Raw genomic sequence first — 71650 nt, forward strand, 5'->3', positions numbered from 1 at the left:
GGAAAAGACCCTGATGTTGGGAAAGATGGAGGGCACAAGGAGAAGGGGACGACAGAGGACGAGATGGTAGGACAGTGTTCTCGAAGCTACCAGCATGAGTTTGACCAAACTGCGGGAGGCAGTGGAAGACAGGAGTGCCTTGCGTGCTCTGGTCCAGGGGGTCACGAAGAGTCGGACACGACTAAACGACTAAACAACAACAAATGGGACAATGACTATAAGGATTATCGTATTATCGTATTTTATCGTATTTGGGGTCCTATACCCACAAAGGGTTAGAATCTAACAGGGGATTTCCATTGCTGAATTAGTCAGATAAATTTCTTTGTAAGACACTGGCCTTCACTGGCCACTTAAATGTCCTCTTCAGCATCCCAAAAGAATGCACCACGTTGCAAGCATTATATAGCATTTCTTCCACCTAACTCACCTAGGTGCTAGGTGGAAGACAAGACCCAGTGTATGTGTGAGACCTGAGCTGGAAACAGGCAGGAAGCTGGATGCACAAAGGCCTTTTTGCTCTGTGCTGGATCTAATGGAGAAGCCAGATTTGTCGGGGTGTTAATGCTGACAGCCCCTCCATCCAATAATAGTAGTAGTAATAATAATAATAATAATAATAATAATAATAATAATTCATTATTTATACCCCACCTATCTGGCTGGGTTTCATCAGAATAATAATAATGTGACAAAATATCAAATATTTAAAAAGTCCCTAAAAAGGGCTGCCTTCAGATGTCTTCTAAAAGTCAGATAGGTGTTTATTTCCTTGACATCTGATGGGAGGGCGTTCCACAGGGCAGGTGCCACTACTGAGAAGGCCCTCTGCCTGGTTTCCTGTAGCTTCACTTCTCACAGCGAGGGAACTGCCAGAAGGCCCTTGGAGCTGGACCTTAGTGAATGATGGGGGTGGAGACGCTCCTTCAGGTATACTGGACCGAGGCTGTTTAGGGCTTTCAAGGTCAGCACCAACACTTTGAATTGTGCTCAGAAACATACTGGGAGCCAATGTAGGTCTTTCAGGACTGGTGTTATATGGTCCCAGCGGCCGCTCCCAGTCACCAGTCTAGCTGCCGCGTTCTGGATTAGTTGTAGTTTCTGGGTCACCTTCAAAGGTAGCCCCACATAGAGCGCATTGCAGTAGTCCAAGCGGGAGAAAATTTATTGGGCAAAACCACACACAAATAGGTAGGTTTCTCGCAGGCTTTTGGTTGGCCACTGTGAGAACAGGATTCTGGATGAGATGAGCCACTGGCCTGATCCAGAAGAGCTATTCTCAGCGCTATTTTTCTAGAAAAAGAGATGCTGGAGTTCACTATTAATGCCTCCCTTGTTTTCTTAGAATAGCAATGGCCCCTACCTGAGAGGTGCCAGAACTGAGCTCCGTTCAGTTCCAGTTGTTTGTTAAGAGAATAAAATGCAGGTTACTTTTTCTGAGAACTTCTTTAAAAAAAAAACCCTCATGCAGAAAATAGTTCAAGGCTGAATTTAAGATTGAAGAAAATGGTGTTAGGATTGGAAATTAAAAGAGAGAGTGAAATATACTCAGAGTCGCAAAGTGATTTCATGCTCTTTATTCAGCTCATAGTGGTGAGGAGGAATGAATGAATGTCCCCTCAAAGTATCTGCTTTATATACATTATTTACACAATGGGCTGCACATGATTGGTTAATTCTGGAATTCTACTGTAAGCCAATCAGGTTGTGGATTCACTTATATCTGGAGCATGATTGGGTGGTTCCTGCCAACCAATCATACTGCTGCATTGTTCTTGGACCAATCAGACTGCTGCATTCTGAATCCTATTGTTCTAGGACCAATCAGACTGCTGCAATTTGGATCCTATTGTTCTAGGACCAATCAGACTGCTGCAGTTTGGATCCTATTCAACTCAGTACATAACAGAGAGAAACAAAAATTAACAGATTTATATATATCTTTCTCTTACTCCTGTCCTCCCTGAATTTGGAGGATATAAAAAGTGCAAGACCCATGATTGCTTTGACCGGTGTTTTTTGTTTGTTTGTTTAAAAACTCAAAAACTCCTCTCTGTGTATTGTGGGGATTGTGACACTGGTATGTGTATGTGTGTGTGTGTGTGTGTGTGTGTGTGTGTGTGTGTGTTTAACCCTTTCCTTCCATCTCATTTGCTCAACCAAATTCACGCAGAGACACACATCAAACTGCTATCAGCTCTACGGGTGGGTGAGGGTTACATGATACGATCCTGCAATCCCCTGTTGTAGAAGGACTTTGCACCCAGACCGGCTGGGTTTTGCAATGGGTATCTCTGATCTCAGCTTCGCAGAACTCACAGGCTCCTCTTCCCGCCTCCTCAGGAGCTCTTAAGTGATCACAGGAAGGAAGGAGAACCTGTTTTTAAAGTCCCCAAGTTACGGTAAGAGGAGACTTCAAAGGGAAAGGGAGAGTGATGGGCAGACTTCAACACCCTTTCCTCCCCATGGCCAGAGGCAAGAGCTCATTCTTCCCAATGCAACATGTTTTGAACTGGTCGCATGACGTGGTTTCTGGACGTCTTCTTGCCGCGTGCCAGGAAGGCTAATTACGTTGTTTGGGTTTATGATGTGGCCTCGTGCAATCAGCGCTTTGAAAGAACAAAGTCATCTGTAAACATTGTCCTAGAAGGAGCTGGATGAAGGATAAATATTCTTAGGATATCTGACAGCCTTCTCACTTTGCCAGTGACACCATGTTTCCACCCTATAGCTATGTTACTGGGAAGATGACTCTGAATTCCTGGACAGTCTTGACGACAGAGAAGGGATCAAACAGGACAAAATTAATGGACTACGCAGAATTGGATAAAATGACAGGAAGGATTCGAAGCCTGCGGGACCAGAGATTTACAGAATCTTGGAAGAAATATATGAATTATTTGAAGAGCAACTGTAATCAACAAATTACGCTAGTTTTTTAAGGAGAAATATATGAAATATTGCAAAGAAGAGAAAGAAGAGAGATATTAGTTATGAGATTTAAATGTAATAGTGAAGATAAGAAATGTAAATTAAGTAATTAGATTGGAAAATTTTCAATGTGATTGATGGAAGTAAAAAAAAAATTGTATAAGATATAAAAGTATGTTTAATTATTGCTGGAAATGATATGTTGAAAAACTAATTAAAAAATTATACAAAAAAAGAGAGAAGGGATCAAACAGAAACATCAAGCGACTAGTCCCCATTGTTGCATCCTGGAACTCTGAGAATGCCTCTGGCTTGCCTGGACAGAGGACAGAGGTGTGTGATGTCACGGCACAAAACACATTTTTTGCTTTGCCTGCTCTTTCCTCTAGCCTTCCGCTGGCATGAAGCCCCTGGAAATTCCCTTTAAAACGAATGTGGTCCTTGCATCTGAGAGAGATTCCCCACTGCTAAGGAAGGTGGACAGATTAAGACTTGATGTCAGGCAATTTTGTATAAAGAAATACTTCAGCCTGCCTTGGCCACATCAGTTCACTACCCCAGCTTGGTGTCCTAGGGGGCCGGTCACTCACTTTCAGTCTAACCTACCTCACAGGGTTGTCGTTGTGACAATAAAACGGGGAGGTGGAGAATGATGTATACCACTTTGAGCTCTTTGGTAGGGAAAGGTGGGATGTAAAAGCCATGAAAAGGGATGCGGGTGGCGCTGTGGGTTAAACCATAGAGCCTAGGACTTGCCGATCGAAAGGTTGGCGGTTCGAATCCGCGCAATGGGGTGAGCTCCTATTGCTCGGTCCCTGCTCCTGCCAACCTAGCAGTTCGAAAGCATGCCAAAAAGTGCAAGCAGATAAATAGGTACCGCTCCGGCGGGAAGATAATGGGTGTTTCCTTGCGCTGCTCTGGTTTCCCCAGAAGCGGCTTAGTCATGCTGGCCACATGACCTGGAAAAAACTGTCTGTGGACAAACGTTGGCTCCCTCGGCCAGTAAAGCGAGATGAGCACCGCAACCCCAGAGTCATTTGCAACTGGACTTAACTGTCAGGGGTCCTTTACCTTTTTAAAAGCCATGAATGAATGAATGAATGAATGAAACATTTGGGCTGCCCTTTTCCTGAACCTTACATGTTGTACAGAGGTACCACTGTACAACATAATATACCATGAAGGCAAGATGCTTAAGAGAGCAGTGCAATACGTAGCTTGCTCCTAGACCAGGAGTATGCCACCATACTGGTAGACCAGCCACTCTACTCTAGGCGTTCTCAGCCCAGGAGAGAAGGTAAAAACATATTGTTGCATGGCACCCCAATCTCCGAGCATTGCAGGATTCCAGGGGTTGCAGGTGCTTACCTGTCATGACGTGGCAGGACAATGGGGATAAGGATGTAGCCACAACTAGTACACAGCGGGGCAAGGTGGGGATGGAGACGACGACCCCCAATTTCAAACTTCAAAAATTTGGGGGGAAATATAGTCTTATACACAGAAAAATACAGTGCTTTCATCCAGAAGTGCCGCGACACAGCAGGAAAGAGGAGCGGTGATGTGTAGGGTCAAGGTACGTCTTCCTTCCGCTCTTTGGTCCTGAGCTCCGGTGTGAGCCATCACCCGTCTTTTGGAACCAAACTCTGGCACGGCCAGAGCATGCGAGCCAAAGCAGGTCATCTGGGATTGGGACCAGTACCAATCCTGGTTAAATTGACACTTGAGGGGTACATACGTGATAGGGGATAGGGGAACAAACAATGAAGGTTTTAGCAGATTCCGAAACTCCAGCGGCAGGGAAACAGCTCTGGTTGCAGCGAATGTTGCCTCCTTACAGTTCTAGCAGCAAGTGATGGAGAGAGGGGAGGGGGAACCGGCCCTTACGAGGAGGCCCGGCCCTTGGTTCCCAAAGCTCCCTGCTGGCACCATTCTGCTTGGCAACTGGAGCGGGCAGAGCTCATTATTGCTAAGGATGCCAAGGACAGAGGCAGCTGCTCACCTGATGTGGATCAGTTGCAGGGCAGTGACTCCGTTGCAGCTTGCTTTGCTGTCTTGAAGCTCACGGCCCGAACTTGCCTCCTGTTCCTGGCCTGCCCATTCTGGCTCGCTGCCAACAGGAGCAAAGAGCAGCGAGCCTCATTCAAACCTCCCCTCCCAGCCCAACGCATTCTCTGAGCCAACTTCGGCTGCAAATATTGGGGATCAATCCAAAGTACAATTCAAAGAGCACAATTCAAAGTGTTGGTGCTGACCTTGAAAGCCCTAAACGGCCTCGGCCCAGTATACCTGAAGGAGCGTCTCCACCCCCATTGTTCAGCCCAGACACTGAGGTCCAGCTCCGAGGACCTTCTGGCGGTTCCCTCGCTGTGAGAAGCAAAGCTACAGGGAACCAGGCAGAGAGCCTTCTCGGTAGTGGCACCCGCCCTGTGGAACGCCCTCCCATCAGATGTCAAAGAGAAAAACAACTACCAGACTTTTAGAAGACATCTGAAGGCAGCCCTGTTTAGGGAAGCTTTTAATTTTTAATAGACTATTGTATTTTAATATTTTGTTGGAAGCCGCCCAGAGTGGCTGGGGAAACCCAGTCAGATGGGCGTGGTATAAATTTATTATTATTATTATTATTATTATTATTATTGGAGTTGCCTCATTGGGGTGCATAGATTTCCCTCTGTCTTGATTCCTGAGTTTATGAAAGCAAAGAAAGGATTGGGAGAGATCTGGGATTTGCCCTCCAGAAAAGATGGAGCAAAACCTTGCTTTGTGTTCATTATAATTTCTAGCAAGTGAAGGAGGGTCCCATCAGGGCAAGTGGAGCGCTGGCCTGTCAATCTCAGCCTGCTCTCAACCAACCTCGCCTGCCTGTCAGTCCAGGGGCTGGTGGTGTCAACTGCCAGCTTCCCTCTTCAGTGTGTTGGAGGAGAGGGGAAGTGTGGTGTAGTGGTCAGCGTGTTAGGCTAGGACCTGGGAGACCGGGGTTCGAATCCCCACTCGGCCATGACGCTCACCAACTGACCTGGGGCCAGTCACTGCCTCTCCACCTAGCCTCCCTCACAGGGTTGTTGTTTAAATTAAATGGAGGGAGAGAACCATGTACATCACACTGAGGTCCTTGGAGACAAGGGTGGGAGGGAAATCCAATCAATCAATCAATCAATCAATCAAAATGTACAGGCACTGTTCCTCTGATTTTGGGGAGGAGGGGGAGAAATGGTTTCAAAAACGGTACAAAAAACAGGTGGGGATAGGTTTAAGAACAGGGACAAAAAAACTGGAAAAGCTTGTTGAAACAAATGTGTCTTCAGTTATTTCCAGAATGCAGATAAATACGGGAAAATCAGAGGCTCACTATGTCAGGTTCCTATTGGAAGACCGGTATCAGTGGTTGCAAGAACCAATGATCCCCATCTTTAAGTCTGAACAAAATGCTTGTTTAACCTGGAGGTAGGCTGTCTGAATTGTGCATTGCTTTGTAACTATTTGTTCGGTCTCTGGACCATAATAAAGATTGATTGATTGATTGATTGATTGATTGATTGATAGGTGCCTGTCCTGTCATATCTCACAGGGATGGTATTCCATAGTACCAGGACAACCTCCCTAAAAGCCCGGCTCCAAGTTAACATCCAGTGAGTTTAGGAGGCCATCTCCTGCAGAACGCAGTTAGTCCTGGGTATATACAAACTGGGCTCTGAGATCTTCAGGGGAGACCCTTCTCTCGGTCCCACCACTGGCACACTTGGTGAGGATGCAGAATAGGGCCTTCTTGGTGGCTGCTCCCAGACTCTGGGACTCCCTCCCTGGAGAAGCCAAACTGGCTTCCTCCTTTTCCTTCCACCAATGGACCTTTGGGAACTCTTTTTTTTCAGGAAAGGGCTTCAAATAGTGCTGTTTTACTCTCTGTAGTTTAATAGATTTGTTTTTTTACATTGTTCTGATCCAATATTATTATTATTATTATTAGTAGTAGTAGTAGTAGTAGTAGTAGTAGTAATTTGTACCCTTCCCATCTGACTGGGTTGCCTCAGCCACTCTGGGGTTTTTACACTCTGGGGTAAACCCTTCCCTTTTATACGCCGTTAGCTTTTTTTGTATTTTTATCGGGGTGCTTTTACTTTGTTCAAGCTTCCCCCAGCCCCCATCTGGGACGTAATTGATGGACTGATTAATTACATTTAAGGAACAAGGTGGTCTCTCAAGTAACCCAGCTGCCTGAGCTGTATGTTCGTACCAACACCTCAGATTTGGCTTGGTAAGAGACTGGCAGGCAATGGACTCAATGAAATCACATTGTGTGTGTGTGTGTTTGTGTATCGCTTCCTGGCCAGCTGTTGCATAGATGGGACTTGTGCAGCACTTCTCTGAGGATGGAGGGGGGAGAGGGAAAGCGAGGCTGCAGGAAGCGCTAATGTGTTTCTAGCTCCAAATACGCCCTGAGTGCATTAATACAGGATTTCCCTCGGCTGCCTTTGCAACCACGGCCAAGTCATACTTGGCAAGTGGTCAGCGAGCACAGCCAACCTTTATGGAGGAGCTCAGGGGACGCAGATTGCTGGCCCAGGCAGGGGCAGAGGAGAAGAGCAAAATTTCAGGGCTGGGTTACAACTCAGGGCGAGGTCTTGGGAGGCTGCTAAGCTGCGTTGCGGAGCTCCCACGCGGCTCTGACTCACAAGCCAAGTCTCTGCAAGCGCTCCTCTGAAAGCTAGTGCGGTGTAGTGCTTAGAAGATTGGGCTGGGGGTTCAAATCCCAACTGAGCCATGGTGGAAAGATACCCATTATAGAGAAACAGCTGATGAAAAGCTATTGGACTCGGTTGAGATGGCAAAGTGAACATGCTTAAATAGAGAAAAATCATTATTGACATTTATTCAGGATGGGAAACTTCCCATGGGCTTTTTTCATGAACGAGAAAACCTGCAATTTTGGTATTTGAAGATTGAGAAAATACTGCTTCACAAGAGATAGAGTGGTTGGGTTTTAATGAGTTGGATACTATATTTAGCTGCAGGACAGAGAACCGGAAGTCCTTTAATCTCTCTCTCCGCCTCTTCTTTTGTTTTCTCTGTCTTTCGGTCTCTCCTTTTTTCCGTTTTTCCTTTGTTCTTAACTAGATTAAGTGGTGTAATATAAAAATATGTTTTGCAATGAGCATCAACTTTTGTACATTTTTGAATAAGTGTCAATATTATTTTTTTAATCCCAGTTTAGCTATGAAGCTCATTGGTCGGCCGTTGGCCAGCTGCTCACTCTAAGCCTCACCTCCCTCACTGTAAGTATAAAATGGGTAGGAGGAGAACCATGCCTGCCACCTTGAGCGCCTTGGAGATGTTTTGGACTACAACTCCCATCAGCTTCATGGCCGTGTGGGGAAGTGAACTCTAGTCTCCCAGGTCCTAATCAGACACTCTAATCCAGTGGTTTTCCCCCCCAACCTGGGTCTCCAGCTGTTGCCGGACTACAACTCCCATCATCCCTAGCTAGCATGGCCTGTGGTTATGGATGATGGGAGTTGTAGTCCAACAGTCGCTGGAGACCCAAGTTTGAGAAATGCTGCAAAAACACTCCACAACCCTGGCTGTGTTTTATTCTTTGTTTTTAAACGAAAGCTGGGGATTTGGGGAGTTCTGCCGCCACCCCTGTGGACACTGCAGCCCCTATCAGTTTTGGAGGTGCAGATCAATTTCTGCAGGCCCTCTGGCCACCACTCCTGATCTCAAATTGTCCAGTGGTGGAGTTTTTCCCCTCCCCTCTCTCTTTCCCTCCCTCTCTGCGCTCCCTCCGGGTCCATTCTCAGAAATGAGATCATAAGGGCCTCTTCTCACAGCCTGACCTTTCCCGCTAATGCCTCTCGAGCAACCGTGAGCCAGGGAAAACCTTTCTCTTTCCCCAAAAGCGGGTTTCTGCCAGAGGCCCACGGCTGAAATTTCAAACGGGGGCACGGCGGCAGGCTGGCACAGAAGGGATTAGGCAGAGGGCAAAACAGGCTTTGCTGTTTTTAATGCGCACTTAGCAGATTTCGTACGAGGCGTATTTTGGTCTCCCCTATAAGCTCAGCTCTTGGGACAGAAGCATTTCCCAACCGAACCACAGAACTGTAGTCAGAAGGGACCCTAATGGGCCATCTAGTCCAACCCCCTGTATGGAAGAATCACAGCTAAAGGACTGTATGAACAAAGGAGACATCCCTTTTTCCTTGCCTCACTATGTGTCCTGTCCTGGATTTGGGGGGAGTTTATCATTTCACAGGGACGTGGTCCACAGGGACATGGGTGGCACTGTGGGTTAAACCACAAAACCTAGGACTTGCCGATCAGAAGGTCGGTGGTTCGAATCCCTGTGACGGGGTGAGCTCCCGTTGCTCGGTCCCTGCTCCTGCCAACCTAGCAGTTCGAAAGCACGTCAACGGGGCAAGTAGATAAATAGGTACCGCTCCGGCGGGAAGGTAAACGGCGTTTCCGTGTGCTGCTCTGGTTCACCCGGAAGCTGTACGCCGGCTCCCTCGGCCAATAAAGCGAGATGAGTGCCGCAACCCCAGAGTCGGCCATGACTGGACCTAATGGTCAAAGGTCCCTTTACCCTTTACCTATCATTTCATTCTTTAACTTTCACTGGATCACACAGAGAGATAGCAAGGAACAACAAGGCACTCAATTCGGCCAACCAACAAGTCATGAAATAGTATGCCAGCTTTGGAGTTCCACAGAAGTCTTCTTCAACAGGCTAGATGTTTTTAAAAAATGCAAGTGAGTAGCAGAAAGGTAAGGCAAATGTCTGCTGGCATTGGTCAAACCATGTGGGGAATAGGTTTTCAAATTGTTTTGTGTTTTCTTAATAGCAACCCCCCCCCCCCCAAATATGGTGCAGGCTTTAACTTTTAAATCCCTGGATGATTTTTGAGACCTGGTTATCTGGAGGATCACCTTCCCTGTTTAGGGAAGCTTTTAATGTTGAATAGGTTATTGTATTTTAATATTCTGTTGGAAGCCGCCCAGAGTGGCTGGGGAAACCCAGCCAGATGAGCAGGGTATATATAATAAATTATTATTATTATTATTATTATTATTATTATTATTATTATTACCTATATAAGCCTGCCTGAACTTCGAAAGCACGTCAAAGTGCAAGTAGATAAATAGGTACCACTCTGGCGGGAAGGTAAACGGCGTTTCCATGCGCTGCTCTGGTTCGCCAGAAGCGGCTTAGTCATGCTGGCCACATGACCCGGAAGCTGTACGCCGACTCCCTCGGCGAATAAAGTGAGATGAGCACCGCAACCCCAGAGTCGGCCACGACTGGACCTAATGGTCAGGGGTCCCTTTACCCCTTTACCCTTACAGGAGAGGAGAGGGGCTCTTGTGGGTTTCTGGCTGGCCACTGTGAGAACAGGATGCTGGACTAGATGGGCCATTGACCTGATCCTGCAATCTCTTCTTGCATTCTTAAGAAGCATAGTATATCAACAGCAGGAGGCCTACAGGCTCGCCGTGATGGATGTACAAAGGTGAACAGTCAGGCTTCCACCCCTCCATAACGTAGGGAAGGAGGCCAAAGGATTTTTGCTTTTTTCCTCAGTAGAGGTGGCATCAGAGAGTTGTCGTCTCTCCAAATACTATCCATTCACCCATTTTCTGTACAGATTTCAATCCCAGCTGTGCAGGCTGGCTCCAGAACCGCCCCCCTCCCTTCTGCAAAGAGGGCTTATTTTTAAACACAAAAGCATCCTTCCCCGACAAGTCCGTTCCAATATACCCTTTTCCTGCTGAGGTTACATGCGTTCAACCGGGTGTGTCTATCCGACGGGAAGAGAGAAAGAGATAGAGAGGGAGGCAAGCAGGCCATTCTTTAAAGAACAAGACTTTAATACAAATAAGTTGACAGGAGTTTTTGTTTTTGTTTTTCTCCCCCGCCTTTCCCTTGCTAGCTAAACTTCACAACCGTGGGCACAAAATAATATACAAACTTGGAAAGAACAAATACAAAGAAACATTATATAAATAACAAGTTTAGGCAACTTCAATGCAAACAGGCTCAGAGTTTCGAAATACAAAGAGAAGGAGTTGCACTCATACACAAACACACACACACACACACACACACACACACACAATAAAAACGTAGCCAAAGTTGGGGAAGGTGACTAGAGGTGGGTGGCTGCATTGCTAAACATCCTGGCCAAATTCTGTTCCTGCCGGACTGTTACAGATCTGTATCCACCAGAGACGAGGGACCTGTGGCTATCAAGGTATTGCTGGACTACAAATCCCATCAGCTCCAGGCAGCATGGCTACTGGGGAAGAATGATAGGGGTTGTAGTCCTGGGAACATCAGGAGAGCGGCAGGTTTGCCTGGTATAAATCCACTACTGGTGGCTATCTTCTGCGTCAGGTCCTGGACAGAAAGAATTGCTTGTTTTATTTTTCAGTCTGGATGTCTTCACCCATTTCCCTCCAGCCTTTTTCTGCTCCCTGTTTGCCACCTGTACGGGACGGGGCAGCTATTCTTTATTAGACAGGAGACCCAGTCTAGCCAAAGTGATGAGCACCAGAACTGACTCCCCTTCCGAACAGGAAATCCTATGGCTGAGCAAGACTCGAGACAATTGGGTGCTGGGGCAAATACCATCCTACCAGAAACTGTGGATCCCAACACTTTCCCAGTGCGTTCCTCGGCTCACCTCTCCAAAGGGGAGTTCACAGCCCCCCATTCATATTGGAGAAGAGGTGAGATAATCACACGTAAAACAACATCCAGTTATGGAAAGGTGGTGGAAGCAGAGGAGAGCTATTATCTGCTTTGAGCTCAAGGAGGAGAATAGGTGCACAAACACCAGACAGGTGGAAGCACACCTGCAAACGGTTCGCAGTATTGGAACACAGTCAAAAGAGCTGTGCGTTAGCCAGCTGCATCCTTCAAGGAACAGGCAGGACAGCGAGTGTCCCCAAAACATGAGGAGATTCAGTCCATGCCCCTTCAATGTCCCTTTATTGCTCAGTTGGTGACTGGGAGAGAAAATTTTCTCCCAGGAGAGCCTGGACAGAAAAGGACCCTTTGTTTTCTGCAAACAATTCAGAGCGGTCCACGGTCTGGTTTAATCATCAAACACATTTCTCAATTATCTTTCTTTAAAAGGGGTTTTAAGAAGACGTGTATGACCCAAGTCACCTCCCCAAAGGTTTGGGATGGGGAAAATTAGGCTCAGGGTTTTTGGGAAACCTGCTGGCTGATGACAGCCAGTTTATTCTACGTTCTCCACCCCAGCAGAGAGCTCTTGCTTGGCATCAGAAACAATAGGATATGGACATGGATGGTTGCATCACGGGGGGCGGTTGTTTGATGGAAGACTCAGCACCACGTGCCCCCAAGCACAAGCTGTTGGAAACAAGGGTTTTTCCCTAAAGCTCGGGGAGAGAGGTCCACACACCTTCCTGGCTAACAACCCAGGCCCCTGAACCCGGAAGACACCTCCACATTACCAAAAGGTTGCAAAAGCAGTTGCTACATCCTCAAGGATGCTATCAGCATCCCATCATTCACTTCCCTTTGTTTTGGACGCCCTGGGACCAGACTCTACTGAATTGCCCAGTTTGGGTCTTTGGGGGGGAAACTTCCAGGGCAGAATGCCACCACAGGTCAATGGGTGCTTGGCTATTTCCTGGGCTTGCAGGCCCAAGCAGGTATTTCCTGGGCACCTGCAGAAACAGCTTGCATTCTACCGCCTCTCTCACAATAGGCCCGGTGGGTTTTTTTTTACAGCCCTCTCAGCCGTTAAGATTTCCATTGTTAACAATCCCATTGTTGCTTCTGCAAAAGCTTATCCCTGTCTGCTCTGTGCTGCACAGATTCCCAAGGCTTAGCACACAAACAGGTGCGACCAAGACCTTGGGAATTAAAACAGCAATGTCTGGCTTAAGAGTTGTCTGCGAAGGCCCTTCAACTGGACCCACCAGTAATGGACCCCCACATTTCCAGAGCACCACCACTACCAAACATGGCCAATGGTCAGTGTGGATGGGAGTTGGAGTCCAGCAACACCTGGAAGTTTGCAGATCCCTCCTCCAACGGGTTGCTTCCTCCTGTTGTAACAATCCCCACATATTCAGGGGGCTCCATCCTTATGCATCCCTTACAGGACTTGGCAAGAATTTAGCAACCTGCTTGCTCTGGGCTTCTCACTCCTGGAAAAGACATTCTAATGAACTCTCTTCCTTTTGGACTTTTTGGAGATTCAGAAGCAGCCCAGATACTTCTCTTCCCCAGGTGGATTTTCTGCAGGGATTTAAATTATGGGACGCCTCATCAGAACCACCCCGCTGCCCCAAGGCAGACCAGACATTTCTCAAAAGGAACACGCACAAAACCCATGCAACAGTTGCCGACATTTTCCCTCCAACAGTAAATATCAAAAACACACACTGAAACAAACGGTGGGGTGGGGAAAGTTTGTTCGTTTGTTTTCCTCACTTCCTGTTGGAGCCCGCCAAAGTACCGCTATACATTGGATACCTTTTGGGACTCTCTGGCTTGCCGTAGTCCATACAGCCACTTGATGACCCGGGCATTGCGCTCGATGATGGAGATGCCGTAAGGAATGCGCTCGGCCTGCCTCTCCTCCAAGGTGACGGCGCTGCGGCGAGAGCGGGTGCCCTCCGAGCTGGCCGTGCTGACGCTGTGGAACTTGACGGACACAATGTCCGAACTGGCCCGGGTGAAGCGCTCCACCTCCACATCCCCCATGTCCTCCGGGTCCAGGCCACAGTAGTTGAAGAAGCGCTCAAGGTCCGCCGTCGCCCGGGAGTACCGGTCGCTCAGATCCGATTTGGAGCGGTGCAGCAAGGTCTGGCGCCTGGTGCTGTCTGTCCGCAGCTCGCCGCGGGGGCTGGGGGAGCTCAGGGAGCCAGCAGACAGGATCTTGGCCTGCGCGGGGGAGGAGGGGACCGGCGTCAGCTGGATGCTGGGGACGACCCTCGCCCTCAAGGCCCCGCACGGCCGGACGTCCACCCTGCGCACGGCGACTGTGCTGGGCGGCTTGGAGGAGGCCGAGCTTTGGGACAGCTTGCTCATGCCTTCCGCCAGGTGGCCCTTCTTCCTTGGGGTATCCGGGAGGCTCCCGGGGCTCCAGCCCTGGCCCCCTGCCCCCCACTTGTGCTCTGCGGGGCTCTTCTCCGGCTTGGGGAACGACAACGGGCTATCGCAGAAGTTGATCAGGTTGTTGAGGATCTCCAGGTTCAGGGAGGTCTTGGCGGCCCCACGCGCCTCCGCCCGGCGTCCTCCTTGCGGGGTCTTCCGGCTGGGGGTGAGCATCACCCGGCGCACCCCTGGGGTGAAGAGGGGCTGCTTGAGGAACAGAGCCCTCACCGGCTCCTGTCTCGTGCTGGCCACCTGCTGGCTTTTGACATACTTGGCCTTGTCTGCTTCCAGCCTCTCCACCGCGCTGGGCTTCTTGGCAGCAGCGCCGGCCGCCGGCCGACGGAAGTACTCTGGGCCCTTGTTCAGGATTCGGAATGGCATGGCCGAGGTGAAGGGGGCAGCGGCCGGGACGCCTTTCATGGCGTGGCTGGCTTGGAGGGTCTCCACCGGCATGGCACTCACCGCAATGCTTCTAGACCGCTGCCGTGTCCCGTGGCGGGGAAGGGGTTGTCACATGCCACAGAGGGCAACCCGCCCTGGAAAAACGCCGCTCCGGCTTGCCTCCCTGCTCTCGATCAACAGGAGTCCGCTGCTGGCCTGACACTTTGCTGCGGAGAAGGAAAAGAGGGCAAAATCAGTGCTGGGGACCCGGCAGGCTTCCTTGACCCTGCAGGTCTTTCCCACCCCTCCTGGCACAGCTCGAGTGCTGCTGTCGCTGCTCCAGAGCCGGGATTTCTGTGCTGTCGTCCCTCAGACAAACAGCACCCGGCAGACAAAGGCAGGAGCTGGCGCTGGGCAGAGAGGGCTGAGCGCTGAGCAGCCTATTTCAAGGCAAGGGACCGCCCACTGCTTTCAGACCGGGCTGTCCCCGCTGGCCAATCGGAGAGGAGAGAGGCACTTCAAATGGGGGCCTCAGCCTATCAGGAGGAGCCTGGGGAAAGGGAGAGAGGAGGGAGGCAAACTCATTGAATGAAAATAGCCCTGGAGAAAGAAAATCAGTTCCCGTCTGGACCTCCTGCCAGCTCCAGCCCCCACTTGGCTATTATTATTATTCCCTACCCTCCTCCTCCCACTTCCTCCTGCCTCCCCCTTCCCAACATCACCTGTGCTCTTTCCACATACTAGGATCCGACAGCTTTAAGAGAGGGGAAGAACAAGCGGAGGAAGGCAGCGTCATCATTCAAAGATAAAGCCCTGCTCCCTTTCAAATGTTACTAGATTCGCGTAGGTCTTATCTGCCAACCTCCCAGTACATCACGCAGAGCAAGGTTCTCCCCAAAGACCAGATGAAAGAACAGATGATCAGCCACAGCTTTTCCACAGGGGAAAGGAGGGGGGATTGTTGCAAGAATTTATGCATAGGTTGGGGGAGTTGCCCCTCCAGCAGATATCATGCACATGCAGCCCACTACCAAAATCAGCACAATTGCTTTTGTGACTTGTCCCCACGAAACATTTCATCTCAGTTTCTTCCTATCTATTCAAAGGGCCTTTGCTGCACGATACCAAATGTCACAATTCATTGATAAATGTTATCTATGTACTGGCTCACTGGGAAAACTTCAGAAATTCATCTAGACATGTGAGCTCAGCTGCTCAGCAGCCCCTCTGCCTGAGTGATAATCCCTGGCATCCTGATACCTGAGTGCCAGACAGGTAGCCATTCCAGAAATAACAAACCCGGATGAAGACAAAAGGGTGTGATGAACTTGGCTGGGAAACAGAGGAATGTAAATATATCTTTTGTTACACTTGATGGGTGTTTGGTTGAGGGCAAGGAGAACCATGGGGCAGGGTCCAGGATGCTCAGATTCCTGCCACCAGACCTCCCCTTTCATGATGTAACCGGGATGTATGAGTGATGTAGTTGGGGGGGTGTAACATAGGGATTAGCAGCTAATAAAAGTTGGGGTCTTCTTTTGTTCTGGGCTTCCATTTTGTTTCACCTGGTGGCAGGTGGGAGTCCTGTCGCGACAGTCTTCAATAAAGACCAAGCCTACTGGCTGCTGTTTTGCTCTGGTATTCCTGGCTGGTGTCCTTGTTTTTTGTCCAAGGGAGCCCTCAGATTTCTCCATTAACAGGATAAATAACACCCCACGTGGGGAGTGGGGCAGCATCTCCCAGACCCTCACGCAGTGATGGCACGCTCCCTGCTAAGTACACAAGACAAGCACGGCTGCAGGAACAGGCCGGAGGGCCACCGAGAGCCCAGCAACCTGTTCTTCCAGTGGCCAGACAGATCCTCGCGGTCCAAAATCCCAGGCATCTCCAGGGAGGTCTAGGAGAGACCCTGGTCCTGGAGGGCTGCTGCCGGCCAGTGTGGACAATACTGAGCTGCAGGGGCAAAAGGTCTTATTCATTATAAGGAAGCTCCCCAGCGTTCCTATGTTCCAAACAGCTGGTGGGCACCAGTTTGGGGCAGCTTGCTTTAGAACAAAGAGGGGAACGGGGAAGAATTGAAAACCACCTATTTTCTGGGTGATGCTAGCTCAGGGGTCAGCAAACTTTTTCAGCAGGGGGCCAGTCCACTGCCCTCAGACCTTGTGGGGGGCCGGACTATATTTTTTGGGAGGAAATGAATGAATTCCTATGCCCCACAAATAACCAAAAGATGCATTTTAAATAAAAGGACACATTCTACTCATGTAAAAACATGCTGATTCCTGGACCGTCCGCGGACCAGATTGAGAAGGTGATTGGGCTGGATCCGGCCCCCGGGCCTTAGTTTGCCTACCCATGTGCTAGACAATCCTCTCTTGGCTACCCACCCCCCTTCAAATCGGGATTTTGATTTTGTTACGTGGCTATACAGGTACAGTACAGATCTGTGTCGTTTTCTGTATTCATATTCATGAATATATTCATCCTGAATTGTGGCTGGGGTGGCATGATAGAAAACAAAATCAATTCACAACATCAGTGGCAATTCTTGGGAGCTACAGCTGCCCTCCCAAAAGGCACACTCTGTTTAATGCTATAAGATTACAGAACAATTTTTGCATTAAAAAAAAGCCAGTGTTTGAGAGAAAAGGGGAGAGCAGGGTTGCAGGCAATTATGGACCAGGAAGAAGAAAGAGAAGATGATTTTCTACTCACAGGGTGGCAGGAAGTCCCAAAGGCTTGCCCCCCCCCCCTCTCTCATATGTGATAGTGAATCGCACACACAAAAGCATCGCCCAGACCTGGAGCCTTTTTTAACCCAAAGCGACTTCTGCCTTCTCCTCCCTCTCCCCGCCCCTAATCCTCGCAAGAGAGGCATTTTAAACAGTTTGCAAATGCTCTGGGTACCTCATTAGCCAGAAGGATTAGCAGCAGGGGTTGCTCAAATGTCTGGCAAGGGGGAAGAGAGGCTCATCAAAAGCTCAGGAAATGGCTGGTAGGCGGAGCTGGGCTCTCCCCATATGAGGGAGTGGGGTGTCTGCTGATCTGCCCCCCACCCACCCAGCACGAGCTGACAAAAAAACAAAAACGAAAGGCAATTAAGAGGGAGCTTCCATAAGGCCAAAAGATATCTGGCCATCGCTGCAAAAGAGGTTGTAGAACACAATGCAGATACCCTCTACGTAACCCCAAAGAATTTGGCTTTTTATTTTTAAGAGAATGGTGCTACTCCTCATGGTCACACCGTTTCCACTTTCCCCAAACAGTATTTTTTTAAAAAAAAACGCCATGTACCCAAGGATAAGTTGTTGTATTGTGTGACAATGAGATGCAATACGTCCTATGGTCGCTGGGGTGCCTTCCCAGGGAAAAACGACCTTGCTAACAAAGGTCCGTATAGTAAAAGCTATGGTTTTCCCAGTAGTGATGTATGGAAGTGAGAGCTGGACCATGAAGAAGGCTGATCGCCGAAGAATTGATGCTTTTGAATTATGGTGCTGGAGGAGACTCTGGAGAGTCCCGTGGACTGCAAGAAGATCAAACCTCTCCATTCTGAAGGAAATCAGCCCTGAGTGCTCACTGGAAGGACAGATCCTGAAGCTGAGGCTCCAAGACTTTGGCCATCTCATGAGAAGAGAAGATTCCCTGGAAAAGACCCTGATGTTGGGAAAGATGGAGGGCACAAGGAGAAGGGGACGACAGAGGACGAGATGGTTGGACAGTGTTCTCGAAGCTACAAACATGAGTTTGACCAAACTGCGGGAGGCAGTGGAAGACAGGCGTGCCTGGCGTGCTCTGGCCCATGGGGTCACGAAGAGTCGGACACGACTAAATGACTAAACAACAACAACAACCCTTACAGGAACAATCAAACCTATAAGAACTACACTTTCAGATCAGTCCAAGAATCCGTGCGACCCAACGTTTGGCTTCCCACAGTGGCCACGAGCAGATGCTACCAAGAAGAGCACAAGGAGCGCAGGGAGGGAACAACTTCCCCCCTGTTATTTGCTCCCTAGCTATTGATATCCAGATAGACTGCCTATGAGCCAGGAGGTTCCATTCCATTGTGATGTTTTCATTCACTTGTCTTTCTACCCTGCCCTTTCCCCAACGTGCTCAATGCATGCTTCTCTCCCGCTTTTATCCTCACAACAGCCCTGTAAAGTAGGCCAGTCGAAGGAGGGAGTGACTGGCCAAAGACCACCCAGTGAGCTTCATATCTTAAGGAGGATTTGAACTCGGGCCTGGTCTGAAACCCGGCTATTTCCAAAGTGGATGGCGCTACCCCCTTGTGAGTGGCGGGGTTACATAAGGGGTACAAAGAGGTCAATGGGGTGCTGGAGGTGTAAATGATTTCAGACTTTGAGAAGCTAGTATCACCGGATCAGGTTCATCAGAGAACCATAGAATCATAGAAGGGACCCCAAGGATCATCCAGACCAACCCCCAGCAATGTAAGAATCTCAGCTAAAACATCCATGACAGATGGCCACCCAACCTTTCAAGCCCTAAATGGCCTCGGCCCAGTATACCTGAAGGAATGTCGCCACCCCCATCGTTCTGCCCAGACACTGAGCTCCAGCGCCGAGGGCCTTCTGGCTGTTCCCTCCCTGCGAGAAGCAAAGTTACAGGGAACCAGGCAGAGGGCCTTCTCGGTGGTGGCGCCCACCCTGTGGAACGCCCTTCCATCAGATATCAAGGAGATAAATAACTATCAGACTTTTAGAAGACATCTGAAGGCAGCTTTATTGTGCTTTTAGTGTTCTGTTGGAAGCCGCCCAGAGCGTCTGGGGAAACCCAGCCAGATGGGCAGGGTACAAATATTATTATTATTACAGCGGACGCTCTGGTCGCGAATGTGATCCATGCGGGATACACGTTCGCAACGCGCAGCGTCCGCAACCCGCGTCTGAACAGGCGCGGGTTGCTATTCAGCGCTTCTGTGCATGCGTGACCGCCGAAACCCGGACGTAACCCGTTCCGGTGGTCCGCAACCTGAAAAAATGCAACCTGAAGCGTCTGTAACCTGAGGTATGACTGAATTATTATTATTATTATTACCTCTGCTTAAAAACCTCTAAGGAAGGAGCCCACCACCTCCCGAAGAAGTCCATTCCACTGTCAAACAGCTCTTCCTATTTGGTTAAATTGATTAAACTAAATTAGTTTAGTTTAGTTTAGTTTTTGAATAAATGCGCAATTGATGTGCAACTGTTCCAAATTTTATTGTGTTATTGTCTTCTTTAGTAGGTCATGCCAACAGCTCTTTTGAATAACACTTTTTAGGTAGGACAGCGGACAGTGGGGCGAGTTTACGGAACTAGGTAGTCACTGGGAGAGCCAGGATGTTGAGCTGCTGTTAAGCCTGATTTAAGTCTGATTTAGAAAGCCTCTTCAGAGAATAAATCAACAACGGGCTTTCTTCCCCCACTCCACCAGAAGCTGCGTCTTAGCTGATGTCCAGGAAAGGATCTGTGCAACTCTATCAGTGAGTAACACTTTGGGAAATTCTGACAGCGCCTGTCACGGTGGGGTGGGGGTGATGGCACACTGTGAATTTTCAGCTTTCCATAGAAGGAAGGATCATAGAATTGCAGAGTTGGAAGGGAACCAGAAAGTCATCCCTGCAATAAGAATCCAAAGAAAAGGGATTCAATACCTACACATATCCCACTACCCACTTTTGAGGCTCACCTGTCTATTCAACAAACAGGAATAGTCAAGGACTTTGAACAGGGCACAGCCTGCAGCAGGAATCCATGAACATGAGAGATTAGGGAATGTGTGGCCTTGGGTTATCGATCCTTTGGCGGGACGTTTTCAGCTATCTGAAGGAGCGTCTCCACCCCCATCATTCTGCCTGGACACGGAGGTCCAGCTCTGAGGGCCTTCTGGCGGCTCCCTCACTGCGAGAAGCCAAGTTACAGGGAACCAGGCAGAGGGCCTTCTCGGTAGTGGCACCCGCCCTGTGGAACGCCCTCCCATCAGATGTCAAAGAGAAGAATAACTACCAGACATTTAGAAGACATCTGAAGGCAGTCCTCTTTAGGGAAGCTTTTAATGTTTACTGTATTATTGGAAACCCACAAGCAAGATTCGAACACAAGACTCCTCTCCCTGCCCTCCTGCTGTTTCCAGCAACTGGTTTTCAGAAGCATTACTGATTCCGACCATGGAGGCAAAGTATAACCATTGAGGCTGGAGCCCACTGATATTTTTCAGCAAGATGCCTTGCGAGGGTTTTTGGCGGTTTCCTCACTGCAAGATGCGAAGTTACAGGGAACCAGGCAGAGGGCCTTCTCGGTGGTGGCACCCACCGTGTGGAACGCCCTTCCAGCAGATGTCAAGGCAATAAACAACTATTTTACTTTTAAAAGACAACTGAAGGAAAGTTTTTAATGTCTGATGCTGTATTGTAAGCTGCCCAGAGTGGCTGGGGAAACCCAGCCAGATGGGCGGTGTATAAATAAATTATTATTATTATTATTATTATTATTATTCATTAAGCCAGACTTTTCCAGACAACAATTCCAGGTTCCCTCATTTAATATGGCACTTGTGACTGGCCTGTTTGTAGCAATACTCTCAGACTGAAGATTCGCCACTGCAACATCCAGTTTCCCACAGCCGTCAGTCACATGCCGCTGGGAACCCCACGTGAAGAATGTGAGAACATCAGAACAGCCCCTCGGATCAGGCCAAAGGTCCATTCTGAGTCAGCATCCTGTTCTCACAGTGGCCCGACCAGAGGCCTGTGGGAAGACCGCAAGCAGGACATTGGGGGATTGTTATATAAAAAAAATGTTTTTACAAATAGCAGGACATTGGGGGATTGTTATATAAAAAAAATGTTGCTTACAAATAGCTAAAGCAATAAAATCAAGAAAAATCTGCAACCCTGCTTTAAAATACGCAAAAGTTAAAATACTAAAATGTATTAAAACCACCTCCCCTTTCTCAACATCTGGGTTGGCGTGTCTAAACAAGAATGTTTTTAGCAGGCACTGAAAGAGAGTACAGTCGTACCTTGGATCTCAAACGCCTTGGCTTCCAAACAAATTGGCTCCTGAAAGATCGAAACCCGGAAGTGAGTGTTCCAGTTTTCGAATGATTTTCAGAAGCCGAATGTCCTGTTCCGGGAGTCGAACGGACTCCCGGAACGCATTCTGTTCGAGAACCAAGGTACAACTGTACAGTGAAGGCGGTCGCTTGCTTCTCAATAGGCAGGGATTTTGTAGGCGCTACCCCGTGAAGGAGAACTACTTGGAAATGATTTACAGATGGTATTTAACTCGGAGTAGGCTTACTAAGATGAATAAGACTGAATCAGATAAGTGCTGGAGATGAAATGAGGTTGCGGGTACGTTCTTTCATATGTGGTGGACCTGTAAAAGGGTAAAAAGAGCATTGGGAAATAATTTATAATGAATTGGAAAAAATGTTTAAAAGCACCTTTCCAAAAAAAGCTTTTTGGTGGGGATAATTCACACTGAAATTCCCAGGTGTCAAAAAAGGTTATTTATGTATGCCACTACGGCAGCCCGTGTTTTGTTAGTCCAAAAATGGAAAATGAGCGAGGTCTCAACCAAAGAAGAATGGCAACTTAAACTGATGGAACATGTGCAGCTTGCAGAACTAACTTATAGATTAAGAGAACAAGGAGAACATTCGTTTAAAGAAGACTGGAAAATGTTTACTGAATATATGGGGCGGAATTGTGTATACTTGAAAACATTGGCAGCATTAAGATAAATTCAACAGTGTGAATAAGTTTTGCTGGAAGTAATATATGCAAGGATTTATGCTATGTAAAATGAACCATGGAAAGAGAAGAAGGGAAGTCACTGATATTTTAAGGTTGTCTAAATTATAAAGAAGGCTGATCGCCAAAGAATGGATGCTTTTGAATTCTGGTGCTGGAGGAGACTCTTGAGAGTCCCATGGACTGCAAGAAGATCAAACCAATCCATTCTGAGGGAAATCAGCCCTGAGTGCTCACTGGAAGGACAGATCCCGAAGCTGAGTCTCCAAGACTTTGGCCACCTCAGGAGAAGAGAAGACTCCCTGGAAAAGACCCTGATGTTGGGAAAGATGGAGGGCACAAGGAGAAGGGGACGACAGAGGACGAGATGGTTGGACAGTGTTCTCGAAGCTACCAGCATGAGGTTGACCAAACTGCGGGAGGCAGTGGAAGACAGGAGTGCCTGGCATGCTCTGGTCCATGGGCTCACAAAGAGTCGGACACAACTAAACGACTAAACAGCAACAACAAATGAATATTCTAAATTGTAAAACAGAAAATTTAATAAAAATTACACACACACACACAAAGTGTAGGCACTGCCACACCGAATGGTGGAGTCCTTACAAATGTGGAAAAGGCATTATGTGGCACCTATCGTAGTGCCGGCTCCACCAATCAAAGCACTAGCAAGAAACCAGTCTTTTAGTGGGCCGCATCTCCACTTTGGAACTATTGACATCAGGCAGGTGCCCTCCCTTTACTATTTTCAATACCTGCTTAAAACATTTTTGTTTAGGCGGGCCTATCCGGACATGCAAAAGGTGGCATGCGTTTTGAGTCTCTTTTTAACTTGCTTTTGCTTTTAATTATATTTGAGATGTTTTTATTGCACCTGTTTTCAACTGCCTTTCATTGATAAATTTAATGGGTGTGTTTTTGCAAACTGCCCGGAGGCTTTATTGCAACATTTCCAAACATGAAATGAAATAAACAAATCTGCCACCGAAGGCAGTTGCCTCACTCTGCCTAATGGTGCACCCGGATGGCCCAGCTCAGGCGGATATTGTTCCTGCACATGGGACTATATTATAACTAATAGCCATGGATAGCTACTAATTTGTCAAATCCCCTGTGGAAAAGAGCAGTGGAGAACAGCCTGTAAGCAAAATGAAAAGGTGAAGAGAGGAAGAAGAGGGGAGAAACGAACTGAAGTTTGTAGCAGCTGCTTCTGCGAGCCAGAGCATCTCAGTTGAAGAAGATTTGGGGATGCAATCCTAATCCTGTTTGGCTGGGAGCAACTGCTACCGAATGCAAGAGGAGTTATTTCTGGATAGACATTGTTAGGATGATGCTGTTCAGGGCCGGATTTAGGTTTGATGATGCCCTCAGCTACTGAAGGTAATGGCGCCCTTTTTATGTCCAGCTGTCCTTTGTCAGCAACAAATTGTCACTGTTTTTTGTGTTGAATATATGCTATATGGTAATTTATGGACCTAATAGGTATCTAAAGCCATTTACACATAACGAATAGGAGCCTACACAACACAAAACACTGTTGCTGTATGTAGGTTTTATTTTATTTGTTTTTTATCTTATATTTTGGAAACATGCATCCATTTTTCCCCTTAAATTTTTTTGGGGGGCCCCCAAGAGAGTGGGGCCCTAAGCTATACAGTGGTACCTCTGGTTGCGAATGGGATCCGTTCTGGAGGCCCTTTCGCAACGTGAACAGAATGCAAACTGCACCTGCTAGTCTGCGTGAGTCACGATTCACCGCTTCTGCGCATGCGCGTGACATCATTTTGCGCGTCTATGCGAGCGGTGAAACGTGGAAGTAACCTGCTCTGTTACTTCTGGGTCGCCGTGGGACGCAACCTGAAAACACGCAACCTGAAGCAAATGTAACATGAGGTATGACTGTAGCTTGTTTAGCTTATACTGTGGTACCTCGGGATGTGAACGGGATCTGTTCCGGAGGCCCGTTCGCATCCAGAAGCAAACATAACTAGCGACGGCACGTCTGCGCATGGACACGTCACTTTTCGCCGCTTCTGCGCATGTGTGTTATGTCATTTTGAGCGTCTGCGCATGCGCGAGCGGCGAAACCCGGAAGTAACACGCTCCGTTACTTCCGGGCTGCCGCGGAGCGCAACTCAAACGAGCTCAACATGAAGCATATTCAACCCGAGGTATGGCTACGTAAATCCGGCACTGGTGCTGTTAGACCGGAAAACATAGAGCGTGCTTTATACTGAGTCAGGCAGTATTGTCTTCACTGACTGGCAGCAGCTGGAAATGCCCCTGGGGATTCAGCCTGGATGCTCTACCACTGAGGGGCCTTACTCGGGTCTAAAAAGGTTGGCCTCAGACTGTTTCCCCCACCCCACTGCCATAAAGATCACTTATCTTGGGCCCATCATTCCCTTCCTCTCCGCCTAACCCGCCTCAAAGGGTTGTTTTGAGGAAACCAGCCTTGAGTGCCTGCCAACCCCGGAGTGCCTTGGAGGAAAGCGGAGATAAACACGTGATCAAATAATAGTAGTGCACAAAGTATAATAACTACATGGCTCAGGTGTGCAGGTCTGAGTAGCATGGGTTGGCTCGTCATTGTAATAACCTTGGAGGTGGCGACACCAATTCTTTGCGCTGTTCTCTGCATTGTTTATGAATCAGCACCTGGACAATGGAATAGAACCACCCTGCAGGTGTGTCGCTAGGAGCGGTCCTAAGGAGCATTGGGCCTCAAATCTTTTTCCAAGTCACCCGAGTTTTGGGGAGTAATTAATTCAGAGCCTAGGACTTGCCGATCAGAAGGTCGGCGGTTCAAATCCCCACGAAGGGGTGAGCTCCCGTTGCTCGGTCCCTGCTCCTGCCCACCTAGCAGTTCAAAAGCACATAAAAGTGCAAGTAGATAAATAGGTACCGCTCCGGTGGGAAAGTAAACGGCGTTTCCGTGTGCTGCTATGGTTCGCCAGAAGCGGCTTAGTCCTGCTGGCTGTACGCCGGCTCCCTTGGCCAGTAAAGCGAGATGAGCGTCGCAACCCCAGAGTCGTCCGCAACTGGACCTAATGGTCAGGGGTCCCTTTACCTAATTCAGGGGGAAATGACCAGGGGGTGGTTAGTGGGTAAGACATTGCTTTTTTGGGGGAGGGGGGGATAAATCAATTTTAGCTGGTTTTATCTACAGATGATTAGGGGGAAATGAACGGGGAGAAACTGAAGGAGAATTTAATTTACTTCAAAGAGGAGCTCCTAGGGAAATTCATTGGGGTGTATATGCTGAAGGGGAACGGATTTGGGGCAATCTGGAGGGGGGAACAAATTAACTGAGGAATTTTCCCTGGGAGATCTGGATGGGGAATTAGCAGGCTTTCCATGATTCATTTAAAGATATGTGATCCTAACCTCAACCACCTGGGAGCAAGTCCCACTGAATTCAACAGGACTTACTTCTGAGTAGATATAACTGGGATTGGACTGAAAACCTGCAACTATACCCAGAGGTTTACACTTGCAAACTATATGCAAATCTGTGCCTATTGCCCAAATCTTTTAAGTATCTGGCAACACCCCTGCGGTATAGTCCCATCCCAACCTGCTGCTTGCAAGCTGCTTGGAAAGCGTGGTGGAGCAAAGGTGTTCCTTGAGTCCAAAAGCAAGGATTTCCCTGGAACCCATCAATTAATTACAATATTGCAAAAAAAAAACTACAACACCCCAAACTCTGCAGTTTAGTAAGTGGTTAAATATACCTCTCCTGCAAGCCTGGGATATAGTCTAAGATTGCAACAGGAGAAGAATGTCTACGTGTCATCACAAGGGTGTTTGCAACGTGGGAGGCTGGGGTTTGGGAAGAAACATGTCGGCAGGCCAGACTCCTCAGGACTCAACCATCAAACTGACAACAGAGGCATTTGCAAGGTCATGCCATGCCACCAGCAATTCACACAACCATCTGTATAATAATAATAATAATAATAATAATAATAATAATAATAATTTATTTTTTATACCCGGTTTCCCCAGCCACTGGGCAGCTTCCAACCAAATATTAAAATACAGTAATACATAAAGCATTAAAAGCTCCCCTAAACAGGGCTGCCTTCAGATGTCTTCTAAATGTCTGGTAGCTGTTCTTCTCTTTGACATCTGGTGGGAGGGCGTTCCACAGGGCGGGTGCCACTACAGTGGTACCTCAGGTTAAGTACGTAATTCGTTCCGGAGGTTCGTACTTAACCTGAAACTGTTCTTAACCTGAAGCACCTCTTTAGCTAATGGGGCCTCCTGCTGCTGCTGCACCGCCGGAGCACAATTTCTGTTCTCATCCTGAAGCAAAGTTCTTAACCTGAAGCAATATTTCTGGGTTAGCGGAGTGTGTAACCTGAAGCGTATGTAACCTGAAGCGTATGTAACCCGAGGTACCACTGTACTGAGAAGGCCCTCTGCCTGGTTCCCTGTAACCTCACTTCTTGCAGCCAGAAGGCCCTCGGCGCTGGACCTCAGTGTCCGGGCAGAACGATGGGGGTGGAGACGCTCCTTCAGGTATACAGGACTGAGGCCGTTTAGGGCTTTCAAGGTCAGCACCAACACTTTGAATTGTGCTTGGAAACATACTGGGAGCCAATGTAGGTCTTTCAAGACTGGTGTTATATGGTCTGGGATGAATGAGTCTGACCTCCGGGAAGCTGCCTTATACTAAGTCAGACCAACAGACCACCAAACTCAGTATTGTCTGACCGGCAGTGGCTCTCTAGGGTTTCAGGCAGGGGACAAGACCAGCCCTAATCTGGAGCAGCCATTGCGGGTTGAACCCGAGACCTTCTGCATGCAAAGCAGATGTATCTGACTTATGCTGAGTCAGGCCCACCTAGATCAATACTGTCTGCACTGACTGGTAGCAGGTCTCCATGGTTTCCAGACAAGGGACTTTTCCAGTTTCAATCATTCTCATAATAATCCATTATAAACTGGTCACACCTGGCTGCTGGGGGAGGTTTTAGTCAGGCTTAGCCAGCCTGTGGTTTCTGACAGCTCACTAGGCATGGTCTTTCTATTTCCACACCCAGGACTAGCAACTTGAAACAGAAGAGGAAAAACTGCTATTCCCAGGAAGGTTAACTCTAGGCCCAAAACCACATGTGGGATAGACGCAGTTGTGTGTCCTTGTTTCTCAATTTGAACCTTTTTCCATGGGCCTGTATGTAATAATAATGATAATAATAATAATAATAATAATAATAATAATAATAATATTTATTTATACCCCACCCTCCCCAGCCAGAGCTGGGCTCAGGATGGCTAACACCAATAAACTCACAGTAAAAATGTAATGGGGGGGGGCAATTTAAAATAAAAGTTAAAATGCAATTTAAAATGCAGCTTCATTTTAAAAATAGCCCATAGATCAAAACCATAAAGGGAGGGAAACATAGACTGAGTCCAAACCAAAGACCAGGTGGAACAGCTCTGTCTTGCAGGCCCTGCGGAAAGATGTCAAGTCCCACAGTGCCCTGGTCTCTTGTGACAGAGCTTTCCACCAAGTCGGGGCCAGTACTGAAAAGGCCCTGGCCCTAGTTGAGACCAATCTAACCACCTTGCGACCTGGGACCTCCAAAGTGTCGTCATTTGTGGACCTTAAGGTCCTCCGTGAGGCATACCTGGAGAGGCGGTCCCGTAGGTACATGGGTCCTATGTATTGCAACACAGAAAGCTGCCTATTGTATGAAGCTACTGGCTGTGTGTTCTGATTCTTTGGATGGTTCCTGATGGGGTGAAAGTGAATTAAATTGGGGTGGGGGTTAAATATGGCTTGGCATTTTGATGACAAGTGCCGTATTTTTTGCTCTATAAGACGCACCAGACCATAAGACGCACCTAGTTTTTGCAGGAGGAAAACAAGGAAAAAAATATTCTGAATCTCAGAAGCCAGAACAACAAGAGGGATCGCTGTGCAGCGAAAGCAGCGATCCCTCTTGTTGTTCTGGCTTCTGGGATAGCTGCACAGCCTGCATTCGCTCCATAAGACGCACACACATTTCCCCTTACTTGTTGGGAGGGAAAAAGTGAGTCGTATAGAGCAAAAAATACGGTATATTGCATGGACAGACATTGCTAAAAGCAATGAAGGTTTGAGAAGTCCTGATCCCATAATAAACACCCACCTCAAAGCACCCTCTGTGTTCTACTAGGGTGGTGGGGTTTGGATGCTGAGATCCAGGTTCAAATGTTTGCTTAGCCATGAAGGTCAGGCAGATGCGCCACTTCTCAACCAACCCCTACCTCACAGGATCGGTGTTGGGGTGAAATGAGAAGCTGACGGAAGAGTTCTGCAGAACAGCAAATCCTTCATCACATCCCAATGACAGCTTGCCAGAGTTCCTGAGGAGGAGCCACGCCACCTCTGGGGTTTAGGCATGTCCTGGGATGACTTAAGAGCCTAACCTGCACGGCGCCTGGCGAACCAAATATGGAAGAGGAAGTCCCAAAAGTGGTGAGAAAAGGGAAACCACAGCAGCTCAGAGCCAAGCACAGGCTGTTCAGGAAAAGATTGAGCAACCGGCAAAGTACTGGAGAAGTCAGGACAAGAAATAATAATAATAATAATAATAATAATAATAATAATAATAATAATTTATTTATACCCTGCCCATCTGGCTGAGTTTCCCCAGCCACTCTGGGCGGCTTCCAACAAAACACTAAAATACAATAACCTATTAAACATTAAAAGCTTCCCTAGCTGCTGCATTCTGGATTAATTGCAGTTTCCGGGTCACCTTCAAAGGTAGCCCCACGTAGAGCGCATTGAAATAGTCCAAGCTTGAAAAGCACAGCTTCTGCTTCCTGTTCATTTACTCAAGCACATGTCCCACCCTGTCCCAGAGGCTCGAGGTAAACAGCAAAACATCTATTATGAAAACAGAAATTAAACCCATCCTATACCCTAGGAGGCTGCTCTAGGCTCCTTTGGAAAGAAGGACAGGATATCATTAATGTCATGGGACAAATGACGAAAGTGGGACCTGCAGTAAAGTTTTGCAGCGGTGGACTTTGGGCTCTCCAATTCCAGCAGCGCTCTGTGGGACACGAAAATGTGGCACCTCCCGCCTTTTGCACTCCATTCCACAGCATGGTTGGGGTGCCCCCGGCAGTGTGGCCCTCCTTGAGGTCAAACCGATCAAGCTACCCTGAAACTGCCTCTGCAAAGTGCTCCTGATCAGGGTTCCAGCCAGCCACATCAGGAAGCTCCATTCCATACTTCCACCCTCCTGGTTTTCCACCTCCCCTGCCTTCCCAACAATGAGACCCATTTGGCTAAGTCTGCTCGCTTATGTGTTTGCACAAAGTTTTGGGGAGGTTAGACACAGGTTTTTTGGGGGGAACATCTGTTCTTATTTGTTTGCAGGGAGGTTATAGGACAGGGCATCAAGCAAGCCTTATCCCAAACTTTGTATTTCCTTTTCACTTTTCTTAAGGGCAGAAACGGATTTGTTGAGCAAAGGCACGAAATCAACTCTTAATTATGCAACCTGAGTTTGTCAGTATGTGATTGTATCACACCTGAAAATGCACACACATCCCTTTTAGCAGGATCTATCTATCTTTCCTTTCTTCCTTTATTTCTTCTTCAAATACTGGTGTTTTCCTGAGGCTGCTGAGTCCTCTCTCTTGCTGCAGAAGTGGGGATGGCGAGGCTTACGAGTGACACACATTATTGCCTTTATGCTTTTCTGAAACCAAAACAGTTCAAAAGCAAAACAGCAACTCCTAGTCTCCACCCAAAAAACCAGACAGGAGGAATTTCAAACCAAACAAACTTTTCTTATGCAGATTAAAAAATGCTGATGAAATTAATCAGCTCTGTTTCAATCTGGGAACTGAAAAGCCTTCTGACCATAAGAGCTAATCACCAAATCATTTATTGGGTATGGAAATTCCAGTGTTGGTGTTTTACAGCTCCTATTTTGGAAATGTGATGTTTGTTGGGGTTTTTGCCATTTATTTTTTTTAAATAAAAGCACAGAAGTCAGATGACCATCTGTCAGGAATTTTAAAGCTGTGTTTCCTAAATCACAGTGGGTTGGACTTGAATGTGTGGAGAAAAGAATCGGGGAGGGGGGGTTCATTCACAAAGAGACCCCACATGTGTGGCGTTATCGTGCTTCCCTCCACAATATTGATATCCCCCATACTCTTCCATCATAAAAAACCCAAGTACCTATTCCTCATGGTTGAAATATTTCTGTTGAGAAACACTAGTGAAATAGCCTGGCTCCCTTCAGTCCCAGGCAGGACTTGTGCAAGTTAATTATCACTTTCTTGAGCACGTTTGTTCTTCCCACCCATGGCCTGAGCTCTTCCTGGGCTCCCCTGATAACAAGTTTAACTGGTTGAGAGGCCTTGAGGTGGAGGCTATTCTGGGCAGAGGACACAAAGAGATTGGTTGTGGGGTGTTCGTCGCTGAGGTACTAAACCTTCCCGGGTTGTGAAGAAGAAGAGGAGTTTGGATTTGATATCCCGCTTTATTACTCACCTTCAGGAGTCTCAAAGCGGCTAACAATCTCCTTTCCCTTCCTCCCCCACAACAAGCACTCTGTGAGGTGAGTGGGGCTGAGAGACTTCAGAGAAGTGTGACTAGCCCAAGGTCACCCAGCAGATGCATGTGGAGGAACGGGGAATCGAACCCGGTTCACCAGATTACGACCCCACCGCTCTTAACCACTACACCACACTGGCTCTCTGTGCAGGCGAAGGAGAAAGGCGTGGTGAATTCCCCCCCCCCCCCATTAATGGAATGCATTATTACTACGTCTACATGGCACTTTTTGGAGCAACATAGGCGGGATTTTTTTAAAAAGGAGACAGAAAAAGCAGTATCTGCCCCAAGGCGCTTCCAGTCTGAGGGCTGGATACAGTGGAAACATCTGAATATTCATTTCAGCTGGAGACAGAAGGGGCGGGTGCCCTTTGGGAGTGGAGTAGAGGAAGGCAGGGAGTCCATAGAGTGGGTGGAGCCACAGCCAATGAGAGGCGGAGCCAAGGAAGTAGTTTTGCCCCCATCCTTGTCCCTGCCAAGTTCTACAAGCATGGCCTGCCCGCTCGTGAGACAAAGCGAGGCAGTTGCCTCAGGCGGCAGCAAGAGATGCTCAACAGAGGAACAGTCTTCCTTGGAAGGTGAAGGGCTCTCCTTCCATGGAGGTTTTTAAGCAGAGATTGGATGGCCGTCTGTCATGGATGCTTTAGCTGAGATTCCTGCATTGCAGGGATTGGATGAGACAACCCCTTCCAACTCAATATTTCTATCCATTTCTTGGTCATCATCAGGGGGTTTGGGTTGGGTGTTCATCAGTACACAGATGACACCCAGCTCCACCTCTCTCTTAAGTCAGAACCAGTGAAGGCGGTGAAGGTCCTGTGTGAGTGCCTGGAGGCGGTTGGAGGGTGGATGGCGGCTAAAAGATTGGGGTTGAATCCTGACAAGACAGAAGTACTGTTTTGGGGGGACAGGGGGCGGGCTGGTGTGGAGGACTCCCTGGTCCTGAATGGGGTAACTGTGCCCCTGAAGGACCAGGTGCGCAGCCTGGGAGTCATTTTGGACTCACAGCTGTCCATGGAGGTGCAGGTCAATTCTGTAGGCGGTTGTCTACCAGCTCCACCTGGTACGCAGGATGAGACCCTACCTGCCCGTGGACTGTCTTGCCAGAGTGGTGCATGCTCTGGTTATCTCCCGCTTGGACTACTGCAATGCGCTCTACGTGGGGCTACCTTTGAAGGTGACCTGGAAACTGCAATTAATCCAGAATGCGGCAGCTAGACTGGTGACTGGGGGCAGCTGCCGGGACCACATAACACCAGTCCTGAGAGATCTGCATTGGCTCCCAGTACGTTTCCAAGCACAATTCAAAGTTCTGGTGCTGACCTTTCAAGCCCTAAACAGCCTTGGTCCTGTATACCTGAAGGAGTGTCTCCACCTCCATCATCCAGCCCAAACACTGAGGTCCATCTCCAAGGGCCTTCTGGCAGTTCCCTCATTGTGAGAAGTGAGGTTACAGGGACCCAGACAGAGGGCCTTCTCAGTAGTGGTGCCCGCCCTGTGGAACGCCCTCCCTTCAGATGTGAAGGAAATAAGCAGCTATCTTATCTTTAAGAGACATCTGAAGGCAGCCCTGTTTAGGGAAGTTTTTAATATTTAATGCTGTATTGTTTTTAACACTCGATTGGAAGCCGCCCAGAGCGGCTGGGGAAACTCAGCCAGATGGGCAGGGTATAAATAATAAATTATTATTATTATTATTATTATTATTATTATTCAAGTGACTGGCCCTCATGATCATCGCTAGAGGCTTCCCATCTTCTCCCCAACTCCCCCCTGCCTTCAAAGTGCATCTCTTGCAGTGTGTTTGCAGAGGCTCAGAGCAGAGCGACAGGAGCTGGGCGGGAAGATCTAATCAATGGAGGAGGCAGAGAAGTTTCTGATGAGCCATTCCAGAGACACCTCTAAACTTTCCGCACCCTCAGCGCCTTTGGGTGCAGCTTGCGTTTCCGTGCCTCCCACGTCTTTTCCTGATTTTGCAAACACTGTGTCTTCAAAGAGGGTGAGCCAAGGTGCTAAATAAATCCTGAAATTATAAGATGATTAAAAACAGCACGCACTGTTTAAATATAGACGCGGGGTTTGCAAAATAGACGTCAGTGCAAATGTGGTCCCTGTGCCGAATCAAGGATTAAATTCCTAGTTCTCGTTGGCGCAGTGGGGATTCTGCCAAACGGTGTGTTCTAAAGACCGGTCCTTGCACCCAGGACGGGCCCCTTTGCCAACCTGGTGCCCTCTAGATGTTTTGGACTACAATACCCAGTCCTGGTTTGGGCTCATGGGAGTTGTAGTCCAAACCATCTGGAGGGCACCAGGTTGGCAAAGGTGCCCACCCTAGGTGCCAGGCATGAAGATACTCCAAGGAAGACGATTTGCCCAGAAAACAGAGTCCCAAGCTACCACAACATCCGACTGCTGAATGGAGGTCCTTTGGCCTTCATTGTGTTTGACTACTCTGTGCTGGGCCTCATTATCTGACTGTCCGAGAGACGTCCTGACTCCTGTTCTATTTCATGCAAACAGAGAGGGATCATTCAAATTCGGTGCCGGGAAATCGCAAACTGCTGCCTTCCAAACAAAGGCTGTTAATCAGTGACACTGATTTTTTTTTTTTAGTGTTTGCCTCAACATCCATTTCCTAGGTTTGAAACCTTTTTTCTGATCTTGACTTGCATTTGTTTGAATTTTTGAAGTTGGGACGTCCTGGGAAGAAGCACCAATGTTCTGGATGGAGAAGACTCGAGCAAATGGACCGATAGCTTCGGTTATTAAATTCATGGGGAACAAATTTAGAGGTGTACCAATACCTATTAGCTATGAAGCCTTATTATACTGACTGCTTAAAGGCATTTTAAAATTATTATTAAGTTGTCGAAAACTCTTGTTAATGTATTAAGGAAACTCCATGTGCAGAAGCAGTCTACCACTGGGAATAGGGTGCTGCAGGCAAACAAAAGGGGAAGGCTGTTGCCTTCATTTCCTTGCTTGTAAAGGTAAAGGTAAAGGTAAAGGTAAAGGGACCCCTGACCATTAGGTCCAGTCGTGGCTGACTCTGGGGTTGCGGAGCTCATCTCGCTTTATTGGCCGAGAGAGCCGGCGTACAGCTTCCAGGTCAGGTGGCCAGCATGACTAAGCCGCTTCTGGTGAACCGGAGCAGCGCACGGAAACGCCGTTTACCTTCCCGCCGGAGCGGTACCTATTTATCTACTTGCACTTTGAGGTGCTTTCGAACTGCTAGGTTGGCAGGAGCAGGGACCGAGCAACAGGAGCTCACCCCGTCGCGGGGATTCGAACCGCCGACCTTCTGATCCGCAAGTCCTAGGCTCTGTGGTTTAACCCACAGTGCCACCCTTCCCTGCTTGTATCCTTCCCTAAATACTTGGGAGTAGGGGTTAAGTCAGATCCCCAGAGTCCTCACAATGCATTCATTGAGCATTCGCCCTGCTTTGCTTGTAGGGAGGTTAGATGACGCTGTGTCAAAGCCAGCGCTATCCTGCACTTTCCAGTGTATCATTTTTCCTTGCTGCTAAAAAGCCTGATCCTAGGGGAATCAGGTTTGTTGTGCAAGCGCTCCAAACCAACCACAATTGTGCAAACCTGTATTTCCCTGCGTGCCACGGAATCTCACCCGAAAATAGCAAGAAAGTTTGGAAGCTCCAGGGGGGCGGGTTGGGGGCTGTTTCAGGATGGAGGGAGGGAAGAGGCCTCCACACACCCAACTTTGCTATCAGATAGAAGAATGTTGGAACTAAAAAGAGAGAGAGGTCGTCACCTATTACATCAGGGAGGTTTTGGCTTCAAGGAATATCTGAGAATGTTTGACCACAGTCAAATAATGCGTGAGGAACGGGTCATATTTCGTCAGCCAACTGCCTGGAATTACTGCAAATAACAGAAAGACGACGGGGCGCAGGCAACTCAGTTTTTGTTAGATTCACTAATTACAATGGGCCTAAGTGAGTCATGCCTGTTAATTTCAATGAGCCTACTCTGAGTATGAGTAATGCTGGATGCAACCCATTAGCTCTAATTCTCCCTGCCTTGTGCTTAGGCTCCTTCTCAGGGTTTTTAGGGGAAGGAACAAGATCTCAAAGGAAAGGATCACAGAATTGTAGAGTTGGAAGGGAACCCACGAGTCATCTAGCCCAACCCTCTGCAATGCAGGAATAAATCAGAATCAGGGGTGGTAGCACAGTTCACCAGCTTATTTTCACAGCTCTTTTTATCTCTTTTCTCGGCGCCGCACACGTCAGAACATAAGAAGCACCTACAGGATCAGACCAACTGCATCCTGTTCGCACAGGGGCTGCCAACCAGATTCCTGTACGAAACATGCAAGCGGGATTTGAACACAAGACCGCGGAATACCAGCAACCAGAAACATTTCTGCCTCCAATCATGCAGGCAGGGCCTAGCCATGACTGATAGCCCTTTCCTCCATGAATTTGTCCAATCCAGCCAACTAGGCTGGTGGTTATCATTGCCTGCTGTGGGAGGGAGTTCCACAGGTTAACTACACACTGCGTGAAGAAGTCCTTTCTTTAACTGCCCTGAATCTCCCAACTTTCAGCTTCCTTGCATGTCCAGGAATTCTAGTGTTGCGAGAGAAGGAGAAAAGCATTTCTGTCCACTTTGTCCAAGACATCCTGCTTCACCCGAAAGCACAAGGCACAAACAGACTGTCCCCTTACCCGGTGCCATAGCTACAGGAGAGGGCCAGCTGGGGTTTTTGCTCTGGGTGAAAAAAGGCGCCATTGAGGCTCCCAGCCTGTGTGCGCGCGCACAAATAATAATAATAAAAATTTATTATTTATACCCCACCCATCTGGCTGGGTTTCCCCAGCCACTCTGGGCAGCTTCCAACACAATATTAAAATACAATAAGCTATTAAACATTAAAAGCTTCCCTAAACAAGACTGCCTTCAGATGTCTTCTAAAAGTCTGGTAGTTGTTGTTCTCTTTGACATCTGGTGGGAGGGTGTTCCACAGGGCGGGTGCCACTACCAAGAAGGCCCTCTGCCTGGTTCCCTGTAGCTTTGCTTCTCGCAGCGAGGGAACCGCCAGAAGGCCCTCGGAGCTGGACCTCAGTGTCCGGGGAGAACGATGGGGGTGGAGACGCTCCTTCAGGTATACTGGACCGAGGCCGTTTAGGGCTTTAAAGGTCAGCTTCAAATGCACGTGGGGGTTGCCCCTGCCCTGACCCACCAGGTGCCATCCTATGCCACTGAGACACTATTAGGCTCCACCCCGGTCTCAGTTGGCCCCACCCCTAAGTTCCCAGGCTCCGCCCACTGCATCTCAGGCGAACTGGCAACCATACATCTGCTCTGTGTGAGTTGACCTGTGTGGGTTGACCGTATTGTACTTCCTATTATATATGCACTGTATGATTCTCTCCTAGATCAAGCCCACCCCAGCAGGGTGTTCTGCATGTTACCGCCTTTGAGAAAATCCCTTTGCAGACTCCCCACTGCTGCTGCTCCAACTCCACAAGCCACCCGCCGGCAGTGCAATTGCATGCATGCTTACTCGGAAGTCGTCCCCACTGTTCTCAATGGGCCTACACCCTGTAAGTTTACGCTTGCAGCTTTGGTGTCATCACACAGCATCCAGTTCAACTATGGAACTCCTTGCCACAGGAGCCAGTGACGGCCGGTGAGACTGGGATGCTGGACTAGATAGGCCATGACCCTGATCCGGCAGTGTTGTCTTATGCTCTTATATGGATTTGATAATAACAGTGTTGCTCAGCAATTATTCCTCTGTCCCACATCTGCCCGGCTTATCCTAATTACAGTGTGGCTCAAGAAAAGCACCTCTGAGGTGCTTCATGCCAGAACTGCTGGCTTGTGTTAAAACAACAACCACCACCACCTTTATAAAGCAACGTAGGTAACTTTAAACAGTGAGCCAAGTTACACGGCCAAAACGAGCAAAGGAGCAAATGTTCCCTCCCTCAGGAGGTTCCTCTTTTAGAAACCTACAAGATCTATGGTGTGAAAGAGGAAACAACACACTCCTGGAATCAGTAATGCTCATTTAATAAGCAAAACCTGCAGAGCCTCTCATATTCTTTGGACAAAGAAAGGAAACAAGCCCCCGTTTTGGGATCTGTTGGCCAGCACCCCCCTAGCTAATGAACACTGCAAATTTGCGCCACTGCAGAATATATTTCCTTATTTACCGGGGAAAGTCCGTTTTTCAACTTTTTTATAGGTTTTATTGCAGTAAACCGCTGTGATTTAAAAATAAAAAAATCAAAGGTATATGAATATTTTTATACACAATAAATAAAACTCAGCTCACACATTCAAATACCACATCATTGTGTGCCTCTACACAACATGCACTAGTAATAATGTCTTCAGGGTTTCAATCATCAGTAAAGCAGAATTTTTAGATCCAGTACCAAAGGGAAGACGGTGCTATTTCACCAATTATATCGACTCAGAGGTGGTGACAGAGAGAGGCTCCTTTGCAGGTCAAAAAGGACACACTCTGGTGCGACAACACACAACCTCGCCTGGTGGGAAATAACCCTGGGAAATGTCTCTTCCTTTCTTCCAATATCCACCTTTGAGGCTTTCCCAGTCCACCATACATATCCGGCTGTTGTCCCTAAGTAAACCAAGTTGCGTGCCTTTGCTTTGGAAAATGAAAGCAATTAAAACAGAACAAAATAAGGCTAAAAGTCTACAGCTGTCCTAAACGATACGTAGCCAGTTCCTTGCTTGGTCTCTCCTTCTGACCAGGGTCTCTTGGCCAGAGAGATCTTTCCCAGCCTGTTCACTGGAGGCGATGAATATCGACCCTGGGAACGACCTCCTACCGGCGGAGCGCACTCCACCACTAAAGAAAGCGCCTGCGCTATATCTGTTGAATTTCTACCTGCCGCGCCGCAGCTGAAGCCCTGCGAGAGATGTATTTTTTTGGGGGGTGGGGGCGTGGACTGAGGAAGCAGGAGCCTTGCGCTACTCAAAAGAACCATCTGGCTTTGTGCCTCTTGGGACAGCTGCCCTTCCGGTCTCCTTCCCCTCCGCAGATTATACCTCGTTCTCAAAAATGATCAACCAGAGAGAGAGAGAGAAAGAGAGTCCTCCAAGGGCTGGCATTTTACCTGTCCCAGGTGAGGCTCTTGGATTCCAGAAAACCGACCGACCAGCCAGCCAGCAGCTTCCCAGTAATAAACTGCTCGCTTCGGTGCAGGCGCGCGTTAAACTTAGCCAGCTGACCTAAGGGCTCAGGTAACCTCATTGCACAACTTCCTGTTTACACTCACCTGGGGAATTTCCCTTCCTGTTCTCTCTCTCTCTCTTTTTCTCTCTCTCTCTCTCTCTCTCCCGCCTGGGAGCAGCAAGAAATCCGCGCATGGGGGAACCAACTGGCCGCCCCGTTCCCACGAGACAGTGCGCAAGGGGCGGCCCCACTTGGCGTAGCCAAGCTCACCTGGGCTCAGCTCCCCTGGAAAGCTCCCTGCGCCCTGCGGGGATGCGCGCCCCACTGGGGTCAAAGAGGCTGGACTTTGGAGGAGGTTTCCCGGGATGGGGAGTGGGGGGAGGTCCCCGCCAGCTGATCGGCCGGGCGCGCCCGCCTCGTTCTCCAGCTGATGCGTTCAGACAAGCTGAACATTAAAAGACAGACGGCCTCTCCCCACTTCCGCCTCCTGCTCCCTCTTTGCCCTGGGCGGATTGCGAAGCGTGACCTAGAAAGAGAGAGGAGGAAGGCAGATCCCGGGCGCAGCAAGGAATGGCCCCTCCGACATCCATCCCCGGGGATCTGGGGAGAGACAGACGTCCGGAAAGCCGGGCGGGCTAAATGGGAAGCGCGCGTGGCCTTTGCGCGCAGCGGAGCGAAAGGCAAGCTGGTTGCAGCGCCCAGGAAAGGGGCGCCTACTCAGCTCAGCCGATGAGTGCTATTATTATTATTATTATTATTATTATTATTATTATTATTTTATTATTTTATTTATTATTTAGTACTATTTTATTTATTAAATTTGTCAGTCGCTTTCTCTTACCCAGGGCAACCCAAAGCGACTTCCAGCCAACCACAGAGACATTAAAATTAAGGAGGGTAAAAAAAATGAAATAAAAAAAAATCACACCAACTTCTAACAGGTTTAGTCGTGTCTGCCTCTTTGTGACCCCATGGACCAGAGCATGCCAGGCACTCCTGTCTTCCACTGCCTCCCGCAGTTTGGTCAAACTCATGCTGGTAGCTTCGAGAACACTGTCCAACCATCTCCTCCTCTGTCGTCCCCTTCTCCTTGTGCCCTCAACTTTTCCCAACATCAGGGTCTTTTCCAGGGAGTCTTCTCTTCTCATGAGGTGGCCAAAGTCTTGGAGCCTCAGCTACACGATCTGTCCTTCCAGTGAGCACTCAGGGCTGATTTTCTTCAGAATGGAGAGGTTTGATCTTCTTGCAGTCCATGGGACTCTCAAGAGTCTCCTCCAGCACCATAATTCAAAATTATTATAGTATATTGCTAGTATATTGATCTGAGTTATTTGCTGCATTTATAGCTTGACTTTCCTCCAAGGAGTTCAAGGTGGCATATCTAGTGGTTATTATTTTGCTTATTTTGTTTATATCCTGCCTGTTCCCTGGACTGGGGCTCAAGGCGGCTTGCGCAGATTAAAAATGAGATGAATAATATGCAGTAAAAGATCGTCATTAGAAAATAATTAAACAGTTACAGAATTGAGATAAAAAACAAACCTGTTGAATTACAGATAATAAAAGCCCCATTCTTGCAAAAGCCCCCAAAGCCTGCAGGAATAATTCTTCACTGGCCGGCAGAAGGACAACACGGAAGAAGCCAGTGTTGCTCCTTTAGGAAGGAAGTTCCAAGGGCTAAAGACCATGAACTGGCATGGCCAGGAAAGTCTTCTGCAGGAGGCTCAAAAGAGTCACTGCAGGTCAGTGCAAACAATACAAGGCTTGATGGGCTGAGGGTTGGGCTAGATGACCTTTGGGAGTCCCTTCCAACTCTACAATTCTATGATTCTAATAATATATTACAATTATAATAACATCAGGGTTTTATGTTGCCAACTGCTCTGTGATCACTTGGGAAGACAAGCGAACTATTGCCAGAGTACCGGAAGAAGCAAAGATCACCAGTGTCGAAGCAACGATTCTTCAACATCAACTTCGTTGGACTGGTCATGTTGTTCAGATGCCTGATGATCGTCTTCCAAAGCAACTACTCTATTCCAAACTTAAAAATGGAAAGCGTAATGCCGGTGGTCAACAAAAGAGGTTCAAAGATTCTCTCAAGGCAAATTTTTTAAAATGTAGTATAAACACCGACAACTGGGAAACACTGGCCTGCGAGCGCTCCAGTTGGAGAACAGCCTTTACCAAAGGGGTCATGGGCTTTAAAGATGCTCGAACTCAGGACGCAAGGGAGAAACATGCTAAGAGGAAGGCACGCTTGGCAAACCCTCACCTTGATCAACTCCCGCCTGGAAACCAACGTCCCCACTGTGGCAGGACATGTGGATCCAGAATAGGCCTCCACAGTCACTTATGGACTCACTGTTAAAACTGTGTTTATGGAAGACAATCTTATTCAGCTACGGTCTTGATAGACCTACATTGGCTCCCAGTACGTTTCCAAGCACAATTCAAAGTGTTGGTGTTGACCTTTAAAGCCCTAAACGGGTTCGGCCCAGTATACCCGAAGGAGCGTCTCCACCCCCATCGTTCTGCCCGTACACTGAGGTCCAGCACTGAGGGCCTTCTGGCGGTTCCCTCATTGCGAGAAGCAAAGCTACAGGGAACCAGGCAGAGGGCCTTCTCGGTGGTGGCACCCACCCTGTGGAACGCCCTCCCATCAGATGTCAAAAGAGATAAACAACTCTCTGACTTTTAGAAGACATCTGAAGGCTGTCTGTTCAGGGAAGTTTTTAATGTGTGACATTTTAATGTCTTTTTAATCTTTGTTGGAAGCTGCCCAGAGTGGCTGGGGAGACCCAGCCAGATGGGCGGGGTACAAATAAAATATTATTATTATTATTATTATTATTATTATTATTATTATTAATTTATTACGAGGGATCGCCAGAGAAGAAGAAGAAGAAGAAGAAGAAGAAGAAGAAGATCATCTTCAGATGAAAGGCAGGATATAAATTTAATAAATAACAACACCAACAACATTGCAAGCTGCCTTCATAGAATCATAGAATTCTACCGCTGGAAGGGACTCCAAAGGTCATCTAGTTCAACTCCCCCTACAAGACAGGCTCTGACCCACAAGTCTGAGCCAGACCATTGATCCATAGCTGTCAACTTACAGATTTGAAAATAAGGGACCAGCAGCCTTGAAAATAAGGGATCAGCAGCCAAAACAAGGGATTTTGCTATTGTAAAGAGTTACATACATTGGTAGGATTGACAGATGCTGTCAATCCGGCATGAGGCGGTTGCAGCACCACAGCGGCCGCTGAAGCGCCGCCCTTCTGCGTCCCTCCCCATCCCCTCCTCTTCCTCCTCCCTCAGGCCGCCTCCTCAACCGCCACCACTGCTGCCGCCTCCGGGCTCACGGGCGGCGTGGGCAAGAGTCTCTCTCCCTCCCCCCTCTCTCTCGGGCGGGAAGGGCCGATGGAACTCCTCGTGCCAGGATGACGGCGCCAGCGCACTCTCTCGTGGCAGAGGACCCCGAGCCGCTGCTTCCCTCCCGAGCCAGGCGAGCATGAAACCCGGGAAATTTAAGGGACATCATCAATAAGGGACAGCAGCGGGACACGGCGCTGGGATAATGGAGTTTCCAGCTAAATAAGGGACGGTTGACAGCTATGCATTGGTCCATCTTGTGCAGTATTACCCACACAGGCTGGCAGCAGCACTCTAGAGTTTCCGGCAAGGAGTCTGTCCTTTCTGGAGATCCTGTGAGGGATCGAACAGAACCTGAGAGTCTTTACGTGCAAAGCATGTGTGCCACCAGTGAGCCACAGCCCTTCCTCAACTTCTGGCCGGCAGTGAATGGTGCTTTTCAAGAGGGTTTCCCACCTGGCCTTGCTAGGAACATTTGTGTGTGTCACAGGGAGGGGGGGATGGTTTCAGCAAGGAGGAAAAAAAGACATTCCATTTCTTGCAGAATCTTTGCAGTCCATGTGGAAGACCTGCGGCACACACACAAAACACACACACACTGTTCCACATTCTTGCTGTGTTGGCAGGCGTCCAGCCCTGGCACCAACTGCCAAGCCCACAACCCAGTGCTCAGTCCGACAAAGAGTCCTTCAAATAAGTCCTTTGTTCAGGGAATCAAATACAATGCAGCCGTTATCGCGCCGAATGCTTGGAGGGGGCGTCTTTGCTGCTGTGGGTGGGGGAAGTTAGGCCGAGGGAGAGGAAAACCTGTCCATATAACCCCTAAGATGGGAATAGTCAGAGCAGCCCCAGCAAGAAGGGGGGAAATGAATCGGGCCACTCTGTTTTGCACTTTAAAATGTATCCCAGGAGGGGTTCTGCTCATCTGACTGTCTGGCCAGAGTGGTGCATGCTCTGGTTATGTCCCGCTTGGACTACTGCAATGCGCTCTACCTGGGGCTACCCTGCTGGTGAGGCTCGCTGACCTCCCGGAAAAGCAAAAATTTGACCTTTTCCTTTTAGCCAAAGATCATAAGATGACCCAGATGGTCACCAGATTCTGTGTACAGATCTGTAGGCGCAGACCATCCCCCAACCCAAACCAGTTCGTTAAGAAAATCCCCAAACTCGGTTCCATGGGTGACTGCGTCATCTCTCTGCGGTAGCTTATCTTAAACTTTTAAGTGTCTATATGCTTATCGCATTTATACATTTTAAACTTATTGTTGTACATTGTTTTAAATGTTTGTTTTCCTTCTGGGATTGTACCTCCAAGTGTCTTTTATAAGCTGGTCTCTGACCGTAATAAATTATCTATCTACCTACCTACCTACCTACCTACCTACCTGGGGCTACCTTTTAAGGTGACCCGGAAACTACAACTAATCCAGAATGCGGCAGCAAGACTGGTGACTGGGAGCAGCTGCCGAGACCACATAACACCGGTCTTGAAAGACCTCCATTGGCTCCTAGTATGTTTCTGAGGACAATTCAAAGTGTTGGTGCTGACCTTTAAAGCCCTAAATGGCCTCAGCCCATTATACCCGAAGGAGCGTCTCCACCCCCATTGTTCAGCCTGGACACTGAGCTCCAGCTCAGAGAACCTTCTGGTGGTTCCCTCATTGCGAGAAGTGAGGTTACAGGGAACCAGGCATAGGGCCTTCTCGGTAGTGGCGCCCGCCTCTGGAACGTCTTCCCATCAGATGTCAAGGAAATAGACACCTGACTTTTGGAAGACATCTGAAGGCAACCCTGTTTCGGGAAGTTTTTAATGTTTGATGTTTTATTGTGTTTTTAATATTCTGTTGGGAGCTGCCCAGAGTGGGGGCTGGGGAAACGCAGTCAGGTGGGCAAGGTATAAAGAATTTATTACTATTACTATATTACTATTACTGTTACTATTATTGTTGTTGTTGTGTTGTTAGGGTAGTTGCTGGTAGCCACTGGAAATTGTGGATTTGGCTTGCAAATGGTTAACAGCAGCGTGTGCTGCTCTTGCCTCAAATTCTGTCCTTCCTTTGCTGCCGCTCTTCGCTTTCCACTACAAATTGGCCATGGAAGGCCCAAAATCTTTCCCAATCAAACAAACATTGGTGCCCGTCAGAAACGCTGCTTCGGGTTTGAGTGTTGAAACTTCAAAGTTGGAAATGGTTCTTGGGTGAATGATAATCATTGAGCAACAGCAAGCAAAAGGAAGAGCGGGGAAGCTCTGTGGGTTTTGCAGGGGGGGTCTTATCTTTATAGCCAGCCCCACTCTTCTTACACACAGCTCGGTCATCCTTCCTTCGTCATACGCTCTTCAGATCATCTCCTTTGCTGACAAAACGATAAGCTATGCAAAGGTTGGCAGACAACTGCTTTCATAGGGCGCAACATGTTTTCTGTGCCTCCACAGCACTCCTCTGCAAGCGCAGAATCCATTACCTGGAGCACCATCCTGCTTTTGTTACATTTCAATGGATTGTGCAAGTTCCTAGTCCACATGGCCGCCACACACAGGAATGTCAAGGATCGGGACACTGTGATTACGAGCTGTTGCCACGTCCGCCGCCCTTTTCTTGAGGAGTGGCCGTTTGTTAGAACGTAGGAAGCCTTCTGCTGAGCCAGACCATTGTTCCATCTAGCTCATACCGCCTACACTGACCGGCAGCAGCTCCCAAAGGTTTCAGACAAGCCTATCCAAACCTGTGGAATATTGACATTAACCAGGCTTTCAGCTAATCGTTGATTTTAATTTTTTTTTTTTAATGTTGTAAATGAGTGGTTTTTTTCCTGAGAATTTCAATGTTTAATTCTTTTTGTAAACTGCTTTGTTTCTTCTTTGGTTTTCTTAAAAACAGCAGAATATAAATTCTATGAAATAAATAAAGGTGGTTGTCGTCGTCCCCCCCTTCCACTGCTAGCAAAATTGGTGGAACCAGCACAGGGGAAAAATCAGAGGGGGTCAAATCAGGCCCCCTGACTCAAGGCTAGTGACGCTTTCTCTAAGGACTAAAAATGTGCCAAATCTGCGCTGGAATTTGGTGTGTTCATTCTTGGTCAGCTGCCAGCCCCTCCCCCCCACTGAAGGGCTCACCACTGACCCCCACCCACCCGCTACTGCTATCAACATCAACTCACCCCCAGTCATTTTGTCGATCTCCGGGCAACAAATTAAAGTTATTTATATTGAGTCAGACCATCTAGATCAGTACTGTATACAGTGGTACCTTGGTTCTCAAGCTTAATCCATTCCAGAAGTCTGTCCCAAAAGCAAAGCGTTCCAAAACCAAGGCGCGCTTTCCCATAGAAAGCAATGCAAAATGGATAAATCTGTTCCAGACATTCAAAAACAACCCCTAAACCATCAGTTCAACATGAATTTTACTATCTAATGAGACCATTGATCCATAAAATGAAAACAATAAACAATGTACTGCAATGTACTGTACACACAATCAAACAATCAGTAGCTGAACTGGGTTCCACACAGTCACAGAAACAAACAAAACAGTCGCAAAAACACAAAATAAATAGCAAAAACAGACAGACCTCAGCGTAACACTCAAAACGGAAGTGTGGCCGGACAGGGCGAGGTATAAATAAAATTTATTATTATTAATAGCAATAAAGTCAGCCTGGCTTTATTTCCGATGATTGAACGAGATCATGGCAAGGTGATATTTGCAGGTGTTGGACTCTTTGGAAGATTTAGGCTCCTCTGAAAGTTCTTTGGTTTTAAATATCAGCAAAGCAAGCATTGCAAAACCTGGGAAGAGAGCGAGCGAGAGGGAGGGACCCTGGTGCAAGAACGGTCTTGGCTTGTAAGAAACGGTTGTGCATCAATCATTTTTTATTTGTCCGCAGGCTGCAAACCCGAAACAAGCAACTTGGAACAAGCATAAGAGTCCCCAGCAGGGCTGGCCCAATACATTTTGGCACCTGAGGTGGACTCCAAAATTGGGTCCCACTCCCACTTCTGGCCAGGGAAGAACGGGTGAGAGAAGATCTACATCAGGAACAGTGGGGACAAGAAAGATTTGCATTGGAAACTGCTGCCCTGGTGGATTCTGCCGCCTGAGGCAGTCTCGCCTCTTCGGTGGGCCGGCCCTGGTCCCCATTATAAGCGGGTTGATTAAAACATTCAGAGCAAAATCTTGCTTCTCCAACATCTTTTCAGGCCTTGCACAGGAGTGAATTAATATACACCAGTGATTCCCAAACTTGGAAGTTCCCCACCCCCAAACTGGGTGGGGGGGGGTGAGGTTTTGTGGGGTGGGGCGCTAAGAGGCAAGAGGGTGGCAGGAGGGCTCTGGCCATGCCAATAGCTATTTGTGATGGCCTGGGATTCGGACTCAGAGGCTGAACCTGAGGAATCCCAGCCTGCAGAGGAGTCCCCGCCTCCAGAACCAGCTGAGCCGGGGCTGGGGCATGAACCTGAAGGGTCCTCACCTGTGCTGGATCCTCAGGTGCAGGCATCAGCTGAGCCTGCTCTGGCTCTGGAGGTGATGGAGGACCCATTGCCTGCAGGTGCTCCACTCTCAGCCCCATCAGGGGAAGAGGAGGTTGCCTCTGGGTCCGGTAACCCTCCTGCCTCTCCTGAGCTGAAGAGGCTCAGGGCAGAGAGGCGGAGGGAACTAAGTTCTCGCAGGATGAGTGCTCGCCTCCAGGCCAGGAGAGGCAAGTCACCTGTGGACTGGGGCTGCCCTATGCCTGGGGCAAACAAAAGCCAACAGCCCCAGTCCCAGGTAACGTTATTGTTCGCCTGTTCCTGCCTGCACCCTGTCCTGCTCTTCTGCCAGAGCTCCAGACCCCACCAGACTCCCCACCTTGGACCCAGCTACAGCCTTGACGGACAGCCTCCATACCGCATCATCGACCTCGGACTGGACTCGGACCTCGCCTCTCGGTTAGCCCCCGGGACCAGCACACTATCAAACTTTGAGAAGCTTGCGTCACTAGATGAAGTTCATCAGTTTCGTTGCGTGACTTAAACGGAGCAGTTTGAACTGGATTTTGCTTAATTCCTACTGGTTTGAATTTTACTGCGTTGTGGGGGAGACACCCCTAAACCCAAGAAGTTAATGAGTGTCAAAATCTAGGTAATATTGGGGAGAGGAAAGGGAAATGCAAGCTACAGAACTGTGCCAGACCAGGAATTCCTGGGCCTAGTTATGCAAACTGCCCTGGCAAGCTATTATAAAACAATAGCCATGCATTTACACATCAAAGGGGCTCAGCTCTGTGCAAAACAGGGGTTGCCAAGGTGACGGAGAGAGGTGTGAGGTGACAGGAAAAGTGTCCTTTTACTGCAGGTGTGCTGGGAACAAGAGGGAGGACAAAGGCCACGTTTCCTAGCACAATTCAAAGTGTTGGTGCTGACCTTTAAAGCCCTAAACGACCTCCGTCCAGTATATCTGAAGGAGCGTCTCCACACCCATCGTTCACCCCGGATGCTGAGGTCCAGCGCCGAGGGCTTTCTGGCGGTTCCCTCACTGCAAGAAGCCAAGTTACAGGGAACCAGGCAGAGGGCCTTCTCAGTGGTGGCGCCTGCCCTGTGGAACGCCCTCCCACCAGATGTCAAAGAGAACAACAACTACCAGACTTTTAGAAGACATCTGAAGGCAGCCCTGTTTAGGGAAGCTTTTAATGTTTGAGGCGTTACTGTATTTTAATATTGTGTTGGAAGCCGCCCAGAGTGGCTGGGGAAGCCCAGCCAGATGGGCGGGGTATAAATAAATTATTTTTATTTATTTATATATTATTAATAATAATAATATTATTAATATTATTATTATCCATGAGCTGCTGGACAGACCCATCTTGGCTTGGAGGATGTACTAAGAGACCAGAAGCCATGACTGGCTGCTGCTTTGGAGCCAAGCTTGCTGAAGCTATGGGAGGAGCTGTAGAATTCACAGAATTCACAGACTCAGAGTTGAAAGGGACCACGAGGGTCATCTAGTCCAACCCCCTGCAATAAGGGAAACTTTTGCTCCATGTGGGGCTCAAACCCACAACCCTGTTATAATAATTTTAAGGTTTCAAATACAGAATAAATATTCATAAATGCACACATATATGAACCATGATGTGCCTGAAATAGTCTGGGAGAGCAATCCTGAAGCTATTTTGACTCTCCCAATGACCTCAAATATTCCTCTGCAGTAAGGGAGGCAAATGGGGAAAGCCATCCCATTGTCTTTTTCCTTGCAAATCCTGCCTTAAGGGCGTATTTGTGCATGAATAGGGTGAGCCTGTGCCCAGGATTCAGGAACTAAAGTTTTAACCATCACGAAATAATGGCCAGGCTGCCCAGGTAATGCAATCAGTGACCGTTATAAGATACCCTGGCAGCCAGGATTTTTGCTGTAGACTGCCTCCTTCTGTGATGTACCATATTTTTTGCACCATAACACTCACTTTTTTCCTCCTAGAAAGTAAGGGGAAATGTCTGTGCGTGTTATGGAGGGAATGCCTACGGGTGGCATACCTACGGATTTTCCTCCTCTAAAAACTACGTGCGTGTTATGGTCGGGTGCGTGTTATAGAGGGAAAAATACGGTATGTATGATGTTTGGGGGGGGGGGTCTTGAGCTACAAGGTGGGCAATTTCAAAAGTCTGTATCAGGGCTTGCGCACCATTGTCCAGGGTTCTCCCTCCTGCGTGTGGTGTGTGGGGACCCTGTTGCAACAGTTCCTTTAATAAAGATCAGGCTTACTAGCCACTTTGCTTCTCAGTATACTCCGGTTGCCTGTTGTCTTTGTCCATGGAGTTCTCTTGGCAGGGATACTGGAGTGGCTTGCCGGTTCCTCCTCCAGGTGGATCACGTTTGGTCAAAACTCTCTGCTATGACCTGTCCATCTTGGGTGCCCTGCTCGGCATAGTTCCTAGCTTCTCTGAGTTATTCAAGTCCCTTCGCCACGGCAAGGGAGTGATCCACGAAGGAGTTAAAGCTATGGTTTTCCCAGTAGCGATGTATGGAAGTGAGAGCTGGACCATAAAGAAGGCTGATCGCCGAAGAATGGATGCTTTTGAATTCTGGTGCTGGAGGAGACTCTTGAGAGTCCCATGGACCGCAAGAAGATCAAACCTCTCCATTCTGAAGGAAATCAGCCCTGAGTGCTCACTGGAAGGACAGATCGTGTAGCTGAGGCTCCAATACTTTGGCCACCTCAGGAGAAGAGAAGACTCCCTGGAAAAGACCCTGATGTTGGGAAAGATGGAGGGCACAAGGAGAAGGGGACGACAGAGGACAAGATGGTGGGACAGTGTTCTCGAAGCTATGAACATGAGTTTGACCAAACTGCAGGAGGCAGTGGAAGACAGGAGTGCCTGGCCTGCTCTAGTCCAGGGGGTCACGAAGAGTCGGACATGACTAAACAACAAGCCCTCTCCTCCACGAATTTGCCTAATCTTTCAAAGCCTCCTGTGGCAGAGAGTTCCCTATGCACTGCGTGAAGAAGTGTTGTCTTCTCTCTCTCCAGAGCGAAATATGAAAGCTGTGCTCAGCTAGGCAGAAAAGCATGCCTGGATCTGTTTGCTCCAAAATAGCCTGACCTGGTTTTGCTCCTGGCTGTGCATTTTCACCTGTTGGAGTGAGCTTGTTCCGGAAGAAGCCGGCTGGCGGAAGGTGCAGCTGTCCTCACTCTCCATGGGGCTCCGGCCTGTCTGCCACTCACTTCCTGAGGGATCTGCCCCGACAAGCTTCTCCTGGATCCGAGCTGTCCTCTTTTGAGCTCAGGAGAGCCTGTCAGTCATGTGGCGGTGCTGCCCAAACAGCCTGGCCCAGCCCGGGAACGACCCAGGGATGATTGAGAGGGGCCAAACCCTGCGCAGGAACTTTCAGATGCACACAATAGTAAACACACGCAAACACACAGACACTGACAACGTTCTTGAGAGCAGGACTGGAGCCGCTCTGAGATCTTGGAGAATTGCAGCTAAGGCAGGCCTGAACGAGATGCGAGGGTTGGGTTTTATTTATTTTTTAAAAAATGAAGATTGCATCACCCGGGTGGACTGAACTACCGTATTTTTTGCTCTATAAGACTCACTTTTTCCTTCCTAAAAAGTACGGGGAAATGTGTGTGCGTCTTATGGAGCGAATGCAGGCTGCACAGCTATCTCAGAAGCCAGAACAGCAAGAGGGATTGTTGCTTTCGCTGCGCAGCGATCCCTCTTGCTGTTCTGGCTTCTGAGATTCAGAATATTTTTTTTCTTGTTTTCCTCCTCCAAAAACTAGGTGCGTCTTATGGTCTGGTGCGTCTTATAGAGTGAAAAATCCAGTAACAGGATCGGTGCAGGCACCGGGGGGGGGGGAGGTATGGAGGTCCCCACCTGCACTATACATTTGTGGGGTGTGTTTTTTAAAAAAAAAATATTCATTTTATAACACAAATAAACAACACAAACAGAAAAACAAACAATACAAACAAATTCTTGTCTTGTCCTTTCCCCCCCTAAACATTGTTAGGTGGGCTTCCCCAAGTCCCCCCATCTGATTTTCATTTTACCTCATCTTTAGCAGTTTACATATATCATAATTTCTAACCATTTTTTAAAAAATCACGCTTACTTTAACCATAAAAATCTTCACATTTTGTCACTTACAAATAATACTATTTTAAAATAAACTGTCTTCTACATCTAACCCTACCAGCCTATATCCACTCCCAAAGCTATTCTAAGATTTAAATATTAACGTATTTTTTCAAATGTTCCTTAAATTTCTTCCAATCTGCATTATACATTTGGGCCAAGGTATTTCCACTTTTCTCCCCAGCTGCAGTCCAGATGAGCTGTCATGAGGGAAGACGGATCCATTTTGTTTTCTCCTGCTCCAGAGGGTAGGACCCAAACCAAGGGATTCAAAAGACGAGAAAGGAGATTCTGACTAAACACCAGGAAGAACATTCCGGTGGCAAGAGCTGTTCCAAAATGAAACAGATTTCCCCAAAAGGTGGACTCCCTCCTTCACTGGAGGTTTTTAAGCAGCAGTTAGATGGATAGCTGTGATTCCTGCATTGCAGGGGGTTAGACTAGATGACTCTAGGGGTCCCTTCTGTAATAAACAAAAATCTGCCCTTATTCCCTTATGGGGGACACAAGAGCCCTTATAGAGTCCTTTGTAGGTTCTCCATCAGTCGGAGAAAATAACAGTGGCCAACCAGAGAATATTGAGAAGCAAAGCAGCTAGTAAGCCTGATCTTTATTGAACTGTTGCAACAGGGTGCTCCCCTCACACGCGGGAAAGGTGGAGGACCTAGAACCAAGGTGTGCCCGCCCTTATATAGACATTTTAAATTGCCCGCCCTGGAGTCCAAGACCACCCCCAGAAACATCATAGATACATCACAGAAGGAGTGTAGCTCAAGACCACCCCCCAGATACATCATACCTACGTAACAGAAAGGGTGGTCTACAACAGAAATCTGAGTGCGTTGTTTATCTCCTGTCTGGCAGGTTACCTGTTAATGGTCACTTGATTGGATTACCTTGAGAGCCTGGCCAGCCTTTTATAATGAGAAATACTGAGGAACTGAGCCAGGTCACAGGCTAGCCCTATTCACACACAGACAAACCCTTAAGACAGGATTTGTGAAGGAAAAGACCTTGGGGAGGCTTTTCCATTTTCCTTCGACCTTGCAGAGAAATATTTGAGGTCAATTTGGGAGGGACAAAATGGTTTCGGGACTTTTTCTGTGGGGTTTCAGACATGTGGTTTATATATGCAGTTATGAACATTTATCTTTTATATACAGTGGTACCTTGGGTTACATACCGTATTTTTCGCTCCATTGGACGCACCGGACCATAGGACGCACCGGATCATAGGAGGGGGAGAACAGGGAAAAAGATATTTTTTCTTGTTCTCCCCCTCCAAAACAAGGTGCGTTCAAGGTACATTCACCAGAGCTTGTGGGGCTGGCGGTGGGGGGAAGCGCTGCTTTCCCCCACCGCCAGTCTCAAAGATCCCTGAAGCCTTTGGAGCGCAGCGCCCCGCTGCCCTGCACAGGTTTGCGCGCAGCCGTCCCCAAGCTAGAGCAGTGAAACGGAGCCCTCCGTCTCGCTGTTCTGGCTTGGGAACAGCCTTGCTAGCTTCTGCAGGACAGTGGGCTCCGTCTCGCTGCTCTAGCTTGGGGAGGGCTGCGCGCAAACCTCTGCAGGGCAGCGGGGTGCCTTCACCCCGCTGTCCTGCAGAAGCTAGCAAGGCTGTTCCCAAGCCAGAACAGCGAGACGGAGCGCTCCGCAGTGCTCCGTCTTCCTGTTTTGGCTTTGGGCTTAGCGGCGCAGCCTGCATTCGCTCTATAGGATGCACACACATTTCCCCTTAGTTTTTGGAGGGGGAAATGTGCGTCCTATAGAACGAAAAATACGGGTACACTTCAGGTTACATATGCTTCAGGTTACAGACTCCGCTAACCCAGAAATAATACCTCGGGTTAAGAACTTTGCTTCAGGATGAGAACAGAAATCATGCTCCGGTGGCGCAGCAGCAGCAGAAGGCCCCATTGGCTAAAGTGGTGCTTCAGGTTAAGAAGTTTCAGGTTAAGAACGGACCTCCAGAATGGATTAAGTATTTAACCCGAGGTACCACTGTACATATATCTAAGACCTTAATTTTTTATTTCACTTCCAACTCTACAGTTCTATGAAAATCTCTTCTCTACCAATCCCATACAGCAGAGGTTTTCAACCTTTTAGGGTCCACCGCTACCTTGACCAACTACACTCTTTCTGCGGCACCCCTGTGGGGCCATTTACATCACCCCTTTCCTGCAGAGCTGGCAGCCCATTTTGAACACCCTCCCTTGTGGAGCGTTCCCTCAGCCTCCTCTCTTCTCCCGTCGACTTGGGGGTCCTCTGGACAGCAGCTGCTGCTGCCCCTGGTCTCTGAGCTGCCCTCCCCTGCCCCAAAGAGAGGTGCCTCCTCACACTGCCCCACAGGGGCCTGGGAAGAACCCCCTGGCCAGCCCCAGAGTTTCCTTTATCACTGAGATGTGTAAGCCTCTCTGGGGAGTTTTGCTTTTGTTTTTTCCCGGAGAATGGGATAAGAATGCCTTTAGTGTCACTGAGTTTAAGACTGCAGTCAAAGCTTGCACTTTGCTTTGAGCAGGGAATCCCCCATTGCTATCAAAGGAGACTTTCTTCCTAATACAAATATAAGCGTCAGAGGAGGGATTTTCCTCAGGGCTGAGAGAGGATTGCCAACTTTTTTTTTTAACTGGACCTTTTTTAATCTGGAACAGCAGAATGAGCTGATGAACATGCTCTCTCCATGCCAGGAAAAGTTTCACCTGCTGATTTCTAAGGAGCGAGTAGCTGTTAGAGGCATAGACGCAGGACAGCTTGTTTTTTTCCTGATCATTATAATATGTAGGCCCAGGAGCAAATGAAGCCAATATTTTCAGGTCAGTTGGCAGTCCTAGGCAGAGATAGGAGACAGTAGGAGCACTTATGTGGAATTGGAAGAGGGGATTGCTGTGGTGGGGAAAATGCTCTCTGTACATGATCAGAGGCATTTTCCTTCCTATTATGACTGGACATGTGCCAAGGACAAAGTCTCGACAATGATAGAGTTACAAGCTTGGTGGATCAGGGGAATGCTTGGAATGTACTGTATCTTGGTTTCAGTAAGACTTTTGATAAAGGCCCCCCGTGATATTCTTGCAGAGAAGCTGGTAAAATTTGGGCTGGATGAAAACAGTTAGGTGGATTTGATGACTGAGCGAACCCAAAGAGCGTCCATGAATGGTTCCTCATCATCCTGGGGAAAAGTGACAAGTGGGGTGCCGCAGGCTTCTGTCCTGGGTCCGTTGTTATTCAGTGTGTTTACGGTGATACCTTGGATTGTAGAGAGCCAGTGTGGGGTAGTGGTTAAGAGTGATAGACTCGTAATCTGGGGAACCGGGTTCGCGTCTCCGCTCCTCCACATGCAGCTGCTGGGTGACCTTGGGTCAGTCACACTTCTCTGAAGTCTCTCAGCCCCACTCACCTCACAGAGTGTTCGTTGTGGGGGAGGAAGGGAAAGGAGAATGTTAGGCGCTTTGAGACTCCTTCGGGTAGTGATAAAGAGGGGTATCAAATCCAGACTCATCCAAACTCATCATCGTTCCGGAGGTCTGTTCTTAACCTGAAACTGTTCTTAACCTGAGGTACCACTTCAGCTAATGGGGCCTCCAGCTGCCGCCACACGATTTCTGTTCTCACCAAAGTTCTCAGCAAAGTTCTTAATCTGAGGTACTATTTTTGGGTTAGCGGAGTCTGTAACTTGAAGCGTCTGTAACCTGAAGCATCTGTAACCCGAGGTAAAGGTAAAGGGACCCCTGACCATTAGGTCCAGTCGTGACCGACTCTGGGGTTGCAGCACTCATCTCGCTTTACTGGCCGAGGGAGCTGGCGTGCAGCTTCCGGGTCATGTGGCCAGCATGACTAAGCCGCTTCTGGCAAACCAGAGCAGCGCACGGAAACACCGTTTACCTTCCCTCCAGAGTGGTATCTATTTATCTACTTGCACTTTGACGTGCTTTCGAACTGCTAGGTTGGCAGGAGCAGGGACCGAGCAATGGGAGCGCACCCCATCGCGGGGATTCGAACCACCGACTTTCTGATCGGCAAGTCCTAGGCTCTGTGGTTTAACCCACAGTGCCACCTGCGTCCCCGTAACCTGAGATACCATTGTATAAATGACTTGGACAAAGGAATTGAGGGGATGCTCAGCAAATATGCAGATGACACCAAACTGAGAGGGGTAGCTAATGCCGCAGAAGACCGAATCAGGAGTCAAAGTGACCATAACAGGTTGGAGAACTGCCCCCCCCCCCGAATTCCAGTAGGAACAAATGTAAGGTTTGACACTTAGGCAGAAAGAACCAGCTGCACAAATATAAGATGGGGGACAACTGGCTTGCCAGTGGGACATCTGAAAAGGATCTAGGGGTCTTAGTGGACAAGCTTAACACGAGTCAACAGTGTGATGCACCAGCAAATAACAACAACAACAAATGCAATTCTAGGCTGCGTCAAGAGAAGTCTAGTGTCCAAGTTAAGGAAATTGATAGTCCCGCTCTATTCTGCTTTGGTCAGGCCACACCTAGACTATTGTGTTCAGTTCTGGTCACAACAATTTAAGAAGGATATTGACATTGCAGGGGTTAGACTAAATGACTCTCGGGTTCCTTTCCAATTCTACGTGTCAGGGAACTGACATCGGAGCTAGAGGCGGAGGGGAGGCTCTCAAATGATGCTGGAGAAGGGCCCAGCAGGGAGAGAGGCAGCTCAGCAGATGGGGAAGCAAATCAGCGCAACACCAGAGATAAAGGGGGGCAGATGGGGGAATCGGCGAGAGGGCTCCAGGACTCTTCACCGGACACCAGCGGGGAGAGCACGGGTCCTCCGCTACCCACGCCCTCCCTGCGCAGAAGGCTTCTGCGCAGGGAGAGTAGGAGGAGACTTGGCGTCAAACAACTTTTATGTTGGAAAAGGTTTAAGAAACGCCCACTGACGGATTCTGCTAGTGACTGAGGCAGCCACGAAGTGAAGGGCTGTCCAGACAGAAAGGTTTAAACAAGGCAACATAGCCAGGAGAGGCGGCAACTTACGCACGAGCAACCCATACTCATTACACTATGATTCTATGAAAACAGATTGAGAGTCAAAATCCTAGGATTTAGACCTAGTGAGTCATGATGACTCAGATTAATCCTTGAGAATGAGAGAGGGTTATATGGGTGGGTGGGAGAGAGAGAGAGAGATTTAAAATAAGGACTAGAAGATTGCAAATGCTCCAAGCATGTGCCAGTAGAAAGGCTTAAGATAACTACTTGTAACAGGCCACTATTCCACAAACCTGTGATGACTTGACCGAAGTGTTCTTAAGTTATGGTTACCAGATGTCACCGGATATACAAATCTGTCCCCAGACAAAATTCGTCCCTGGATTTCATTTAATGTCCCCGGATTTATATTTTAAGTGTTGCAGTTTTATTAGTAGGGAATGAATGTTGTGTTATTGGTTCAACAGCACAAGACACATCATATGGGGACTTCCGGTGAGGCAAAATGGTGGGCACCATGGCAGTGAGCAGCTCCTGAAGCCAGCCAGAGCCAACTGCGCTAGCAGGCTAGCTCCGGGCTGTTGAGACTGCCGCCGCCGCTGCCAAGGGGGAACCGGGGACACCCAACGCGTCAACTGGGGGAACCGCTGATGACCCCCCCGACCCAAATCGAGCCGGAAGCGAGAGCACCTGGCCACCCAGCCAGCCGGCTGACTGCCCAGCGGTGCTCTGGGGCCAGGAAAACCCCGGAGCCGACACAGGGAGAAGGGGGAGAGGAGAAGGAGAACGAAGAGAAGAAGGAGGAGGAAGAGGAGGAGGAGGAGGAGGAGGAGGAGGAGGAGGAGGAGGGTTTGGATTTGATATCCCACTTTATCACTACCTGAAGGAGTCTCCTCCCCCACAACAGACACTCTGTGAGGTGAGTGGGGCTGAGAGACTTCAGAGAAGTGTGACTAGCCCAAGGTCACCCAGCAGCTGCATGTGGAGGAGCGGGGAATCAAACCCATTTCAGCAGATTACGAGTCCATCGCTCTTAACCACTACAGAGGAAAGAGGAAGGAGAAAAAAGAGGGGAGCCTGGGCCTTGCCTCGCAATCTACCGTCTTCACATGCACCATTGTTTAAATCTCTGCCACATCCCTGCTGCCGAACTTGCTGTTTTCTTCTAAGCCAATTCAGCCAGCTAGCCCTGGGGATTATCTAATTGATTTTTTTTTATTGTTATTGTTATTCATGTTTTTATACTGCATTTTATGCTGCTTTTATAATTAAGTGCTTTAAAGTGTTTTAAATTTGTTATTAGCTGCCCTGAGCCCGGTTTTTGAACTGGGAAGGGCGGGGTATAAATAAAAATTATTATTATTATTAAGCTAAAAAGCGCCCGATATTCCTCGTTGGGGGAAGTTGTTCCAGCCCCCTGATCATCTTGGCTACTTTCTTTTTCTCCATAGGGCATTCCTCAAGACACCTCCAGTGGCCACTGTCGGCTACTGGAATAGATCAGGAGTGAGCAAACTTTTTCAGCAGGGGGCCGGTCCACTGGTCCTCAGACCTTGTGGGGGGCCGGACTATATTTAAAAAATAAAAATAAAAAATTATGGAAGGCACCACGTGCCCCATTGGCTGCTTACCTGTGTCTTGGCAGCGGCAGGGGCTGGTGGTGGCGGCAGAACGATAAGTTGCACACGAAAGGGCTTCGGAGAGGGGCTGCTTAAAATGGCGGCCGCTTGAGCGCTTCTGCTGGCACCAACAAAGCCCAGCCCCCTTCCTCCTCTAGGCAGGGCGGGGAGAAGCCAGGAGGAGGGAGGGAGGAGGTGTGTGAGGGAGAGGGATAGAATGTGCACGCTGGTGATCCACGTGGTGATTCCCGGACTGCCCATGGGTTGGATCCAGAAGGCAATTGGGCCTGATCCGGCCCGCGGCCCTTAGTTTGCCGACCCATGGACTAGATGAAGCTTTGGTCTGAAACAAACCACCAAGGCTGCCCCCCCCCTTGCTCATGGGTGCTTGTGGAAAACATGCGATAATTGGGGTAGATTGGGGACTTTCGCAGGGAAACCAAAATGCTTGTTTACAAAGCTATTGTACTACCAACCTTACTGTAGGCTTGTGAAACATGGACCGCTTATAAATGCCATCTGCAACTCCTCGAAATATTACATCAAATCTGTCTCCGAAATGTTTTGCACATCACTTGGGAAGACAGGCGAACTAATGCCAGAGTACTGGAAGAAGCGAAGATCACCAGTGTTGAAGCAATGGTCTTTCAACATCAACTTCGTTGGACTGGTCATGTTGTGCGGATGCCTGATGATCATCTTCCAAAGCAGCTACTCTATTCCGAACTTAAAAATGGAAAGCGTAATGCTGGTGGTCAGCAAAAGAGGTTCAAAGACTCTCTCAAGGCAAATCTTAAAAAATGTAGTATAAAGACCAACAACTGGGAAACACTGGCCTGCAAGCGCTCCAGTTGGAGAACAGCCTTTACCAAAGGTATCATGGACTTTGAAGATGCTCAAACTCAGGACGCAAGGGAGAAACATGCTAAGAGGAAGGCACGCTTGGCAAATCCACACCATGGGAACCAATGTTCCCACTGTGGAAGGACGTGTGGATCCAGAATTGGCCTCCACAGTCACTTACAGACTTGTTGTTAAAACCGTGTTTATGGAAGACAATCTTACTCGGCTATGAGTTATGGCAGGAGGAGGAGGAGGAGGAGAAGAAGAAGAATAAGAAGAATAAGAATTGGGGATTGCAAAGAAATGGCCGTATCTGATAAGTCATATATTTTCCATTAACCTCCTATACATCCATCAGTAGCTGAGCAGCGAAGTTCTCTCTTTGAACCAGAGATTCTAAGATGGGCGAGAATCTCAATTCTCTGGCCTTTCGGTGATACTTGGGAAGGGCTGTTTGCTCACCTTATCTTATTCATCCTCTTAAAGGTCTTCCCACCCCATTATTACAGCTCGGTTTCTTTCTCTTCTCAGAGCTGCGGCCATAAAGCAAGGCACCTTGGCATTACTATCAGCAGGGAACTGCAGAAACTCCCAGGTGGACTTTATGTATTTATTTTGTAATAGGTGTAGAAGGGGGAAAGGGTGGGGCCATTTATTGCCCAGTTTGATGCTCACCTGGAACAGCGTCACCTTGGCAAGGTATGGCAGCCCCTCTCCACACACACCCCTCTCTCCCAAGCCCACCCCAATTCATCTTATCTGGGTGTTAATGCCTGTTAATGCCTCCAACACATTTCAACTTATCTGGGTGTTCATTGCAGCCCAGCCAGTTTCTATTACGAGAGCCAAGAGGTTAACTCTTTCAGTGCTTGTCACAAGGAGCATTTGGGTTCCCTGGCCCTCAATGACATTTTTTATTATTATTGCTTTATTAGTTAAAAAAAGAGAAAAAACAGTCAACAAACAAAAAACCAAAGAATAATGTTGTCGTTTAGTCATGTCTGACTCTTCGTGACCCCCTGGACCAGAGCATGCCAGGCACTCCTGTCTTCCACTGCCTCCTGCAGTTTGGTCAAACTCATGTTGGTAGCTTTGAGAACACTGTCCAACCATCTCGTCCTCTGTCGTCCCCTTCTCCTTGTGCCCTCCATCTTTCCCAGCATCAGGGTCTTTTCCAGGGAGTCTTCTCTTCTCATGAGGTGGCCAAAGTATTGGAGCCTCAGCTTCAGGATCTGTCCTTCCAGTGAGCACTCAGGGCTGATTTCCTTCAGAATGGAGAGGTTTGATCTTCTGGCAGTCCATGGGACTCTCAAGAGTCTCCTCCAGCACCATAATTCAAAAGCATCCATTCTTCGGCGATCAATATTTAAAAAAATAGAGAGAGAAAAAGAAAGCCTTGTTGTATTATCTAAGTTACTGGACATTGCAATGAGGGCTCCCTATCCCCCCCCCCACACACATCTATTCCTCCTACGAATTCCGGGATCAGAAACCAGGACAGCTTCTGTAAATCCAGGACTGTCCCTGGAAACAGGGCCGTCTTAAGCATATCCGGCGCTGTGGTGCAAAGCTCCCTCTGGCACTCCCCCCCCCTTCCCAGAGTTGTCAATCAGGACAGCACTGCCGGCAGGGCTGGAGGAGGTAGGCAGTGGCTGGAGGGTGCTGCTTCGGCGTGGCATGGTGGAGGCAGGTGAGGGCAGCCAGCTGATTCTATGGGGCGCCACGTCCAGCCTCCGCCTCTTCCCTGGTGCTCTCCAGAACTTGGTGCCCTGGCGCCCAGCGCCACTAACCTCTATGGGTAAGACGCCCCTGCCTGGAAAATAGGGACACTTGGAGGGTCTCCTTTATGTCATTGAGGGCCTACCTGTTATACCCAGTAGAAAGGCTTCAGGTTGAATGAATGAATTTTATTATTATGGTCGCAGACCAGTTCCGGCTCACTTACAATATCAGAAAAATCATAAAAGAAAAATTAGTTTTTTAAACATATCATTTCCAACATTCATATAACATAATTTCTTATCTTAGACAATATTTTTGACTTCCGTCAACTCCTCTGATGATTTTTCGCTCTTTATCACTTATTCTGAATTTCTTAATTTATCTGTCACTCTTAATTATCATTAACTAATAATTCTCCTCATAGTCTTTCTTGCAATATTTCAAATTGCAGTTACAATTCATTACAATTACTTCTCAAATAGTTTGGTTATTTGCTCCAGTCTTCTAAGAATCTCTGGTCCTGCAGGTTTTGAATCCTTCTTTTTCTCCCTCTAAGGCTGAATTTCATGGGACGTGGTTTGCCCTTGTCAAAAGGTTAGTAAAATTTAAATAATAATTTCTTATTGGGTTGGGCTAGATGACCCTCACGTCCCTTCCAACTCTTAAGATTCTATGATTCCTAAATGATCACTGCCAATTTCTTTCTTTCCTTTCCAGGCTTGGCATCTGTACCTTGATGAGCTTTTCTAGGTCAGAGACATTTCTGAGTGTCCTTTTTTTGCATCGTGCTGACATCTCTGCGCTTGGGAAAATCATCACCAGTTGCCATTCTACTTGTTGTGTGCTCTTGTGGAAAGAAGAAGAGGGAAGCTGTCACTGAGAGAAAACAAGAGAACATACATCTCTCCACGGCCTGACCAGAATAGAGGAAACAGAAAATATCACGTCACTGGGAAAAGGAAAGACTAGGCTCTTAATTTAGGAGTCAAGTCTATTGACATTCCTCAGCAAGTCTCTCAGGATGTCTTCTTAATGTTTAAAGGTAAAGGAACCCCTGACCATTAGGTCCAGTCGTGGCCGACTCTGGGGTTGCGGTGCTCATCTCACTTTATTGGCTGAGGGAGCCAGCGTACAGCTTCCGGGTCATGTGGCCAGCATGACTAAGCCGCTTCTGGCGAACCAGAGCAGCGCATGGAAACGCCGTTTACCTTCCCGCCGGAGCGGTACCTATTTATCTACTTGCACTTTGACGTGCTTTCGAACTGCTAGACTGGCAGGAGCAGGGACTGAGCAACGGGAGCTGCCGACCTTCTGATAGGCAAGCCCTAGGCTCTGTGGTTTAACCCACAGTGCCACCCACATCCTTAATGTTTAGGTTCCTCCTAATCCCAAAATCAACCAGCCTGGGAATCTCGGATGTGTTCGTGCTTCCCTTAGCACTAGAGAGTTAAACTTGGCAGGGATTCAGAAGTAAGCTGGAAATAGGATCGAGGAAGGATAAACAGGAATGTGTGTTTTGCTTTGGAATCAAAGCAGGTCTGCATCGAAACCGCTGGACCTCTGTCTCATTCTGATTTACTGCAGGAGAGCCTCTTGTGGTTTGAGCAGCCTGAAACTGAGTGTCCGGTATCCTCGCCACATCTCGCCTATTGCAACATTTTAATCGTATCCACACCAAATCATTTCCTGTAATTTCGTCTAATCTGGCAGCACTTTACAGTCATACCTCGTGTTACAGACGCTTCAGGTTGCATTTTTTCGGATTACGGACACGCCGAAACCCAGAAGTACCAGAACGGGTTACTTCCAGGTTTCAGTGGTTGCGCATGCGCAGAAGCACTAAATTGCACTTTGCGCATGTGCAGAAGTGCTAAATCGCGCTTTGTGCATGCGCAGAAGCGCTGAATCACAACCTGTGCGCGCGCACACGCAAGCATCCACTGTAGATGTAAAACAAGGCCTGCTTAATATGGCATACATTTTATTCCCCTGCTCATTTATCTTCCACTTAGCTCAGTGGCAGAGCACCTACAGAAGCTCCCACGTTTAATAATAATAATAATAAGAATAAATTACTTGACACGGGTGGGCTTGCCGATCAGAAGGTCGGCGGTTCGAATCCCCGTGACGGGGTGAGCTCCCGTTGCTCGGTCCCTGCTCCTGCCCACCTAGCAGTTTGAAAGCATGTCAAAGTGCAAGTAGATAAATAGGTACCGCTCTGGCGGAAAGATAAACGGCGTTTCTGTGCACTGCTCTGGTTCGCCAGAAGAGGCTTAGTTATGCTGGCCACCTGACCCGGAAGCTGTCGGTGGACAAACGCCGGCTCCCTCAGCCTATAGAGCGAGATGAGCTCGCAACCCCAGAGTCGTCTGCAACTGGATTTAACGGTCAGGGGTCCCTTTACCTTAATATTACTCATAACCTGCCCATCTGGCTTGGTTTCCCCAGCTACTCTGGGCAGTTCCCAACAGAATATTAAAACACGATAAAACATCAAACATTTAAAACTTCCCTAAACAGGGGATGACCTTCAGATGTCTTCTAAAAGTCAGATAGTTGTTTATTTCCTGGACATCTGATGGGAGCGGGTGCCACTACCGAGAAGGCCCTCTGCCTGGTTCCCTGTAGCCTCACTTCTCGCAGTGAGGGAACCGCCAGAAGGCCCTCAGAGCTGGACCTGAGAGTCCGGGCAGAATGATGAAGGTGGAGACGCTCCTTCAGGTATACTGGCATCTCTTGGTAAGACTGTGAATGTCACCTGTCTGAAACTCTGGAGAGTCACTGCCGAACAATGTGACTCACTGCAAGATAGTTTGGTATGCTTGGATATTTCATGGTAACTCACGTGCACATGGATGTATTTTCACTGCTTTAAGACTATAAAACCCATGATGCAGTGCACATGTGAGCGGAACATTCAGAGCCTTGAGTCGAAGTGAGCAACTGAAAAAGGCCCTGAAGAAAGGAAGTCAGGGTATAAATAGAATGAATGAATGCATCAATAAATAAATAATAGGATAAACAGAGCCATCTGAAATTCAATTAGACAAATGGATTTTCCATGGATATTGCTCCCAAGAAAGCAAGATTCCTCCTGTGGGCTTCAGAAGAAGCCTTGGATAAAAGCTCCATGCAAATGGAGATAATCTCCGTGAGGAAGGTGATTGTTTTTGCTGCAAAGTGAGCTCTGTCCATTGCAGAATTGAAAGCCTTTTCCATCTGACTTTGAAGTCATTAAGTCACGTCTCGCCCCAGTGAGCTCCAGCCAGCTTGACCTTTTCTTTGTTTTATATCCAGAAATTAAAAACAACCAGCCCAGGTCCTGTGACATTATTGGGCCCTCTGGGAATGTTCCTGCAAAGTCTCTCATCATTGCAGCTGGCCAGGCAACCTTAAAGAAACATGAGGTGCCCATAACTCTTAGGGCAAGATTTGCACATGACTCACCAAAGCAGCACTTCCTCAAGCTGACGTTTCCTGGTGTCTGGTCTGTGACTCCATTTTGAAAGCCCCACTAAATGATTTCTCACTGTTTCTGGCTACGCCTACAGGCTTGCTGAAGAAGAGAGGGTACCTCTGAGCATGTGCAAAGTGACAATCCCCAGAATGGGTGCTTCTCTGAGTTTATTGACTAAGTCACCCTGGAAGTTGAAGAACCTCTCAGCTCCTTTCGCAAAAGTCAAGTGCAGCTGAGAGGTGTAGGCATGTTTACTTGGGCGTAAGAGCTAGCGGGCTGGGTAGGGCTTGCTCTCAAGTAAGTGTGCATAAGAACACAGATTTTGAGGGGGTTCTGTATTCTCACATTTCTAGGATGATCTGCCACAACAGGCTGCTCAGGTGAGAAACACGAGCTCTTAAAACAAGCCCCGAATGACCACATCCAAGCTGGCTGGAGCTTGGGGAGCTGTATGCCAAACTGCTGGAGGGCACCAGGTTGGGAATGGCGGCAGCAGCTAATAGACACTCGCTATCAGTGGCGATAGAGAAGCATGAAACACACAGAAGCAAAAATGAGTGTGGGAGAAGATATTCACCATCCATTCATTTAGTTCAGGCCTGTCCAACTGGTCGATTGCAATCTACCGGTCGATCGCGGGCTGTCCGTGGCAGATCCAGGTAAATCGCGAGATCACCATTGATCGACTCAAAAGCTCAACAACTGTGATCTCCTTCCCTAAAAGAAGCTCAATGCCTCTGGTCTCTCCCCCTCCAAAAAAGTATAAAAACTTTGGTCATCCTCTCCTTCCCCCAAAAAGCTCAACAACTCTGGTCAATCCAATCCAATGGGTAGATCACTGCCAGTTTTATCAATCAACCAATCAATCAATCAATCAATCAATCAATCAATCAATCTTTATTATGGTCCAGAGACCCAACAAATCGTTACAAAGCAATGCACAAGTCAGACAAGCCTGCCTCAAGGTTAAACAAGCATTTTGTTCAGACTTAAAAACAGGGATCATTGGTTCTTGCAACCACCAATAAAAACTTCGCCACTGCTAATGTTCTAGCATTTGTCCGGTCTTCCATTAGGAACCTGACATAGTGAGCCTCTGATTTTCCCAGGAAAGCTACCAGCAAGGGTAATATCAGTTCAGCCCTGGCTTGCTCGTATTTCGCACAGTGCAGCTATCACACAGCGCCACCCACAGCGCCACCCGCATCCCTTAACCCGAGGTATGACTGTATTATTATTATTTTTAAAAAACAACAACACCAAAATATCATAGTCATGAAGAATTGTGATAACTGAATTTAAGATGGAGGGGGGATGAAGGAGAGAAAGTGAAATTGACAGATGTAGCTAAGCGCTGCACAATTGGGCGGGTGAAGCCCTGCTCCCTCTCCCTTTCACCCCCCCACCCCAAGCCAAACTGTCAGCCCCCCGAGTGGTACCCAAGGAGACTGAAGGACACAATTCTCTCCTCCCCGCAGATCCCAGCCAGAATGGGTCTGAGGGTTGCCTCTGCCTGGCCTGATCATTAGACGTGAGGCACACTTGTCGGGTCAGAGGTCAAGGTCTGGTCTGCGCTGTCCGCTGACCGCAGCACCCCATCTCGATGACAGATGGAGATTTACCATCAGGTTGGAAGGTGGGGACTGGGCTTCCCCCAGGGGTACGGCGCTTTTGTCTCTGGCTGACGACTGTCGCGCTGGTTTTCGCTCATTAGGGAAGCGAACGTCCCTCCCTGAGCCCCCCACCCAAAAAAACCCTCTTCATTTCACCCCCCAGATGGCTGAGCGGTCTGCTGACAGTCGGGGCTGCAAAGACCCTCTTTTGAGAAGCTAAGATGAGGCACTCAACTGGGCAGGGGCAGGCCAGCACCCCGGGGACCACCGCCTTTTGTCCCCTCCTAACCCTGCCCAGCAAAAGCCCCTCGTCTCCGTCCCCCCCAAGGGATGAGCAGACAGAAGCCTTTCAACTTTCAACTTGACCTGGTCTTTTGGTATGGAAATTGGATGCAAATCGGGCAGGGAAGCAAAGAATGGCGTGAGGTCTCCTGACGCCAGCCGTTTGTTAGCTGCAAATTATTATTTGGGGGGGGCGGAATCCATATCACCCCTAAAAATTGCAGGACTGCTACGGAGAACAAGGGGAAGGAAAGAATTTGAAAGAGGCATATCCATTCTCCGTTCGTTTCTGCCATATCTATATGCATACCCTCCAACGTGAAAATAGGGATGCCCTAAATAATAATAATAATAATAATAATAATAATAATAATATCCTGCCCATCAGACTGAGTTGCCCCAGCCACTCTGGGTGGCTTCCAACATATATGAAAACATAATAAAACATTAAACGTTAAGAAACTTCCTTATTCAGGGCTGCCTTCAAATGTCTCCCCTAAGTGTTGTATAGTTACTTCTCTTTTTTGGTATATAATTTTTATTAATTTTTCTGTTTTACAATTTAAAATACTCATTTTTACATCCTTAAAATATCAATGAATTCCTTTCTTCTCTTTCCATGGGTCATTTTACATATCATAAATCCCTGGATATTTTACAAAAACTATAAACCTTTCAGTATTCCCTTATTGCATCCATTGAAGCTTATTTACACTGTTAAATTTATCTTAATGCTGACAACGTACACAATTAGAATCGAATTTATTAATTTCGGTCACAGACCAGTTCCAGCTCCCATACAATATCAGGGAAGTCCTAAAACATGATAGGGATACATTTGAATTTGCAATTGGGTATATGAGTGCACAACCCTAGAGTCTGTCAAGACTGGCCCGTATGGGCAGGGGTACCTTTACCTTTATGACAGGGGCAATACAGATATAGCAGCAGTTAAAATATATATGTCAAATCTTAATCACTAAAATATAACCTAAAATTGTCATTTAAGGCCTTAGTCATTATGGTAGCACAGCTACCATTCACAATTATTTCCCATATTGGCTGGGGGAGGGGTCACATAACTCCATACCCTCCAACATCTCTCCAATGAAAATAGGGACATCCTAAGGAAATACTTTGGCCACCTCATGAGAAGAGAAGACTCCCTGGAAAAGACCTGATGTTGGGAAAGATGGAGGGCACAAGGAGAAGGGGACGACAGAGGACGAGATGGTTGGGCAGTGTTCTCGAAGCTACCAGCATGAATTTGACCAAACTGCGGGAGGCAGTGGAAGACAGGAGTGCCTGGCGTGCTCTGGTCCAGGGGGTCATGAAGAGTCGGACACGACTAAACAACAACAGCTCCCCTTCAGGTAACTAACATGCTATGCACCCACAAACCTAGACAGCATCTTAAAAAGCAGAAACATCACCTTGCCGACAAAGGTCCGTCTAGTTAAAGCTATGGTTTTCCCAGTAGTGATGTATGGAAGTGAGAGCTGGATCATAAAGAAGGCTGATCGCCAAAGAATGGATGCTTTTGAATTCCGGTGCTGGAGGAGACTTTTGAGAGTCCCATGGACTGCAAGAAGATCAAACCTCTCGATTCTGAAGGAAATCAGCCCAGAGTGCTCACTGGAAGGACAGATCCTGAAGCTGAGGCTTCAAGACTATGGCCACCTCATGAGAAGAGAAGACTTCCTGATGTTGAGAAAGATGGAGGGCACAAGGAGAAGGGGACGTCAGAGGACGAGATGGTTGGACAGTGTTCTCGAAGCTACCAGCCTGAGTTTGACCAAACTGCGGGAGGCAGTGGAAGTCAGGAGTGCCTGGCGTGCTCTGGTCCAGGGGGTCACGAAGAGGCGGGCACAACTAAATGACTAAAAAGCAACAAAGGAAAAGCTGGACATTTCAGGATGAAATCAGAAACTAGGATGCCTTCTGTAAATCCGGGACTGTCCCTGGAAAATAAGGACACTTGGAGGGTCTGCTTAAGTGGTCATTTCCCCCATTTAGGTAAGAAGCAAATCTCCCTCCCATTAGGTCTTGAAAGTTGCCTGCCTGTTAGATGGAGGGCTTATTTACACTTCTGTTTCTCTTAGCATGGGTCTGAGATGTTCTTTTATTATTTGGCTGCTTTCCCAGGGAAAACCCTCTTCTGAATCGGAGCAGGCATAAATATGCAGAAAACCTGATTGACATTTGTTCCGATTCAGCTGTAAGCTGTGGCTTTTCCAGGAGGAAGTGGCGGGATAAAAGAAAAACCTCTTGGATTTGTGACTAGAAATCAGGGGACAAACAGATGGAGCCACTGCTCCCTTGGCTGTTATTATAATTTTATTATCATGGTTCCACCAACTCATCCCCAGTGCCCGCTACCCTACCTTATAAAAAGCGCTACTGAGAGCTTGCACAACCCACTCAGAAAGATATTGGTGCAATAAAATTCAGAACAGTAACAATTAATTGCAGATTTATTCAAAAGCAAAGCTATTTAGTTTAATTAACTCAAGGGAGTTGGTTAACTTGATCTGGGGATACCGGCTTTTCAAAGTCTGATAGTCATTCGCACCTCCAGCACCTACTTGCTGCCCCCTCGCTTCTTAGCTCCCCACAAGGTAATCCCCCCAGAGGGTGCTACAGCACACTTTGGGAAGTACTGAATTAGACAAAGAGCTGCATAATTCTACAAACAGTGCAAACGTTGGGTTGAAGCAGCAGGGTGTGAATGTTCTGCCCTTTTCTTCCTGTTCTAGGGGTTCCCCAAGCCTTCTCAAGCAGATTTGGAAGGCCATGAGGCATGCACGGTGGTGGTGAATGGGAGAGAAATCCTAGCGCTGATGGGACCCATAAATTGAATATTGCCCTTTGTATTTGACTTGCAGAGTCATTGAGAGAATGATTGCATTTGGACACCTAGATAGCTCCTATCTAAGATCTCGCAAAGTCCTTAAACTGCTTAGATTTGTAAAAGTGTAAGGATCACCCTATCAAATTTATGTCATCTACCTTTCCACTAAGAAGGACAGATGTGCATTTTAGCTTCACAAAAAATCCTGGGAGGTTTTGCTGAGAGAGGTTGCTATTTTCCTTAAGGTCTCTCTATTACCAAGGCCAAGACAGAGCTGGGATTTGCATATCTCAGCATCCTGGCTATTACACCACAATGCCTGTCTACCTAACCAATAAATGCCTGGATTAAAAACTGCAGAGAAAAGTAATCTCCCCGAAGGATTACTCTCTTTCAAATAATCCTTGAAATTTGGCATTCTAAAGCTTCTGGAACAGCTTATAGAAATGCACGGAGTGAAACATATCACCATTTTTCTTGCCTTGCATTTCGCGCGAAATATTTAGGCTGCAATCTTCTATCTGTATACTTACTTACCTTGGAGTAAGGCCCATTGTATTCAATGGGCTTTGCTTCTGGGTAGAGATTGCATAGGCTTGCGCTTTCAAGAGGCTTCAAGATCAAAGGCAGCAGACTCTGTTTACCACTTTGGAACTTTGCAAAACTGGCTAATTAAGTCTGCCTCTTCTTGTCACCATTCAAGGAAGCAGGATTCTCAGAGGTCAAAGTGTCCACTGAGCCATAAGTCCCTCATTCCGGTCATGCAGTCTTGTAGCAGAGGTGTTGTGTGTGTTTCTGTGTTAGGCAGACCTTTGCTTTCAGATAACAAACCAAATGCTTTGGGAAGGGGTGCATGATGCTTGCTTACATTCTGGAAAGCGCCTTGCGGAAACCTGTGGCTGATGAGTCAGGATAACATAGAAGTCTGGCAGAACCAAAATGAGCATTCCTACCTGGGATCTTTGTCCATGGAGTTTTCTTGGCAGGGATACTGGAGTGGCTTGCAGTTCCTCCTCCAGGTGGATCACGTTTGGTCAAAACTCTCCTCTATGACCTGTCCATCTTGGGTGGCCCTGCATGGCATAGCTCATAGCTTCTCTGAGTTATTCAAGCCCCTTCACCACAGCAAAGAAGATCACCTTGCCGACAAAGGTCCGTCTAGTTAAAGCTATGGTTTTCCCAGTAGTGATATATGGAAGTGAGAGGGGACTATAAAAGCTGATCGCCGAAGAGTTGATGCTTTTGAATTCTGGTGCTGGAGAAGACTCTTGAGAGTCCAGTGGACTGCAAGAAGATCAAACCTCTCCATTCTTTAGGAAATCAGCCCTGAGTGCTCACTGGAAGGACAGATCCTGAAGCTGAGGCTCCAAGACTTTGGCCACCTCCTGAGAAGAGAAGACTCCCTGGAAAAGACCCTGATGCTGGGAAAGATGAAGGGCACAAGGAGAAGGGGACAACAGAGGACGAGATGGTTGGACAGTGTTCTCGAAGCTACAAACATGAGTTTGACCAAACTGCGGGAGGGGGCCTGGCGTTCTCTGGTCCATGGGGTCATGAAGAGTCAGACACGACTAAACGACTAAACAACAACAAACTGGGACCTTCCTCATAAGAAGCAGATGTGGCCCAGTTCTGATGCAGAAGTAATTCAGATGCAGGTGAACATTGGGGGCAGGTGAGAAGGTGGCTGTGAGAAGAAGCCCCTTCTTCTCTTGCAAGCATCCTTCACCCCAGAGCCGTCTTTCCCATCAGTCTTAGTGGTGCATTGCGCCAGGGCGCTGGCATCTCAGGGGCGCCCCGGTGAGTGGGGGAGCTGCATGGCTTTGCCAGCGGCCTCCGCTTTCCCTGAACACCCGCCAGACGCGCCCCGTCAAACATATGGCTGACGGGCGTGCATCTTGCCTCCCAAGCCTCCGCTGGAGGAGAGCGATTCCTGCAGAGGCTTAGGGTGGAAGCTGCGCCCCCCCAATGGCTGGCAGTGCGCAGCTTCGGCCCCCCCCCCCACTATCTGTGGTAATTAGGGGGCATTGGGTGGATATTTGCACCCCGGCACTGCCTCTGCTAAAGATGGCCATGCTTTACCCTGATTTACCCCGAAGGAGCGTCTCCACCTCCATCGTTCTGCCAAGACACTGAGGTCCAGCGCCGAGGGCCTTCTGGCAGTTCCCTCCCTGCAAGAAGCCAAGTTACAGGGAACCAGGCAGAGGGCCTTCTTGGTAGTGGCACCCGCCCTGTGAAACACCCTCTCACCAGATGTTAAAGAGAAAAACAACTACCAGACTTTTAGAAGACTTCTGAAGGCAGCCCTATTTAGGGAAGCTTTTAATGTTTGACAGACTATTGTATTTTAGTGTTCTCTTGGAAGCCTCCCAGAGTGGCTGGGAAAACCCAGCCAGATGGGCAGGGCATAAATAATAAATTATTACTATTATTATTATTATTTGCGCTAACCAGAAGACACGTGCTTAGGGAACATGCGCCTGCCAGCAGATTCAAAGAGAGGTCTTCTCGCAAAATTCAGCATCCTTAGCAAACTACCTTTCCCAGAACACGGCTGTTTAAAATGGTGTCATCGTTCTTTAAAAGCATGGAGGGAATGTGGCCTTGGATGAACCAGCGGCCTCACTGGGCAGGAGGCTGTTGAAACATGTACCTTTTTTTTGCTCCAATGCGATGACCTGTTGCGTCCTACGATGGAAGTTGAGGGTGCACACCTTTACATTCACATCCCCCTGGTGCTATACCAGCTGCACTGGCTCCAGGTGGAGTACAGGATCAGGTTTAAGGTGCTGGTTTTAACCTTTAAAGCCCTATATGGCCTAGGACCCTCGTACCTACGCGGCCGTCTCTCCCGATATGTCCCACGGAGGACCTTACGGTCTTCAAACAAAAACATCTTGGAGGTCCCGGGCCACAGGGAGGTTAGGCTGGCCTCAACCAGAGCCAGGGCTTTTTCGGCCATGGCCCCAATCTGGTGGAATGCTCTTTCACAAGAGACTAGGGCCCTGAGGGATTTGACATCTTTCCGCAGGGCCTGCAAGATGGAGCTGTTCCACCAGGCCTTTGGCCAAGGCACAGTCTGACCCCCTCCTTTGGTAATCCTCACAGATCTCTAGCCCAATGGTTCCCATTAATTTGATTCTGAATTGATTTTAGAATGTATTTTAATTAATTGACTGTGTGATTTTATGTATACTGTGCTATTTTTACTTGTTGTTAGCCACTCTGAGCCCGGCTTTGGCCGGGGAGGGTGGGATATAAATAATTTATTATTATTATTATTATTATTATTATTATTATTACCTGTGAATTGTGGGAGGGTACGCCGTACGATGGCCATCTTCAAATATCTGAAGTGCTCTCACACAGAAGATCACACAGAAGATGGAGCAAGCTTGTTTTCTCCTGCTCTGGAGGGTAGGACTCGAACCAATGGCTTCAGTTTACAAGAAAGGAGATTCCTACTAAACATCAAGAAGAACTTTCTGGCAGGAAGAGCTGTTGGACAGTGGAACTGTCTTCCTCGGGATGTGGTGGAATCTCTTTCCTTGGAGGTTTTTAAGCAGAGGTGGGCTGCTCATCTGTCAGGGACTATTTAACTGTGATTCCTTAATTTTGGGGGGTTGGTCTGAATGACCTTTGGGGTCCCTTTCAACTGCATGATTTTATGCCACACAATTCCTGAAGCTGCAGCACCCGGGCACGTGTCCCGGGGTCCCCCAGCCCAGACCCAGCCAAGGAGGGTCACACTTCCAGATACCCCTCACTGCCAAATGTCATCGTCTTGCGCCGGGGGACTTCGCTCACATCTGTTCCGGTCTCAAGTGGGGCAACTGGGATTTGACAGGCTGCCGTCCTCCTCGCATCACCCCGATCTGTTGGCTGACATCTCAGCTGCTGAAGATAATTTGGGATGGGGTGAGGGGAGAGGAAAAGGGGGGGGGAGAGAAATTTCACGCTGCCTCACCCAGACAGGGGAAGGCGGCACGTGTCGGGAAGGGGGCCTGGGGCGATGGGATGGCGCAAACCCCCCCTTCCACGTGGATTACTTCCCCCTTTTGTCTGCCTCTTGTTCACCCTCTCCCCCAGCAGCCAAATTGATTTGGAAATCGCCTTCATGCTGACGACCACACAGCAACTGCGCCGGCCAGCCCTCTTCCTTTGTGCTCCGTGGGGCTCAGAAATCAAACCCGAGACAAAAGCATCACCTCCCTCTCTCCTCCCCAAACCTCCAGAGATCTCTCAGCTTTTGCGTCTGAAAGCAGGACCATTCTATAGGACGCATTTCTCCATCTCCCCAGAGCAGAAAGGACAAAGAGAGCTTGGGGTGCAGGGAGAAAGACCCTG

At 48.2% G+C, this 71650-nt stretch overlaps 1 protein-coding gene across 2 annotated transcripts; it reads right to left on the minus strand.

Annotated features, from left to right (window-relative positions):
- Positions 1-10773: 10773 nt before the first annotated feature.
- FAM110A (family with sequence similarity 110 member A) lies at positions 10774-38027 on the minus strand. Of its 2 annotated transcripts, XM_081011487.1 has the most exons (3): positions 18304-18513; positions 15166-15197; positions 10774-14670 (listed from the first exon to the last, which is right to left on the minus strand). In XM_081011487.1, the coding sequence occupies exon 3, from the start codon at positions 14513-14515 to the stop codon at positions 13424-13426; it is 1092 nt and encodes a 363-aa protein (XP_080867613.1). In that variant the 5' UTR covers positions 14516-14670; positions 15166-15197; positions 18304-18513; the 3' UTR covers positions 10774-13423. The 2 variants fall into 2 exon arrangements, with proteins under 2 accessions (XP_080867613.1, XP_080867612.1); XM_081011486.1 differs by lacking the exons at positions 15166-15197; positions 18304-18513 and adding an exon at positions 37899-38027.
- Positions 38028-71650: the final 33623 nt, after the last annotated feature.

The sequence above is a fragment of the Podarcis pityusensis genome (assembly GCF_964106645.2).
Source record: "Podarcis pityusensis genome assembly, chromosome: 6".
Lineage (NCBI taxonomy): Eukaryota > Metazoa > Chordata > Lepidosauria > Squamata > Lacertidae > Podarcis > Podarcis pityusensis.

Bases quoted from the DNA above. Each gene is read 5' to 3' on its own strand.
- FAM110A (XM_081011486.1), bottom strand. From the start codon at position 14,515: ATGCCGGTGGAGACCCTCCAAGCCAGCCACGCCATGAAAGGCGTCCCG.